The following is a 70833-nucleotide window of genomic DNA, read 5'->3' on the forward strand; positions in this document are numbered from 1 at the left end:
ATTCCATAGCCTCAAAATCAACACTGGGAACCATGGTATTCAACTGAAGTGTTTTTCCATGGTGCGAAGGTACGGATTGTATAGAATTCGAACTGCTTCCTCCATCAGGATGGGTTTCAATTAAATCCAAAGCTACATTCCTCAATGTAATACATAAAGGATACTTACTGAAGAAATTTTTGTTTTCCTTTTTCTGGTCCAAATATACATGGACACCCATATCGTTGTGTATGGTCATTGGCGGGCATCTGTCACTAACAATGTATTTAATCTCCAATCCTTGAATTGTTGTATCTATTCCTAGTTGAGCAACAATCACTGTGACCAAACCACTAAACTTTGACTTGGAATCGTATAATATTCCTTCAACTTCAAAATTTACGTATCTACCTGTTAAAAATTAAAAGAAAATACACATTATATGAATGATTATGATACAAATATAATACCAAGTACATACATAGTAACGACACATTACATAATCAAATATATACATACTAGATTCATCATTCATACATATTTTATACAAAACTATACATATCATATGGTTTTAAACTGCAAAAAAATAAAAAAAAAATACAATAAAAAAAAACAAAAAAAAAAAAAAATCAGCATTAACATATAAACACCTGATGCGTCTCATCTTCCATTGTGTTGTACCATTATTAATTGAATGAATTGTGTCTGCTTGTGAAACATACTTAATTTTTTATCCTGAACTTTGATATTGAATGTTTACGAATTCTGAAATTTTCAACTACAGTTAACTGAATTTTCAAGCCTCTTCAACCGTGATGGGGAGAATATGATTTCTATTTAAAATTGTCGTGGATTGCTGAAATTGGGGAGAGAAAATAGCAGAGAGAAATTATGGGGAGCAAGATACTAAACGGTTACACCGTGATCTTTGGGTTTTGCTGTATTGTATATTAACTTTTTTTACTGTATTTGTTATTTTGTATAGGGTTTGTAAGTTTTCTAATGTTATTTTTTGCAAACTTGAAAGTATTGGTATTTTTTGTAAATATATCCTCTATTTATGTATATATATGTATTTCTCCCAAATTTCAATCCATATTCAACTAAACACAAAGGCCCAATAACTATTAGATTATTCTTGAAAAAATTACAGTCAAATACTATTCGGCTATCTGGTTTACAAAATATGTACACATATAAGTAGTATAATATACATACTTATACATATATTATACATTACCTATACACATAATATATATACCTATATATAACATGTACAACCGAAGTGTATAGGTAGTATATACTTCGGCCATGTTTGGTAAACTAGATGACCGAAGGTACATTTTTGTAAGTTTCCCACTATTTTCTTCTACTTATAATTTCCTTTACTGTTTTTATCTCTCCAATTATTTTAATTTTTTGGTATTATTTTCGATATAAATTTGCAATACTACTTGTATATCTTTTGAGCTTCATATGATTTTTTGTCTTTTCCTTCCAACTTTCAAGTCCCGAGTCTTCATAACCATTGAAAATTCTTTTCAATGTAAAACTTGTTATAAACAGCTTGTAGATATTGTCCGCTTTGGCGCACCTCACGGCTTTAAAACGCGTCTACAAGTAAAAGGCTTCAGGCCCTGCTTATAAGCACGCACACAATTCCGTGTGCGAGCGATGTGAGAACTTCCAGTTCACAACACACCCTCCCATCGCGAGCATCGTGCTGATAACGTGTTATAAACAGCTTGTAGATATTGTCCGCTTTGGAGCCTCAGCCCCTCACGGCTTTATAACGCGTCTGCAAGTAAAGGCTTCAGGCCCTGCTTATAAGCACACACACAATCCCGTGTGCGAGCGATGTGGGAACTTCCAGTTCACAACACACCCTCCCATCGCGAGCATCGTGTTGATAACGTGTTATAAACAGCTTGTAGATATTGTCCGCTTTGGAGCCTCAGCCCTTCACGGCTTTAAAACGCGTCTATTAGAACCATAAAATATTTGAATGACCCACAAGATGGGTGAATAGGTCCACATATATCCCCATGTATACAATCTAGAAAAGCAGGGGATTCAATGTCAACTTTCATTGGTGATGGCCTGGTTATCAATTTGCCCTGATGACAAGCGACACATGAAAATTCACTACTTTCAAGAATCTTCAGGTTCTTAAGTGGATGCCCTTTTGAATTTTCAATAATTCGTCTCATCATTATTGATCCAGGATGACCCATTCGGTCATGCCAAAGCACAAAAGTTCCTGAATCGCTAAACTTTTGGTTTACGATTGAGTGTGCTTCCACTGTACTAATTTCTGCATAGTACAGGCCAGAAGACAAAGTTGGTAATTTCTCCAAAACATATTTCTGGCCGGAGACATTCTTTGTAATGATAAGATATTCATCATTTGTTTCATTTAATGTCTCGACGTGATACCCATTACGGCGGATATCTTTGAAACTCAACAAGTTTCTTGGGGATCTAGAAGAGAATAATGCATCTTCTATAACAAGTTTCATCCCCTTAGGTAGAAATATAGTAGCTCTTCCGGAGCCTTCAATTAATTTCGAATTGCCAGAAATTGTATTAATATTTCCCCTTTTTCTACGCAAGTAAGAAAAGTATTTCTCATATTTGAATATAGCATGCGTTGTTCCACTATCAATCACACAAATATCTTCATGATTGGTCATTGATCCAAATAATATTTGAGGATTTTCCATATATTCTTCAAAACGAAAGAATAGGCAAAGTAAACATCGAAGTAGATATTATGATTAGACAAAGTATTACACACACTTTATTTCATATATTACTATGGAAACATAACCACATTAGCTAATACAAATGACATGTATGAAATATCTAAGTTAATACAGATCCATCACCGATCAGATGATCTATTTTCCCTTCAAGGAGTTCAAAGAAATCTGCCACATCTAGATGCATGGGCTCAACATTATCTTCAGAAATAAAATTTGCTTCGGCATCATTTTCTGCCCTTTTGAGGGAGGCTTGATATAGCTCAACAAGGTGCTTTGGCGTACGACAGGTACGTGACCAGTGCCCTTTTCCTCCACATCGGAGGCATTTATTTTCTGATTTTTTCTTTTGCACAGCTTCATGCTTTTCATCCTTCCTTTTACACTGCTAGTGGTTGTGAACTGGAAGTTCCCACATCGCTCGCACACGGGATTGTGTGCGTGCTTATAAGCAGGGCCTGAAGCCTTTTACTTGTAGACGCATTTTAAAGCCGTAAGGTGCGCCAAAGCGGACAATATCTACAAGCTGTTTATAACACGTTATCAACACGATGCTCGCGATGGGAGGGTATGTTGTGAACTGGAAGTTCCCACATCGCTCGCACACGGGATTGTTTGTGTGCTTATAAGCAGGGCCTGAAGCCTTTACTTGTAGACGCGCATAAAACCGTGAGGGAGCCTGAAGTCTCCCAAAGCGGACAGTCTCTACGAGCTAATGGTGCCTGGTGGCCCTCAACCTCCTAGACGCGTTTTAAAGCCGTGAGGGGCTGAGACTCCAAAGCAAACAATATCTACAAGCTGTTTATAACAAAACTTACATAATGGTAGTAGTAGCTATTAATATTGTATTTTTTTTAAACACTTCAAATGACGACAACACTTCAAGTAATTTTTATTAAAAATAAAATAAAAATAGATTTGCGCGTTTTATTAGAGTGGATTTTATTTTTAGTTCGACAGGGCGGTTTAGTATCTGAACCGGTCCTAAAACCCCAGGTTACGGTTTCAACGAATAATATAAATAGTGAGCAACATCCCCCAGTAGATTTTCACAAGCATTATAAGCAGCCCTCGAATTTGTTGTTCACAAAACCCTACGCGTCCTCACTCAATTAACTGCCATGGGTATGTACCTTATTTATATGCTATGTGCCAGATCATCAGTTCTTCTGTCCTTTGTGCAATCTAGGGTTTATCAATGCAATTAATCCATTATTATTTTTTATTACCGAGTTAGATTAAATCGAACTATCCGTCTCTTACTCAATAATTGTAACGGTAGTCATTTTCGTGAAGACTCAATAATTCAGTGTCAGGTTACTTGGATAATATCTTTTCAACTTTTTTTCTTTCATTTTATTCATTTGTTGTATTGTTCGATAATTGAGTCAGTGATACAAGTGTTTTACTATGATGAATTGCATACGCTTCGATTAAATGATTCTAGCTTAGATAATAGCAATATAATTCGATAAGCAATTATTAATTACTGGAGCTAAACTGAATAAGAGCTACTATTTATGAATTATTATCTGGACAAATCTTATTTCGTAGCTTGTCTATTATTACTATATCGTTATGATACTTTTGCGTCGTTCAACAGATATGCAGTAACATCATGATTTATTCCCTTTAATTTTCGTAAAGTTCTTGTTCTTGGGTATATTGTGTAGATAAGCACGATATCAGTTGAAATTTTGTTGAAGCAATTAGATTTAATGTGCTCAAACAAATAAGATAGTAATAGTTTTCTATGATTAGTTTGGGTTCTAATACTAGTATTACTAATAGCGTGATAGATGTATGGTATCTACTTTAAACTCAACTAAACAAAAATGATATCTTCCAAAGGAAAACATTTTCTACAAAAATGTGTTGTGTTTTTCATGGAAAACATATTCCTCCATACCGAACTCATCCTCTTATGAGATTGTTAGCGAGGATCATGATGGATGTCATATTTTTGGTTGTTTAATGTGATAGATATTGAAGAGGACATCAAGGCACTGCAGCTTGATTCATCCGGTAAAACATTAATTTTAGCAGTTTTGTGATTTCTTGCATTCTTGTTTCCACCAAGACTTTATTGAGCAGCCATAAATTCTTTATCCACTTATCATTAAAGTTGACCATTAATGGCTTACAAGTTTTTAGTGTAAGGAAGTATGTTTTTGAATGTCTAATCTCTGGTTGAATGTCAGCTGAAGATAGTGTGGCGGTTAATGTGGAAGACGGAAGACCCGATGAAGCTATAAAACGTGATAAAACTGATGGAGGTTCGTAGCAACTTCACTGATGTTCTTGCCCTGCTTGTTCTTGAGTGGCTATTTGCTTGTTATTTTTGAAAGTAGTTTCCTCATTGCTACGGCTCTGATGCCACTATCATAGCTAAGCCTGTGATTTAAATTGACTTATAAAAAAAGCCTACGATTTAACCTGATCGCTCTCCACCTTCCGCTCCTCTTCCTCTCCAAGGCTTTGTAATTATTACCCACATCATTGAAACTTGTTGTGATTTAAAAGGAAGGCCTATTGTTCTGTATATTGATATGCTTCCTTGCTCCTTTGGGCCTCCCGGTTCATGTAAGACTCTTCTCTTTCTTTTCCTGGTTGGGAGTGTGGGGATAATTCCCGGAAAAATTGTTTTGTTGGTCATATATTTAGATGCGATCATGTAATGTTAGTGTTCACTTTGACATTGTTTTTTTGTCTAAAATCTTGTTTCTTTTTGCCCGGGGGGGGGGGGGGTGGTTTAAGTATCTTTGACAAGGTTAAGAGTCCTTCAAATCACTACTCTCAGTAGACTTCATGAGAGGTTGATGCTTTTCTATGTTGCTTGGACTCTCCAGAAATGTGCCGCACCCGTGTTGGATCCTCCTACAATGCACTACTTATGGAGGATACGGCATGCACCCGACGACACTTTTGAAGAGTCCAAGTGACATTGATGCTTTTAGTTTTGGATGGTAACGCACACAAGAAAATATCTAAAGGAGTTCGAAACTCATGATTTTCATAGTTCCTTATCTTTTCAACAATCCAAAGGAGAGAAATGTCTTTTTTTGTATTTTAACTCGCAAAGGCTGTTAGACTTTGTATTATTTTCTGCTACCATCTTTCTAAAATCTGTTCTTTGATATCTTGTACATTTGTTCTTTCACATAAACAGGTAGATATAGTTTTTTCCATGTTTTCGTATCCTCCATTGATAATTATTAGGAACTTTCTGGATGATGTTTTGATTGTTTCTTAAATGGTAGATGATAGTGTTATGACAGAAGAGAGGAAGCCAGATGATGTTGAAAAACCTGATATGCCGGAAGATGGTAGGTAGATTCATGAACAGATTATGTATCATCTGGTTTTTGTTGAGCTCTGTCTTCAATGTTATTAGTGATTCCTGTTGATCTGCTTGGCTGTGGAATCTGCATCTTTAAAGCATTTTTTGGTCCTAGCTGTTTTCCTGAGTTTCATCTTCTCTTGATGGGAGGGGTTTTGAGGTGACAGTTGGGAAACAAATCATGTTGAAATTAACTGAAGTGGCTCATGTCATATGCCCTAAGATGGTGGCTTTATGTTGCCGAAAGATGTCAGTGTAATGGGGATTGATCCTTTTTCTTTCAACTCTATTCACAAAGAGTAATCTGGTGATAGCTTTACTGGTCAAAAGAGGGAGATCAGTTGCTACTTGTGCGTCTCTCTCTCTGGATTCTGCTCTGCAGAGAGAAGATATATTGGTCTCACAACTTGGCAATTTTGTAGTCATAGACATTGACGTTTTGGTGATATTGGTAGATCCATTTTGATTCAGCTTAGACAAAGATTTATCTGGAAGGTTGTGCTTATTTCTTATTAGTATGACGCTAAATTGCCAGAAAAGCTGTTTTCTATCTGGGGATGTCCTCCTTTTGTGTAGTGTATCTTTTAAAATTGACCTTGAGAGAATTCTTGTGAGATTTTCAACTAGCCACCCTTCAGTGAGAGTTGTTCCTGACTCTTTTGTTTTTAAAGCTCATTGTCTCCTTACTTTTTTATAGTACTCGTAGGGACTTTTGTGTATTCAAGTTTTCAGAAAAAAGAAAAAAGAAATAGAAGGGAGAAAAGTTTTGGTGTATTTAGACTTTAGATTGTTTCGGTGAAAGATGATATTCTTTAGAATACGGAAACCATATTAGTCAAACTTTTATGTAATTGTTTACTTTATTGATGGTATCAGAGTTGAAAGATGAAGCACATCCAGACTTAAAGCCAAAGCATGTCGAGCCAAAGGATGTCGCTGGAAAAGAAGCTTCACCCTCGGAAGATACTCCGGGGGAGGTTGAAGCCAATAAAAAGAGGCACCTGAATGTGGTATTTATTGGTCATGTGGGTAAGTCTAACTTTTGCTATGTACACTTTATCCTCTTGATGCATGATTGTCATTGTAGTGAAGCTTGATGAGTACAAATCTCCCAAGTATCATGAAGGAAAATAAGGCAAACAAAATAATATGCTAGGAGAGGAAATGGGAGTATTAAATAATTGTTGGTACAGTATTTTTTTTTTCAAAATTCTTTTCTGGTACTGATATTGTTCTATCATGTAGGACTTATAGGTTTTGGCAATTTTTTATTTCCTCCGTACTCCAGTTTTTGGGGATCTTTCTTTATTAAGGGGAAGTTATCTGCTCAAAATCGTATTTCGTCTTACCTCGTAACACATCTTGAGCGGTTTTAGGTACTCTGGGGATGTATTCCTCTATGTATCTTTCCTCAACTTTTTTTTGTTATTTTATGTCAATGTGTTTGGTGTGGTGACCCCACGATGTGGGATTTCACTGGGTTGTTGTTGTTGTTGTGTTTGGTGTGGTGTGAGTGAAATAGAAATGGTGATGTTTGAGATGTTTGTTAAAGTAGGTAAGCTCTGTCCAACTTATTGTTCTAGTATAATCCATTTCTGCGTGTGCATTGTTGGATGCAAGATCACTTTGTACTTATTCCAATTAAAATAAAAGGATGCACAATCACTGTCTTGTTTTTTATGTGAGAGTTTTCAATGACTTCCCAAAGCTGATTGGTAACTTGCAAGATGAAATCTAATTGCTTAATTAAGAAACATCATATAATTATTACTAGAGTTCTCCATATCACCTGCAGATGCTGGAAAGTCGACTATTGGAGGACAAATACTATTACTTAGTGGTCAAGTTGATGACCGTACTATACAGAAGTACGAGAAAGAAGCGAAGGATAAAAATAGAGAGAGCTGGTAAGGTTTTACCAGCTTACTATAGTCGAGATATGCTGTCAGTGTTCCTTAATTGGTGGAACTTGTGTATGGCTTTTGCATATTTCATAGTGGCCTATTGGTTTGTGGGATGACCTGAGATAATATTTGTTTATCATGATTCTTTATATAATCTTTTTGATCGGTTAGATGAATTTTGGTTGTCGGATTCATAATCTACTGAGTACCAATGACAAGTGGAACACGGCTCACACAAAACACTTTCTAAATGAACTACTTGCAGTGTCCACTCTTTTGAGGATATCATGCAAGTAGGAGGTTATCTGCAATTTATACCTTACAATTATCAAAAAGTAGGTTATCTGCAATTTTTCATGCAAATGGTGATATACTTTCTGTGACTTTGTTGTTCAAATGTGAATGACAAGATGTGCAGCGACTGCTGACGATAATGAGATGTGATAATTTGGGAAATAAGGAAAAACTAGCTGCTGTTTCACTTTTATAGGATTTGTTAGGTTCACTAAGAGTACTTTAGTTTTGTAATTAGAATTATGTGCTAGTTAATTTGCACGGTTCTTATGAAGTTTGCTTTAGAGCATTTTGTTATTTCAGAAAGCACTTTGTTGTGCGTGTGCAGTGCTTTGTGTAATACAGCTGCTGTAGCTCCCATGAGCTTCTGACTGAGCAAATTGCTGGGATGGCTGAAATGAAAAAAGTGCACCAAATCCCCCCCCCCCCCCCCCCCCCCTCTTTTTTTTTTTTTTTTTTTTTTTCCCTTTCTAAATTGGTTTTTGCTTCTTTGTTATTTTGGTTTGTCACTTGCAGAAATCAGTGTGTTAGGGTTAGTTTCGCTCTTGGTCTTAATTCCTTAGGATCTGAGAATTTCATGCTTATTATTCTTGAGACAGAATATCTTGTCAACTTTGAGCCCACAATTATCGATAATACGAGTTTCAAAGAGGGTCGACAACCAGTTTATTTTCCTGCATGTGGAAATGACCCTCCACACCCTGTCTTTAATTAGTTATTGGCTTTTCCTTTTAACTTCACTTTTCAATTTTGTCTTTTAGGTATATGGCCTATATTATGGATACAAATGAAGAGGAGAGGGTGAAGGTAATTTATTTATTTATTTTTATACTTAAATTGTTGTAGTACTTCCCCTTTTTGGGCTGGGATTGTGGGAAGAGCTTACGAGCGGCAGTTGTGTGTTCTTGTTTGTGACTTTCTTTTCAGGGAATAACAGTTGAAGTAGGAAGAGCGCATTTTGAAACAGAGACAACAAGATTTACAATTCTGGATGCCCCGGTAACTTTTTATCCCTCATTGTTTCCCCGGTTTACCTAGTATGCAGGAGGAAAAAGGTATGAGTACTACGTGACGAGTTTATGTGCGTGAGGGGTGCTGCTTGCCCCATCAAAAAATAGTAAATATAACCAGAGTATAAGAAACAACAGTAGTAATAAATTGAAAAATAAGATAATGCTCAACAGTGATAGTACCTGTAAAGGAGCAGATTGGTGTTCCAGGCTAGAACCATGCTCTACCACCGGAAAGAGAGAAATCGCTCGACTACATACTAACCGTCTACCCTAATCCTCGAATTCCATGCTCTCCTATCTAGGGTCATGTCCTTGGTGAGCTGAAGATGTGCCATATCATGTCTAATCACTTCTGCCCAATTCTTCATCGGTCTAATCTACCTCTCCTTAGACCTATCACTGGCAACCTCTCGCACATCCTCACTGGGGCATTTCTGATTCTTCTCTTCACATGTCCGAACCATCTCAGGCTCGCTTCCCTCATCTTATCCTCCACGTCCACGGAGGCCATTCCCACCTTGCCCTGTATATCTTCGTCCTAATCTTGTCCCTCCGAGTATGCCCATACATCTATCTAAGCATCCTCATTTCCGCTACCTTCATCTTCTGAGTGTGAGATTTCTTGACTAGCCAATGTTCAACCCCGTACAACATGAGACTTCAAGGTTCTCCTCCACTTCATTGACCACTGAGCCCCACATCCTTGGGGTAAAGAAACAAAAATCATGACTATTATACGTTGATATTTGCTTAGTATATTCTGCCTGTAACTGAATGTAAATTGTAATTTTCTTGGTAATCTATGTACTCTCTTCAACCTTTGCTTCCATCCTCTCTACATCTACTTTTTTATTGTGCTCCATTTGTCACACCAGGGTCATAAGAGCTATGTTCCCAATATGATCAGTGGAGCATCTCAAGCTGATATAGGTGTGCTGGTAAGAACTTTTGCCATATATCTCTCAAGTCTTTCATGTTGTGTGAATTGACTCTTTTTATTTGGAGACTATGAACCCCGACGTATTGAAAATTGGAACAAAATGGGTCCAAATATAGAGAATTGGCGAGTCCAACTAGGTTGGGTATTGAGGCATAGTAATTGTTGTCGATCATTGCCTGCTCTGTTGTGAAGGTTATATCTGCTAGAAAGGGTGAATTTGAAACTGGATATGAAAGAGGTGGGCAAACACGTGAACATGTTCAACTGGCAAAGACTCTAGGGGTTACAAAGCTTATTATTGTTGTAAATAAGATGGATGATCCTACTGTCAACTGGTCTAAAGAAAGGTGATCTTCCGTCTACTATTTTGATCTTGTATTATCATATCCTGTATATTCTAGCAACTAATCTTGATCCAGTTGATTCATGCAGGTATGATGAGATTGAGTCAAAAATGATTCCATTCTTGAAATCGTCTGGGTACAATGTCAAGAAAGGTAAAGAAGGATTATTCACTGTGGATTGCCTTAGTTTGATGTCTTTTGCAATTTTAATGTATTAAAGCAATCTGTCATCTGAACCTGATTACATACACCCTCTCATGGAACGTTTATTTTGAAAAAAAATTCTACATGTAAGTGTTTGATCGTGCTTTTAGCCTTTTAGCATAAATACTAGTCACTAGGGTTTACTTGTTGTTTCTCGAGCCACTTATCCATTTCATGGTAAAATTACTGCTTCAACATTACTTGCATGTATTTTTTGAGAAGGAACTTTACCTACATGTATTAATTCAAGCTGGCTAATTTACGTTAATAAACGATGTAAAGTGATCATCCCCTCTGTTCCTATTTATGTGATCTTATAACCTTTTTAACTTGTACCCCCCAACCAAAAAAAAAAAAAAAGAACCCTTCTATAACTTGGAAAACAATTTATAACTTTCTATTTTACCCTTATTGACAAGCTTTTACAGGCATATAAATGTTATGACATATTGAAGATCACAAGTTTCAAAAGTCTTATAATCACAAATATTATGGCATATTTAAGACCACAAGTTTCAAAAGTCTTCCTTTCTTTCTTAAACCCCGTGCCTAGTCAAACACAGTCACATTAAATAAGCCATGGAGAGTATTTAAATACCTTCTAAGTATCTATGAAAAGAATGTTACCAAGGACTGTTGAATGATTTTCTTCGGCATGTACTTATTTATTATATTTATCTGCATATCTTGAATGTAAATCTGTTAACTGTTTGTTTAAAGATTTTACATATAAGCTAAGCTGCAAATTTTTGATTCCTGTTCTTTTTGTGCTTGAATTTCAGATGTTAAGTTCCTTCCGATCTCTGGGCTTTTGGGTTCAAATTTGAAAACTAAAATGGAGAAAAGTGTATGCCCATGGTGGAGTGGTTCCTGTCTTTTTGAAGTCCTGGATTCTGTCGAAGTTCCACCTCGAGATCCTAATGGTCCATTGAGGTACTTCTAGAACCTCATTCTGCTGTTCTGGTGGCATCTTCCCATTTCTGTTTCCTTGATCCACCCATATTTCCTAATTCCAACACTAACCTTCTAGTTTATTTTGCTCGGCAATGTTTTAACGAATCACAATCCATCTCAAAAAGAAAATTAGAACCTAATCTTGAGTAGTAAACGTGGGACTAAGGAGTAAGACTTGCAAGTTCCATCTGCAATATATTTTTAATCTCTTATTTTCTATGCATCATCGCTCTTGTTTCCTTGCGCGGATCATAAGCAAAGCAATTCCTCCTATTTTTCTCTTCTCCTAATTCCCCTATAAACTTGTTTCAAGTTGTTTACTTGTTTTCTGATTTCCATTTTCGTTGCAGAATGCCTATTATTGACAAATTTAAAGACATGGGAACTGTCGTTATGGGTAAAATTGAGTCTGGAAGCATACGTGAAGGTGAAAATCTACTAATTATGCCAAATAAGGTACTATCTTTTGGACCCTTTTTACCTTAATTGTTTGTGATTGATGGAATATTTGAGGAAATTCATCTCACCATCTGATTTATAGGCTTCTGTAAAAGTTCTTGCCATATTCTGTGATGAAGACAGAGTAAGGCAAGTTGGTCCTGGGGAAAATGTACGTGTTAGGTTATCTGGAGTTGAGGAAGATGACATTTTGTCAGGCTTTGTCTTGTGCAGTGTTGGTATGTTTTTCTCCAATTAATCTATCTCCTTGTTATAATGAATTGGCATTCATTATCTTCTTTATCTATGCCGATTATTTGTGATTGTTTCTATTGCTAATGAGTGAGATATTAGAAGAAACATTGTACAGCTAATGACCATGTGATGTAAACAAATGGTCTATTTATGATAACATGTCGTGAGAAAGAATAGTGTTACGTATAACATAACAGCTATTGGTAATGGACTGCTGAATATGTTACCGTTTATTTGCTAGGAAAAAAGTAGCCTTTTTTCACTTGGGTGCGCAAAGCTCGAATCCGAAAGAGAGTACTTGGGTTCTCCCAATAACTAAAAAGTGTAGCATCACATCAGTAGGCGCAGAAAGCAAATCTTTGTATTGACTTATTGAAAATCTCAAAGAGATTGCTTAGACAAATCTTTTTGTGTGAGGCCGCTGTTCCCCACCTTTCTCACCTTGTTTTTTGGGCTTCAAATTCTGTGACTCATAAGCTGTGAATTTTAAGAAAAGAAGAGTGTTATGTTTTTTGATGATGCTGTATATGTCAAAGATTAGGGAAAGGAGTGAACATGTCCTTCTACTCTGCAGCCTTACCTTAGAATTATGGTCCGTGATCTTTTCCATCTTCAGCATTCAGTGGGTGTTCTCAAGGACAGTACTTCCAGTGATGGAAGGGTGGGGGATGAAGAAGTTGAACGCGAGATGGAGTAAAGTTTTTGGAAACTGCACCTTTATATTTGTCTAATATGGAAAAAATATATGTTTGCAGGGGAGTAGAGTTCAATTTAAGAAGTCAAAAGTTTTCTTTAATTTCATTTCTTTTGTTGGGTTTTTGCTAGTTGAATAGATTTTTTGGGTTTTTAAAGCACACTAGTTGTACAATAATCTAGTATTTCTAATTCCATCATGGTTTATATCGATGAGGTTGTGGTTTTCTTCTTAAAGAAAGATGTTTAGTTAATAGTGGAAATAGTTTCAAATGAGCAAAATAGATAGATATTTAGGATTCTCATAGTCAAACCCAACGAAGTCTTAGTAGTGTATTCCCTAGTCTATCCACATGCTCCCATGCACCCTAAAGTACATGGATTTCGGGAGTTGTAATCACATTCTTTTTGATGAATAAGGGTCAATTCTTATTGACATAAGAAAGAAGCACAAAGTTAGTGCAGCAAAACATACTTACAGTTCATGTTAGTAGCACAAAGTTAGTCCCTGACTATGTCAATCGTACCATTTACACCTTGTACAAAGTTCAGTTACACCAGTGAACTAGCAAAAAAATAAAATAAAAATACAAGGCTTATATTTAAATTCATGTATGTGGTCTCTTTTGCCTTAAATTTGTTTTTTTTTTTTTGGGAGTCTCTCTCTGTCTAGACTGTCCACCGTTCAGCCTGTGGTTTTAATCATTTTTTTTTTGGGGGGAATTTGTGAATTTTAGTCTTGAGACCAATTGCCAGATCAGGTGTGTTCTGAGGGTGCAAAAGATACAGCTTTTGACAGCATATTTAAGCAGGTAGGTTAGTTGGATATTGAGCTATGAGAAGCTGATATGTCTGATAATTAGAACAAAGTCATGCAAAAGAGCTCAAATGAAAAAGCATTGAAACAAGTAGGAAATGGTTGCAAGTGCAACTCATAAAAAGATGTCCTAGGAGGCATTTGATTATCAAACTAACATTTGAGTTGTAGCTCCTTATCTGGGAACCACACACACACATTGAGTTATAGCCGGTCTTGAGGTAGCATACATTTGTAGTCAATGACTATGTAGTCTGACAACAAATAAAGGTCAGAGGAAGTTTTTTTGACAAGAATAAGAGAGGAAGTAAATGCTTTGTCTTTGATTTAGTGAAAAATTCAAATGTGGTTTCATATTGTCAAGTTGGTCTAGGCTATCATTTTTGATGGATAGCTTTCAAGATTTTTGTTAGTTCTAACAAGTTTTCTATTTGCAGCAAAACCCATACCTGCAGTTACTGAGTTTGTCGCACAGTTACAGATCCTTGAGCTGTTGGACAATGTATGAATCCAACCCTAACTTAGCATTTCATTACCTCACTTGGATTCAGGATTACGCATGTGCAACCAATGTGTAAATGGATTTCCATGTTGTCAGGCTATTTTTACTGCTGGATACAAAGCTATATTGCACGTCCATTCGGTTGTTGAGGAATGCGAGATTGTTGAACTGATGCAGCAGATTGATCTAAAAACAAAGAAACCTATGAAGAAAAAACCTCTGTTTGTAAAGAATGGCGCTATTGTTTTATGCCGTGTTCAGGTTAGATGCCTAACCGAATACTTGTAGACCTGTATGTTGGAAAGACTTGGTTCTGATCGACTCTTATGGTTGTCTTCATTTTTTTGGAGTTGCTTCAAGCGAGTTACTCAGACTCTCCTAAAATGTCGTCGGGTGCGTGTTGGATCCTTCAAAAGTAGTGTATTTTTGGAGGATCCGACATGGATGCGGCAACACTTTCGAAGAGTCCGAGTAACTTAGGCTTCACGTTACCATTTGAATCTGCAGAAAGTCACAATTCTCAGGCAATGTGCTCTCCCCTATTAATTACACGCAATGAAGCAAGCACTCAACAGCTTCAAGACAATGTGTTCTGTGTTTCGTCCCACCTTTCTAACAGAGAATCATGATGATTTTCTAGTTTGGGGTCAAAATCCTTCACCTTGAATTCCCTTGTTCTTTCAAGTCCACCTTTTTTTTTTTTGTGGTTATTTTTAAAGCTAGATCCTTAAGTTTTTGTCTTGAGTTGGTATTTGATCCTTCTGAAACTATCATGCCAGGTGAATAATATGATATGTGTAGAGAAATTCTCCAACTTTGCACAACTTGGACGATTCACTCTTCGCACTGAAGGTAAGAAACCATTGTGTTGTGTAACCTTACATTGCTTTTTGTTTCTCTGTATCATCATACGAGATAGATCATACTTACTGCCATTTGTGCAGGGAAAACTGTTGCTGTGGGGAAAATTACTGCACTGCCTACTGTTGCTGATAATGCATAAACAACTTAGTGACTCAAAAGGTGAACTTGTTTTCTTTGTTGCTACTTTGCATAAACTTTTTTGGTTGAAGATAAGAGTTAGCCGTGACAAATAACCATGTTTCCAGTTGCGAGATTCTAGGAATTATCCAGTCAAAGTGAGTTAAGAGGATTGAGCATTGATTTTTTGATGTTGTAGTTTTGTGTATAGAGGACAGTTGCTTTTGATATCCAGTTTGAAGCTGATGATCACTCAAACAACCCTTTACTATTTGAATTGTGTTTTCAGGGGCCTAGTTAAGTCGAGCTTACAAGGTTTTCATTGCACGCCGCTAGAGCAGTGGCAGCATAGACGTGTGGTCCTCTACAGCATTTATTGGAACAGAATTTGGTCCATCGTTCAGATAACACACATAAATGTTCATCAGTTTGGTGTCTCCATAGCGTGGTATTGTTTCTGGTTTTTGTTATTTTCACCTCCATCCAATGATGTATTGTTATCTAGAATGATAGCCAGTATGAGGCTATTTGGTTATACACTTGTGCCCATCATGACTTACCAAAATTTTGGTTTTGAAACTTAAGCTCAGGTGAGCTGCACATCCGTTATTCAATTCTTGAGACTGACTGCGATTAGTTTATTGAGCTGATCTTTATATAATCCAGGCTTACCCAAATTTTGGCGTTGAAACTTAAGCTCATGCAAGCTGCACATCTGTAATTCAATTCTTGAAACTCACTGCGACTATTAGTTTATTGGGCTGATCTTTATATAATCCAAGGCCCTATGTTCTTTTGGACACTACAATACGGACTTTCCCATCTACAAATGGTATGCAACTTGCAGAACAAATTCATACGGTATATAAAATCATCTTGCTTTCCTATCAAGTCTTGGTCTCCAACCCTGGCGGCTCTGACTCCACACCTTTTCTTTTTTTGGGACCGGGCTGGTCTCTAGCACACTGGGAATCTGCACTTCCATATAGGTTTCAAGTTAGTACTTTGCACCTGAATGGTGTCGGATCCCACTGCCACTTTGTATGCAGTTGAAGGGAATAGTGGGTGGTGGTAAGCCAATGACAGCAAGTGCATATACTAGCGTTGGATTTGTTGTATTTTTCATTTTTTCTCCACAAGTTATATTGAAAATTGAAAGTTCATTCTATTGTTTGGTTTGTGCCGTGGTCCATTGTAACAAAAAGATAAAAAAGTATAAAAGGAAAGAGAGACTTTAACGGAATGTTCCTTGAATGTGAACTAAAAAATAGACACGAGCGGAATTAACATTTTGTGTTTAATCGGCAGTCCGTTTTTCTGCTTGATTCCAAGCAAGTATTCAATTTGATATTACCACTCCCTCTATATCGATATTGACTTGTTGCAGAGTTCAGTGAAGCAAACTCACGAAAAGGATTTTATGTAGAATGCAAATACAGTCGTTTCTTTATCTATCTAAAGATTAATGGGACGTGTTCTGTGAAACGGTAAACGACTAACATCGCGATTAAAACATCTAGGCAATAATATTATCATAATTTATGCATGATTTAGCATAAGTAGACACCTAGATTTGTTTTGAAGATAAAAAGAATACCTAAATTTGAATGTTTTACAAGGAAAAAAAAATGCTATGTCAGATTTACAACGTTATCCACAGACATGTCAGTTTTATAGGGTTATCTTTGTTAAAAGGCCAAAGTCATAGGCGGATTTTTGATCTTGTCCTGATTTTTCATTTAGACCCCCCAATTGAGGGTCGTACCATATGAACCCTTCAAGACAACTGTTAATGTGCCATTTAAACACAAAATAAATATGCAACACCACACAAATGGTGCGTGTAATTCACATGCAAAAATAACAAATAAGACGGAGCCACGTGAATTTTAGCTCTAAAAAATAAAAATAAAAGGATTTTACAAAAAAAAAAAAAAGTAAAAACAAAAATAGTCATCTTCTTCAGCTCTCTCCCCCCCCCCCCCCCCCCCTTCTCTCCTCTTCTTCAGCCCCCCACCGCCCCTCTCTTTTTCTTCTTGCTCCACTAGCCATCCGTGATCCTCCCACTCCCAACTAATTCTTTTCCTTCTAAACAATTTACTTTAAAAAACAATAAGCATCAATAGCAACAACAGGAAGAAAGAGGAAAAGCAAGAAAAGTAAAGGGGTGTGTTTGGATGAAGGGTTTTTTTGTGTGTTTATTTCAAAGGACTATTGATTTTTTTGGTCCATTAATGGAGAAATCATGGACTATTGATTTTTTTGGTCCATTAAGGGCTCGAATTTGCTGTATTTGAACAAAGCAAAAGAGAAGAGCGACGCAGGCGGAGGCAGTGGAATTCGGCTTCACCGGAAAAAATTGACGGCGGTTGCGGTGGATTCCGGCTTCGGATCGGGGGGGGGGGGGGGGAGGGTGGACCGGGTTTGAGGATTTATTTTTTAAATGTTTTTTTTATTAGTTAAATTGTTTTAAAATAAATTTTTTCTTATAATTTTTTTTTTAATGATTAAAAAATTTAAAAAGGAAAAAATTGGCATCTCACGCCCTTTTAGAGCAGTGCATTGCACGCGCTTTGCCACCTTAATAATTGTGTTTAAATGGCACATTAATAATTGTCTTGAAGGGTTCATATGTCACGACCCACCCACCTAGGTCATGACCGGCGCTCAGTTAGCCTAAGCCAACTGAACAAGCCTGAATCATTTCTTGTTAGTAAAATTTCGGCAGAGTTTCCTCTGTACTAGGAGAACATTCAAAAATCAAAACCTGTCAACACCCAGTAAAATAATCCAACGAGCTACAATACCAACATATTAAGTGTCATAGAGCATCAGAATCCCAAGCCATGGGCTTCCGCAAAACTTATAAGTCCCAAGCTATACTTTACTAACACAAGCCAAAATAAGATATACAAGGCCGACTTAAGGAGCAAAACTCTAGGATTAGAAAAAAAAAACTAATATACTATAGTAGTTAGCAACATGGTTGCCCTCGTGAAACAAGTGCGAGGCTTACTGGATTCGTTGTCAGCTTTGTCTATCGCTCTGTCTGAGTCAGAATGTCACCTTTGGCTAAATTATCTATAGGAAAGTAAAACAAGGGAGTGGGGTCAGTCACACCGACTGAGTGAGTAATAATATCAACCATAGCGTTTTATTCCGGACAAGCATATGTATAAGAAATCATGCAACATATAATCATCAAAAGATATCTCCTTTAAACCAACAGAACAATACATCTATGAAAACTATGTTTAAACTAGTTAAATAATCACGTTCTTATTTATTGGGGTCCCTATGCCAGTATCGAAATATACATTCTGACGCTATGGATTTACCATAGCCGTCTGACTACCCCGTTAGCTAGGTTCCCTTCTAGAGGGCCTTTGTACAATACGAGTTCACTTACAAGGTGCACCAGGTCTAACGATCCCGACGTTAGATAACGGCGAATCTGGCAATAGTTTTTCCAAAAGTTCCTTTTTCATAATACAAATGGATTCTTTCCGTGTCAAGAATTTAAATCCAGCAGTATATATCAACTCATCCTTATCAAAAAGGAGAATTTATAACAACTCATAAATGGCATAGTTCAAGAACATCCGGTGTGTAAAAGTGAATTGATGTGTTTTTATATATAAGGTCATGTTGTAGCTTGTCCGCGTGCAAATAATCTCTTTCGTTAGACGACCAATTCTATGTAAGAAAACGAATTTAAAACATGCTACAAAAAAAGAAATCAACTATGAAGGAATTATCGCTTACTGTACTCTTGCCGAATAACTCCAATTCGCTTCCGACAATTGTCCCCTTGAAGTAGCAGTTATCTAAAATATATAAAGCAATATTCGAGTCACATGTGGGCTTATCAAATGCTAGTTTCCCCCAATTAACCTATGCTCATCAGGATACTAAATTTTGATTTCTAGCTACTGCTATTCTCTATCTGGCTTGAGCATACCAACAACAGGTTTTTCAGTTTTATTCCCCAAATTTAGAACTCTAGAAGAGAATTTCAATTTATTTGATTCTAAATCTTAGTTGTTATTTCTCCCTACCCAACAAAAGGATGAATTTAGTGATGAAAGAACTTACTTGCAAAGTCAAGAATGGAGAAACTAGTTGAATTTTTCTTATCTGGTTCTAAGTCTCTAGCTTCTCTTCTTCACTTCCTTTCCCTATAGCTCTTGTTTTTTTTTTCTTCTCCTTGGAACTATGCTGATACTTCTCTCCCTTTTTATTCTTTTATTATTATTATTATTATTATTATTATTTTTTTTTTTAATTTTTTTTTAATTTATCAAGTAGGTTCTAGAGAAGTGGGTAATAAATAGCTTATGATTGAAGTAGTATGGGCCAAGACTTAATACCTAAGTAACTTAGATGGACCAAGGCCCAATATTTCAGGTTGTTATATTCTTCCCCTCTTATGGAAATTCGGTCCCCGAATTTTAAAGATATACGTACCTACGGATATGAACAAGTGAGGATACTTGGCTCGCATCATTTCCTCATCTTCCCATGTCGCCTGTTCACTACTATGATTTTTCCATACCACTTTCACTGTCGCGATCTCTTTCGACCGCAGCTTTCTTATTTATCTGTCGATTATAACCACCGGTTCCTCTTCATAGGTTAGATTCTCATTTAACTGAATATTTGATGCTTCGAGCACATGGGATGGGTCTGGTATATACTTTCGTAACATAGATACATGAAATACTGAATGTACGGTCGACAATTCTGGTGGAAGTGCTAAACGATAAGCAACTGCGCCTATTTTCTCAAGTATCTCGTATGGTCCAATGTATCTCGGGCTCAATTTCCCCTTCTTGTCTAAATGAAAAATCGGGACAAGTTCAAGGGTCCATGTATGACTTTGGCCATGTTAAAAACGTTTTAAAAATATCTTATGGTATGACCTAATGGTCAATGCAATGGGTTAAGAACTATGAGGTCTCAGGTTCAGATATGATATAACATTTTCTTATCTTTTCAAGTCTTGATCAACATAGTTGTCTACTTCCCGGTTCCTACATTGATGGGAGATAGCAAGTACGAGTAGTATTAATTAAGGTGGGCGTAAAATGAGCTCGGACACCACGATTGATAGCTTACATTGAAGACACAATCACCACTACAAAGGTAACCGTGAGTAATTTTTTTCTTGAAACGGTAATAGTAACTACGACTTTAAAACTGTAAACTGAGTACACTCGTATTGCAACGGATTTTCATTGTGATGGACCCTCACCATTTATTTGACCATTTATCTTTAGTAATTCTTATTTTGGGCACCTAAAAATGCAATATGTTATAATCGGTTAAAATTGACAAAGAGGATAAATTAGATTTTCATGGGTGGATCTAGTATAAGAATTTATGGGTTCATTCAAACGCAATAACTTTGGCTCGAATCTTTATGTTTAAAAATTCACTAAACAACTGCAAATAATTAATTCGAGTGTAATAGATTAAGTGGCTTGTGATTGAATCTCGAATTCTAATTCATAAGGTTTAAATTCTGAATCCGCCATTATATTTATAAAAAATGAAGTACTAGTATATGATATGAAGCACAGGTGTGGATCCTAAGAGCTAATCCAAGCTTCTACAATAATAGAAGTAGAAATAACAGGAAATAACAAGAGCCACGTATGAGATGCTGCTGCAATCTTCTTCCTCCCTCTTGAATTGGGGTATTCTCTGTTCCTCTCATGCTTCTCTCAATCCCTCAACCTTCAGTTATCATCACACCAAATTTCCAATTTCTTTGAGATTCTCCTCTCTAAAAATCAGAGCCACTGTTGACGAGAAGGACCAAAATTTTCAAGCTTCCATTCTCATCCAAGATGAACAAAACAAACAACCCAACCAGGTATCTGTTTCACATTTCTTTTTCATGGATTTTAAGTCAATTGCTGCAGAATGTTACTATATTAAGAAGATTTGAACTTAGTAATACTATATGTTACAGCGACAATGAGTCAGTCCAAAATAGTTTATATCTTTCTCCCACACCGGTGAAACAACGCAGTAAAAGACTGTTTTTAACATTGTGCACTGGGCTTACACATAACGACCTTATTTGAACAGGATGCCCGCCGTAGATGATCGTTCTTAGCCCCAATCATGGTGCTGAGGTGGTCTAATGTCTGCTCTGACAGACACTAATCAATTTTTTCTGGGAGGTTTTTACTTATTGCCAGTGATGACCGTTTCCATGGCTGTTGAGTTCAGAGCTGTAAATTGTAATATTCACCATTTGATTACTAAACCGACTATTCTGGGCACCTCAAGGTTATGGTTGGCAGTAGCACCATCAAGGCAGCAAGAAATGAACAGTATTTTCTTGTATTGCTGATTTTATCTATAATGTTATGAAATAAAAAATGGGCAGCCCGGTATCCCGCATTAGTAAGGTTATCCCTCGGGGAAAGGGTGTTGGGGTGCAATGTAGACAATATTTTCTGGGAGGTTTTTACTTATTGCCAGTGATGACCGTTTCCATGGCTGTTGAGTTCAGAGCTGTAAATTGTAATATTCACCATTTGATTACTAAACCGACTATTCTGGGCACCTCAAGGTTATGGTTGGCAGTAGCACCATCAAGGCAGCAAGAAATGAACAGTATTTTCTTGTATTGCTGATTTTATCTATAATGTTATGAAATAAAAAATGGGCAGCCCGGTATCCCGCATTAGTAAGGTTATCCCTCGGGGAAAGGGTGTTGGGGTGCAATGTAGACAATATACTCTAGTGCAAGCATTAGTAGCTACTTCCATGGCTCGAATTTTATGAATTAACAGTCTTCTTATAAGTCAATTTTCTTGCATGTTAGCTATCCAAACAAAGGCTTAATACATATTTTACCTCTCCAGAATTGTCTAGATGCGGTGCCTCCAAACAAAGGCTTAATACATATTTTACCTCTCCAGAATTGTCTAGATGAGGTGCCTCAGGCACCCCCCTTTTTTTAGAAAGAAGGGACAAAGGTTATGGGAATGTAGCTTCCCGGTCCCCCTTCTTTTGGCAGTGCTTGTGAAGGGGTGTGCTACCAACAATCGGCCTTGAAGCTCTCATCTAACCAACAAGCCGAGTGCTGATGACTATTTGTACTAGTAGGGGTGTCAAAATTGGCAATATGAACAACCGAATTTAGCCCATGTTGATCCATCCAATTCAGCTCATTTATAAGTTGGACCGATATATAGTCTAAATTGATCCATGAGAAACTTTGTCAACATAAAGATAACTTCTGGTTTGATATGTCATTTATTATTATAATAAAGGAAAAAGTTTTATTAGGTAGTTAAACAAATTATAAGATGACAAACAAAGAAATTAAAACTTAATAAGAGTTGGTAAGTTTGGTTATGGCCTATTGTTCAGCCCATTTCAACCGAAGTAACTTTTGGGTAGGTCATTGAGCCGCCGATTTATTAATTCAGCACATTTTGACCCATCTAAATTCCGCCCAACGCGCCCATTTGACAACGCTCACATTAGCTAGCTGTTGCCTTGTTTTGGCTATTTGCTAAAAAGTTGTTAAAAGAACAACCTTTTGCTGATTAGTGTATTCAATTTTATCAACTGAATTAATGTGGGCAATTTGGATAATGTATCTTTACTAGACATTCACTTTCATTTTGCTACTGGTTGTATGAATTTATGTGGGTATAATTTTATTTAGGAAGTTGAAGAGAGTGTAAGAGTGCTAAAAAATGCTGCCAAAACAAGAAAGGTTCCAGGAGAGGAGATCATGGCTGCTTTCTCTGTCATTGAGAGAGCAAAAATTGATTCCTCCAGGTTTCTTGAAACACTCGGTGGAACCAAATCTCCTGGGAGGACGTGGATGCTCATTTTTACGGCTGAGGTTTGTAATTCATTTTCTTTTCTTTCCTTTTTTGTTCTTTGTTAAGTTCCCTATATTGTCCAATACTTCATTCTAATTTGAAACCTTAATATTGCATTATTGCAGAAAGGGTTAGGAAAAGGGAAATATTTCCCAATCACAGCCATTCAGAGATTTGATGCAGCTGTAAGCTTTACTTCTCTTTTATCTGTTTTTCAACATTAATAAAGGGAATTACTCTCAATGTAGAAGATAAAACAAAGTAATATTTACATCTGAAAATGTTCTAGCGATTTAGAGTAAGGATTCATATGGTCTTTAGGAGAAGAGCAAAATAATTCTACTCTTAATGCGGTTATATAACTTTGTTTGTTAGTTTTTCTTTCTTTTTGTCCCTCTTCTTGTGTCATGTAATGGTTGGTATAAATCCGGATCACAATTTCCTTCATGAAAGCTTCTAAATAAGCGAGATTCTTATTTTTGTATAACTTAAGCATTTACCATAATAGTGAGATGATTAGATCGAATGTTTATGGTTGCTCAAAGAAAATTGATTTGCATGTGAGAGCAGGGGGGGGGGGGGGGGGGGGGGGCTAGAGCAATGAACATGAATCACAGATCCTTCTGTTTCTAATTGTTTAAACTCTTAGATGAGATAAAATCAAGTAATTCAATCTCATAGGCCTATTGTGTTAGCTAATTTTTCTCAGTTGTAAATTGTGTATCTAGTGTTATAATTTGTTATACTGGGGATCTTCTGTAAATGACCATGATAATGTAAACGTCCCTGCTCAGAACTTAAAATACAAGAAAAAAAGAAAAAAGATAAACAAGAGCATATGCAATTTTCAGAATATTGTTCGTGCTATAGCAACCTACATTCTCTCTTTTTAATGTCTGCTTTTAGATGATGAACTCCAATTTCAATGCAGAGCATACATGCTTTCTTGTTTAAACCCCAAGAGGAATAACATGTTTCAACAAAAAATTTAGGCAAAGAGGATTGAAAATGGCGTCTACCTGGGGCCTCTTGGATTCTTGACATTTGAAGGGCCATTTTCATGGAAGAATAGGATTCTAGCTTTTGTATTTGAGCGGCTTCGGATAAAAATTGGACCCTTTGATCCTTTTGATATCAGTATTAAGGGAAAAGAAGAAAGAGAACCGAGCAATAAGGATAAGGATCCATTTTTCATCTGGTTTTACATTGATGAGGAAATAGCCGTTGCTCGAGGACGGAGTGGAGGGACAGCTTTCTGGGTCCGTTGTCGACGTGTCAGCTAGTCGTGAAAGCATTTGTATGTATGTATATTTTGACTCTCCCAATGCACATGACATTAGATAGATATATTATACTAATGAAATTGTGAAGTGTATGGTATATGTAAAGGAACAAGGAGAGAGATTGTCAATATTATAGGGATCGTTCCTTTCCTTCACTGCTTCAGTTCTTTTACTTATGCGTTAATAGATCTTATTCTTAGATTGGAAGAGTATAGAATAAGCTTCTTATTTGCATATGTTTGTGGCTTGTAGAAATAATACTATAGCAGCCTCATTTGGTTCGGAGGTGATTGATGATGTTTGTGCAATCAAGATCTTTGGTTGCTTCGGTTTCTGCTTGGTTGACACATCATCTGCTCTTGATTTTGCAAATCGGAGGGACTGTTTGCAAAAGGTCTCAGAGTAACTTCAATATAAAACCATCATAATAAAGATCGATTATCCTTACAAACCTGAGAAAAGAAGGGGTAACAATAGACAAATAATAGCAGGAGTTGCACACTCAATCACTCACACATCACTCCAACACTTAAACAATTATAAAACCACACTCATCCTTTGTTTGTTGCTAGGGAACGCAAGTAGTTTAAACCACCTTGGAAGTAGTTGACTAGGTTCTCTTGTGGTGGCATTATTTCGTGTATAATAGGATTCTGTTTGAAGTTTTCAGCCCATTGATGGAGTGAAGGGAACTTTTCTTGATCAAGTAGCTTCATCTGTCCTACTTCCTCCATGGCACTGAGCCAATGACATTTCCAACCCATCACTAGATCCAGGTAGCCTATCTGCTCCCCGCCAAAAAACTTCTTCCCCTGAATCTGCTTCTCGATAAATGCAAACAGTTCCTGTACTGACTCTATAGCTCTTGCTTTTGCCTCTCCTTCAGCTTGCATTGCTTGCCATGATCCTATGACACACTGAAGGTGAAAATTAACAATCAGAAGGCTATCTTTTAGTCATTTGCTATTCTGGTCTATGATATGATATTTCATTAGATGCATTAACTTGGATAGAATGATTGCTGAAAAACTTTATTATGTGTCTCACACAATTGACATTAGTTGCGTGAGACTTTTTTTTGTCACACAAGTTGGTGGACCCAAATCTTAGACTTTTGGGTCCACTAGCTTGTGAGACAAAAAGAAGCCTCACACAACTAGTGTCAGTTGTATGAGACACAAAACAATTTTTTTCCAGTTGATTGAAGATCATGTTTATGGTCTGATAGTTTAAGCTATCTGAATGTTTTAAGCTATCTGAATGTTACTATCTTGGAGTAACAAAACTGTTTACCTGATAAACAGATCAGATTGGATCTACATGCCCACCCTCTTTCCTATGGAAATATAAATTATCCTTAACTTTCCTATAGGTCCATATCTGCTAGCTTTTGTATGCCTATAATTTGGAGCATTGGATTATGCTAAGAAAGAAAAACAAAATTGGGATAAATGGGAAGTCTGTAAAGCAATTACCGTCTCATCAACAAATTTTGCCCAGAAACGTGCTGTAGCTCGTTCATGAGGATCCTGAGGCAACAGAGAGTATCCTTTCCATGTTTCATCGATGTATTCAAGGATTACAAGTGATTCAACGATGGGTTTGTCATCGTGTAGTAGCACGGGGACCTTCTTGTGAACAGGGTTGGAGTTGATAAGCAACTCACTCTTGTTCAATAAATTTTCTTGTATGTATTCATAGGCAACTCCCTTGAGCTTCAAAGCCCATTCCACTCTGGTGCAAAATACACTTCCTGATGACCCTATCACCTTCACTTCTCCCATTCTCCCGGTGGAAAATCTATAGAATAGGCTGATACAATTTGTTTGAAGATTCTGCTCTACTCTCAAGTCTTTATAGATTACAAAGTTAATAAATAAGATTCTTTTTTTATTTCTGCCCTGAATTGAAAAATCTAACGCGACTCGTTCAAATTGTATTTCTAATGAGAGATCCTGCATAAATTCAAAGTCATCTTACTGTCTAAACTAGGTGTTCATATCTGATAGGCTACTCATGTTATGAAACTTCAGCCAAAGCAACCTTTTTTCAGTAGTCAATCGTTTAGAATTAATAAATTAGTATTCCCCATTTCTTTTATATGATTATGTTGATTGTATCAGAGTTGACCGAATGTAAAAGAATTTTAATAAAAGAATTGTTTGACAAAAGAACATCTTTGAAACCTACTCTGCTTCTTTTTTTTTTTTTTTAAATTCAAGTCCACTAGGCTTTTGGCCTAGGGCTAATTTTATAAATTTTATCAAACAAATCCAGAAGTTTGTACAACCGTAGCCAAAAAGGCTAATGAAAAATATAAAATTTAAACTAATGATCAAATTAAGACTTATAACTTGTCTTAATTTGATATTACAAAATGTTAAAAACTTACTAATAGAATGAAATTTGAAATAATTGCTCCATAAAGAACTTCTGTTTCTATATCTCACATGCTCTATATTTGGCCCTCTATATGCACCAAGGCAGTACATTTTCTAACTAATGACCAGTTCTCAGTAGGATGAGCATCCCGGGGTGCTAATACCACCAACTAAGAAACAACCACTAAATAGAAACTGTATGCCCATGTGTACTCAAGAGGTCTGTTGTGTTCCATGTGCTCAATCATTAAGAGCAGTAATTCCACTTCATGTCATTTGTCAAAAGTGCCTCCAAGATCATTATCTTAAGAATTTTAATTGAAAACATAAAGCTTAGTTAAATTTCTGTCCAATTGAACATAAACTATGGTTTTGCTCTCAATATGATATGCACAATCAGTGCCAGGTTACAGATTTATCTACCTTAAGAGAATTCTTTCCAGTGTCCATTCAACACAAGGTATTTTTACAATTTGTGTATACTGGAACCAAACTTATCTTTTTTTTTGCGCGGAGTGCCCTTCTTTTGGGCTGGTCTTTATATTTTTCCCTTTATTTATGCCTTCTTTAATTTTTGCCCCTGCCGCCTGTTTAATGAATATTTTTTGACGAAATTACCCTTACCCCATTAAAACCCTTTCTATTTCGTCATTTGCCCTTTTTTTTTTTTTTTTTTGCTTCTTCGTTCCTCATCTGTTTTGTGTCTGTCTTATTTGTTCTAAAATTTAGGTACGAATTTGGATATTTTGCTCGTTTCAATATTTATTTTTATGTTGAATTGATATCTTTGTCTTCGTCGTTTTTTATATTTAATTGATCCTTTTTGATTTCAAATTATAGTGTTTTTGTTACAGTGTCTGTATGATTTTTTGAACTTTAGTTTCGTTCCCCATGTATATATTCTGGTTTTTTGAATGTCGTATTATGAATGTCGTAATATGTTTTAGTTGATTTTGATATGCGTTTGGTTTTCTCTTTGTTGAATCTTTGAAGTTTTGTCTGTGAACAACTGTTTTATGTTGTTGCTGTTGTTTTTGTTTAATAATCTAGGTTTTGTGAAGAATGTGTTTGTCTGAGGCAACATATGCCGGGTCCGGCAGAGTTGTTGCTTTTTGAAACTGAAGTTATGCCGGTTCCGGCATAAAGTTATGCCTGTTCCGGCATAAAGTTATGCCTGTTCCGGCATAACTTCATGAATTAAGTTAATTTATGTGTGTCTTGGTTTTTTGGTGTTGTCTTGTTAATAATTTTGGTTTTTATGCAATCTTTATGTGTTTTGGTGTTGTTTTGTTAATAATGTTGGCCTTTTATGCAATCTTATGTGTTTTGGTTCTTTCTTCTATTATGCAGGTATTTGTGTACCAGTCTAGGGGCTGATTTTTTATCATGGTATATGTTAATTATTTTCATTCTCATTTTTGGTTTATTCTTATGTAAACTCTTGGTTTCTGTTGATATTAATTTTTCTTTTATAGGAGGAACATCCCTTGGTTAAGTTTGAACATTGGGTTGAAGGAGGTGGCATGTGGAGTGGTGATTTTCATTTTCGGAGTTTGATTTTGTCCTTTTTGAGTGTCTCTCAATTGGAGTTGTTGAAAAAGGGTGTGTTTGGACAGTTTATGGATTTGGTTGATGTCCGCCAGAGTGATAGTATTTTCCATTGCTTGATCTTATCGCAACTTTCATCTAGTAATGATAGTGCGTTAAAGTTTAAGATTTTTGATGGCGTGTGTGTATTTGATTCCGAGTCTTTCCGTCTTATTATTGGGTTGGATTCTTGTGTTGGCGATTTTAGTGTTGTGTCTAGCAGACCAAATAGATTGTTGAGACTTTATTTTTCAAATCAGGATAAAATAAGGTTGTGTGATCTCAGGAGTTTTTTACAGATCAAGTCAAGTAATCGTACTGGTGGTTTTTGGGAAAGATCTAGTGATCCTGTTAGACTTGCTGAGGTCTATATATTGGAGAGGGTTTTGTTGGGTCGTAACGAGAAATGTGTTGTTAAAGGTCATCTAATGAAGATAATTGACGATGACAGTCTTCGGGTGTCTTATCCTTGGGGTTCTCTTAGTTTTAATTGGTTGGTACGGTCGATTCGTGGTTGTGTGAAGACTTTAAAGAGCACGCCATCTACACGTTATATGATTAGTGGTTTCCCTTACGCTTTAAATGTGTGGCTGTTGGAGGTTTTCCCTATCTTTCGAGGGTTTTCAAGTTTTCATGGTCTGAAGTTTCCTCGTATGTTGTCTTGGGGTCCTTCAAAGCAAATTGATTATAAAGTTATTACTGATAATTTCTTCCATGCTGAAAAAGTATGTGTTCCCCTTTTGTTGATGCTTCTTTTTCTTGGTTCTTTTTCCCTCTTGTTATTTTTTGTGTTTTTGTCTAAATTGATGTGTTTATATTGTGTTATAGAGATTCAAGAAATTTATTGTCCATGCTGTTGTTGTTGGTACGGAACAAGAGATGCTGGATTATCCAGTTGCACTTAAATTTCCTGATGATTCAGGCCCTTGTTCTTCCCGTGCGGTTTTTCCATCTGAAGTTACTTCTCAGATAGTTGATGTAAGTTGTACTTTGCTTTTTGTGTTTTTGGTTGTTTAACTGAATTCTGAGTTAGAGGCCTTGTGGTATAGTATTTTAGTAGGAGACATTTTTGTAGTCTTTTCTGTTTTGGTTATGGAAATTAAAGTTTATGCACCTTGAGCCATACTTTTTGGTTTTGCAAACGTAGAATCTGCACCTTCCGGCATACATTTCTCCTTTCATATTTTCAATTCTGCCCCTACCGGCATACTGTTCTCATTTTGAGACTAATTTTTGTAGGTAACACATTTTGCAGTCTTCTCTGTTTTTGTTTTGGAAATGAAAGTTTATGCCTCTTGAGGCATATTTTTTTGTTTTGCAAACTTAAAATCTGCCCCTTCCGGCATACAGTTCTCCTTTCATATTTGAATTCTGCCCCTACCGGCAAACTGTTTTCATTTTCAGACTTCAGTTCTGCCGGTTCCGGCATACTTGTTCAACATTAATTTAGTGACATCAAAAGTAATGTGTTGTTTTATTGATCTGTTATACAGGGTGTTTTGTCTAGTGTGAAGAAGCAACTTGATGATGAACGATCTACAATTGTCAATCAAGTAAAGGTATGGCCTTTTATTTTTTTATTGTTGAGTTTGTTAATGTGATATGTATACTTTGCATGCTGCATTCGTTGTTTTTGTTTATTCTCATTTTCTTTTCTTCTTTGTTTAATTTTTTTTTTCGTTTTTTTGTAGTCTTTGGATAGCCGTTTCGAAGAATTGGATAAAAATTTTGTTGGCGCGATTAATGCTGTGGATAGCTTAGTTCGTGTACATGATGAAACAAAGTCAGGTGTAGCAGCTTCTGAAAGTGCTAAAAGAACTTGTTTAGAAAGTAGACTTGACAGTTTGAAAAGTAAATTTGATTATGTGATGCATTGTGTTGAAAGTTTAGTTCGACTGCATAGCGAAAAGAAATCTTGTAAAGCTTGTAAAGCAAGGTCTACAAAAAATGAGACGTCTCCCATGCTCGATATGCTCTGTGATGCTGCTGTTTCTTCATCAAGTCAACTGTCTGATAAAACTCAAACTATTTCTCAGTTTGAAAAGGAATATGTGAAAGAAAATAAAGACCGCGCAAAAAAAGAAGCACTTAAAGAAATTGCTGCAATTAATGATGCTTTTCAATGCGGAGATATTTTGTTTTCTTCTAATGAAGCATCACAAAATGTAAATGAAGTAGCAGCTGCTGTTGAAGATAGTAGAAAACGTCCGAGATGCGAAGATGGAAACAAAGAAGAAGATGGTAGTAGAAAACGTCCGAGATGCGAAGATGGAAACAAAGAAGATGATGGTTATCCTAATTGGTATTTGCTTACACCAAGCAGTACTCCAGTTGAGAAACGGTTGAGTTCTGCTACTGAAGATATATACTGTACTGCAGAAGAGTTAGGAAAGTGAATTGATTTTTTTGTTGTTATTTACGGCAAGTGTTATGTTATTGTGTTTCTCCCTTTTTCGAATGATGTATATGTAAATTGGTCTTTCATTTCTGTACATATAATGAAGTTTCACTTTTTCAAACTGTGTTCTGTAGTCTGCCTTAACGGGCATACTTTTGACATTTTCTCAATAGATGTTCTGCCCCTTCCGGCATACTTCTAAGATGGAAGTAACTGTTTTTCCTAAAAATAAAAAAGATAATTAAAAAGTGACTCTTGTTCCAAAACATCTCCAATAAGTGCGACAGTTACTTCCAATTAATGTATTAATTATTTTGTTTTTTTTTTAAAAAATGGAAAGAAAAATTGAAAAATTCTTTGTATTTTTGTCAATAGTTGCGACAGTTACTCCAATTTAAATTTTAGTAACTGTTTTTGCTTTAAAAAAAATCAATAATTTTAATCTTGCCGCCTCTGGTATAAGTTTACCCGTTGGGAACAGAAATTATGCCCCTTCCGGCATACTTCTAAATTCGTAGTAACAGTTTTTTTTTCGCTAGAAATAAAAAAAGATAATGAAAAAGTGACTCTTATTCCCAATATCTCTAATAGGTATTTCTACATTTACTTCCAATTGAAAATGTATTAATTTTTTTCTTTTTTTAAAAAAAAAAAAAGAAAAAAGAAAAAACTGAAAACTCTTTGTATTTTTGTCAATAATTGCAACAGTTACCTCAATTCAAATTTCACTAACTGTTTTTTTTTTTTTTTTTTTTTTTTTTTTAGAAAAAACTGCAAAACTCCATGTATCCTCATTCAATTGAAATCCAATTGTTTCAACAGTTATTCCAATTTAAAATGCACTAATTTGAACTTCTATATAAAGCCACACAGTTATGCCTACAACGGCAAACTTTTATTCCTAACACACTTATATTATGCCGCTTTCGGCATAAGTTTTGTCACGTGGTTAGCACGTGTGCAGTTTTTTTTTTTTTTTGTTCAATATATATTGCCCGCTCTTCCTGTATTTTACTTTTTATTTTCGTTTGTTCACTTTAAAGTTGAAGAAGGCAGTTGCTTTGTCACGTTTCCTATATCATCTTTATCATTCATTGATTTCTCTTAGTGGGGTTTCAATTTCATCTGTAAGTTATTAGTTACTATTTCATTACTTGTTGATAAGTTATTTCCTTCAATTGTTTGTGTCTGTAAATTATTTGAATAGGGTTTTTTGTTTTTTTTTTGTTTTTTTTTTCTTTTTACGTTTTTGGTAATGCATTTTGGTAATGTATTTTTGTTGGTAATGTTTTTTATGTGTTTTTTTTCCTTTTTTTTTTCCTGATTGAATTTTATGTTTTGCTCATGTCAGTGTGCTAAATCATGAGACGACAATTTGGACAAGTTGCTGACTATTATATTCCTCCGGAAGAGTGGACGGACACACACATCAGTGCTGTATGGCGAGGGGATGAAAAGTTTGTTAAATTTGTTGAGAAATTTCTTACAAAAGAACAGTTGGTAATTTTGAAGAATCGTCCTTTTGGGAAATTTATGGAATTACATAATATAAAAATGCCGGGTATGTTGGTGAATTTTATGTTGTTGTCGGAAGTTCAGTGTTCTGAAACCAATGAAATGCATTTTAATATACAAGATAAACTTGTGACATTTACAGAGCAATCATTTAAGAGAGTCACTGGGTTATCAATTACTGAACCTCCTAGATCTTTCTATGCTAAATATAACAAAACCAATGGCAGTCGTCTTTTGAGAAGATATTTTGGTGTTGGAGATGGTAAAAGGAATTTGGAAATGAGGGATTTGAAGAATGTGATGAGTGCTGAAAATGTAGATTTTGAAGATGACCTTGATGCGGTGATGCTAGCAGAGCTATACATTCTTGGTCGTGTTTTATTGGGTGGTAGAATTGATAAAAAGGTGTTGTGGCAGCATATTGTATACATAGAGGACACTGAATTGTTTGAGCAGTTTAATTAGGGGTCTTTGTGTTTTGCCGAACTCCTGAGGTGTTTCAAATCAATATATAAGCAAGGGACAAACAGACATAACATTGATTATGGTGTTGCTGGTTTTGTTTTTGGCTTTAGTGTTTGGGTTTGGTTTAGGTTCAATGACTATCGCAAACAATATATTGATATTATTGGCAATTGTCGTGAACCTCTGATGTTGTCGTATGTCAGCAAGAAATCTCCACATTTCAATGAGGTGAAGAAATTGCTTGTATCCGAAGAGTACACGAGTGGAAAGGTAATGATGTTTATTGCCCTTTACTTTTCGTTTAACTTTTAATGTGGTTTTTCTTTTTCTATTTTGATGTCATTATTTATTATTATTGTTGTATGGATTTTATTTCAATAGCGAGGTAAAGGGGTGGTTGATGAATCTCCGGACAATTCAAGTGCTGATGAAAGTGAATCTGAAGATGCCAATATTGCTGGCAAATCCAGTGAAAGCTCTTATCTACAGCGTCGCATTGAGGTATTTCTCACGGGTCCTCTCTGTTTTTCCTGTAAAAGTTTTGTTCCTTTTTTTTTTCTCTTGAGTTTAACACTTTGCTGTATTTGTTTATATTCACAGTTCCTGGAAAATGTTTGTGATGTTAAATTGGATAGGATTTTGAATAATCAACAGAAGGAGAAGGCCCGGATGGATCAGCTGATTTCTGCTTTGCAAAAAGCAGGGTTAAATTTTGAATCCCAAACTGCTTCTCATGCTGAAAATGTTCGTCGACATGTTGATTCTCCTCGTCATGTTGAAAAGGGTAGGCGCAAGAGCACAAGATCTGTTCGTAAAAGTGCTGCTGCTAAAAGGAAAACTAAACAAGCCATGCCTCGTAAAAATGTTGAGCAATCTTCCGTCGGGCAACGAAGAAGATCGGTGCAGTCTGATGAGGAAGATGTTGCTGATCTTGAACAGGCATTTTGGGAATCTGAAACTGCAACCGGAGACGAGGGGGGCAACGGTGTTGATTTGTCTAATGTTGAGGGTGAAAGTAATCAAGAAATTCAGATGGAAGATGTGCAAGCCGGTTCTAGTGAAAGAACCGTTGATGAGACAGAGTTGGGAGGCAAAATCCTGTTTTACAAGAGAAGAAAATTACGCAAAACATTACATGATGCAAATGCTTCTCTAAATGTGGCATTTGAAGATGTTTTTGGAGAAGGCGAAGCAAATATGACATGTCCCATGGAGACAGATGTTGAACAAGTTGAATCTCTAAATGCAACCGAAAATGTTGAGGCTGAATTGCCTTCGGTAATTTTACATTTATACTTTGTTGTTTTCTAAATCTAAGTTGCCTGGCACACTTTTCTGGTAGTTGACACTTTGTGTGCTCTTTTTTGTTTCCCCATATGCAAATGATAGTTTTGCCTGTCCTGGCATAATCCCCTTTTTTATTGCAACTCATGTTCTGCCTACTCCGGCATACTACCTTTTTCACAAAGTTATATTTCTGCCTACACTGGCATACTTTCACATTTTATATGCAAACTCATGTTCTGCCTCCTCCAGCATACTCATCTCTTTTGGAAAGTTATTTTCTGCCCACTCCGGCATACTTTTACTTTTTGAAACTTAAATCTTGCCCCTTCCGGCATACTTTTCCCTTTTTCAAGCATAAGGTTTTCCCCTTCCGGCATATTTTTTCAAAACTTGTTCATAAATCTTTTACCACTTTCAGAATTTGTTAATTTTTTATTTTAATATTTTTGTTTCGATGATGGATGTTGTGTTTCTTAATTTGTTACTTTATGTAGGTTGTTGTGGAGGAACAATTTGCCAGTGAACAGTTTGGTGACGCCAATCGTGAAGAATCCAACGTTTCTCCACCGAAAGAACATATGCTTGAAAATCTTGAGCAAATTCAAGATGAAGATGTGGTGGTTTCTGATCATCTCGAACGAGATTTATCTCCTGCCAGAGATGATTGGATAGAAGAGGGTGATACGTTGGTGTCACCTCATCATGATGAATCCATTGTATCTCAAGCTGAAGGAAATGCAACTGGAAATGTTGAGGCTGAATTGCCTTTGGTAAATTTACATTCTATACTTTGTTATTTTTAACACTTTGTTTGCTCTTTTCTGTTTTGCTTATGCAAATGATAGTGTTGCCCCTCCTAGCATAATCAACCCTTTTATTGCAAACTCATTTTCTCTCTACTCCGTCATACTATCTTTTTTCGCAAAGTTATATTTCTGCCTACACTGGCATACTTTTAGTTTTTGAACTTAGCTCTTGCCCCTTCCGGCATACTTTCACATTTTATATGAAAACTCATGTTATGCCTTCTCTGGCATACTCATCTCTCTTGGAAAGTTATTTTCTGCCGTCTCCGGCATACTCTTACTTTTTGAAACTTAAATCTTGCCCCTTCCGGCATACTTTTTTCTTTTTCAAGCATAAGGTTTGCCCCTTCGAGCATATTTTTCGAAATTTGTTCGTAAATTTTCCTTTTTTGTGAACCTAATTTCTTCTTGTTTCGACATAATTTTCAATCTTTTACCACTTGCAGAATTTGTTTATTTTTTATTTTAATATTTTTGGTTTGATGACGGATGTTGTGTTTCTTAATTTGTTACTTTATGTAGGCTGTTGAGGAGGAACAATTGGGCGTTGAACAGTTTGGTGACGCCAATTGCGAAGAATCCATTGTATCTCCACCAAAAGGAGATATGGCTCAAAATCTTGAGCAAACAACACTTGAAAATCTTGAGCATATAAGACGTGAAATACTTGAAGCTCAAGTTTCTAACGGGGGTGATGAACACGATGTTGTTCCTCATATTGGGGTTATTCCCGAGCCTATTAATGCAGTTGAGCCATTGAGGAGCGAACCAGCCAATGCAGACCTGCCCGAGCCTATTAATACGGTTGAGCCATTGAGGAGCGAACCAGCCAATGCAGACCCAGTTCAAGTCAGTACTCCAAGGGAGTCTGCTGTTGTTGATGGAAAGGGTGAGAACTCTCAAGGAATGGAGGACAATTTTTGATATGTGTCCTTTGAAGATATTATAAATGTCGCTTCTTCCTCTGTCAAAGAGAGTACTGTTAGTCAAACCCCTCCTATTGCTGAAGAAGAACCTGTTGTTGAAGTGGCGGAAGTGCTATCTTCCTTGAAGACAAGCCGCTAGAGGAAAAGGAAAGTAGTGGGTGATACCCCGGCACCCGGATGGATGCTATATTCTGGACGAAACGATCTTCCTTTTGGGTCACGGAAGGACGAAAGTGACTGGGATGAACAGTACAGAAGGATGTGCCCATTCCATTACTTCAAAAGCAAAATTGCCGTGACCTTTTGGAAATTTTTTATCAATCCTCAAAATCTTCCAGCAAGTAGATTTCGACCTACTGGGTAAGTTTTTAGTTATTGTGTGCTTTCTTAAAAGTTATTTTCTGCCCACTCTGGCATACTTTTACTTTTTGAAACCCAAATCTTGCCCCTTCCGGCATACTTTCCCCTTTTTCAAGCATAAGGTTTGCCTCTTTCGGCAAACCTTATTCATAAAATTTCCTTTCTGTGAACCAAAATTCTATTTGTATTTTTCTAATTTTTGTTCCCTTTTCTTTAATTAGGGAAGAAGATGAGGTAATGTATCCTGGAAAGTTGAACCAACTGAGTGAAGTTTATAAGTTGGGTGATGTTGAGCCAAATTATAGGATGTTTTTTTTGGAGCTGTACCATGATGTCTATGCGCTTAATGATGAGGTTCGTGATTGTCTTTTACTTTTTCTTTTCTTATTTTTCTATTAGTTATTGCTTCTTGCTTTTTTTTTTCTTTATTGCTGAATCGCTAATTTTTTTTTCCTTAACACAGCATATTGATGTGATGCTATATTATTTGAGGAAGAAAATGATGTATCATCCTCCAGCTGCCAATGCTGTTAAGTACACAACCGTAGATATAATGTTTGATCAGCTTGTGCAATTTGACATCAATAGATACTACCAAGACCCGGTTAATTACCACTGGTATGCTGGCGGTAGTGATGATGCATTTTTGCTGAGTAATATTGTGTATGGGCAAAGCGGAAAATGTGGTATATCGTGGGAGAATGTCGACAGGGTATTAATTCCTATTCGCCCAGGATCTGATGATCCTAAAGCAATTTCTCACTATGTACTTGCTGTTTTTATGATTGATGAGCGTAAATTGGTAGTTTATAACTCACTCAATCATAATGATGATCGTTTGGTTCGCATTCTCGAGGCCTACTGTGGTATGATCCCTAAGTTGTTGGAGGTCAATGATTTTCAATTATTCAGGCCATCATACAATAACTTCAGTAATCTGACATATACATGGGCTGCCTGTCCAAAGCAAGGATCGTACGTTTCGTTCTTATCTTTTTTAGCTTTTTCCATTGTTTTTTGTTTATTATTTTGGTTTTCTGTTGTTCTAAAACATCTCTCTTTTATGACTTTCAGAGATTATAATTGTGGTCGTTTTTTGATCAAGTTTGCTGATATGCTGATTAGTGGTGAAAATCCTGCTGATTGGGATGGTTCTGGTTTGATGGACTACATGAAAGAGTGGTCAATCAATTTGGTTTGTCATGGGAAAGATAAGCTGAAAAAGGGTTATGACACGCCACCAGATACAGCTGGAAGTGATTATCATGAGCATAACAATATGGAGTGTGATTATGAGATGAAAAATAGAGCAAGATCTGTGAAGAAAGCAAAAATATAGTTTGTTTTAGTTGAGCTAGATCTGTGAAGAAAGGAAAAAAAAAGTTTGTTTTAGTTATTTTTGCACCATGTAATTTTTTTTTCGTGCGCCCTTTGTGTTTTTTGTAAATGTTATAAGATTGTATAGTTTGTTTGTGTTATAAATTTCAACTTTAAGCCCCTTTGTAATTTGATGGTGTTCATTTTTAATCTCAACTTCTCTGTTCATAAAAGCTGTTATTTTGTTGAAAATTCCAAGTTATGCCCCTTCCATCACAACTTCATGGTGGTTGTGTAATAGAATTTTGCCGGGGTCGGCATAGTTTCTCATTTTGTAAATAGAAGTTCTGCCGATTACGGCATAATTTAAGTTCAGAAAAGTTGCCAAAACCAGCAACAAAGACAAACCCTTTGAAGTTATTGACCAGCCAAAAATGCATTTATTGGGGGTTATTTGTCACGTAATGCTGCTATTTTGTTGAAAATCAAAGTTATGCCCTTTGCATCACAACTTTATGGTGGTTATGTAATAAGAGTTTGCCGGGGTCGGCATACTTTGTCATTTTATGAATAGAAGTTCCGCCTATTCCGGCAGAAATTAAGTTTGTATAGTTTGTTTGTGTTATAAATTTCAACTTTAAGCCCCTTTGTAATTTGATGGTGTTCATTTTTAATCTCAACTTCTCTGTTCATAAAAGCTGTTATTTTGTTGAAAATTCCAAGTTATGCCCCTTCCATCACAACTTCATGGTGGTTGTGTAATAGAATTTTGCCGGGGTCGGCATAGTTTCTCATTTTGTAAATAGAAGTTCTGCCCATTACGACATAATTTAAGTTCAGAAAAGTTGCCAAAACCAGCAACAAAGACAAACCCTTTAAAGTTATTGACCAGCCAAAATGCATTTATTGGGGATTATTTGTCACGTAATGCTGTTATTTTGTTGAAAATCAAAGTTATGCCGTTTGCATCACAACTTTATGATGGTTATGTAATAGGAGTTTGCCGGGGTCGGCATACTTTGTCATTTTATGAATAGAAGTTCCGCCCTTTCAGGCAGAAATTAAGTTCAGAGAACTTGCCACAATCAGCAACAAAGACAAAACCTTTTAACTTTTTTGACCAGTCAGAATGCATTTTATTGGGATTAGTTGAGACACCAACTCTTTGGGCAGTCAAACGCATTTATTAACTTTAATTAAATGTATTTTGACTATACTTATGATTTTACACTATAAATTAGACCATTTTTACATTCACTCACATTTTATCTCTTTCTTATACAACTTTTGCCACATAACAATGGATGTGAATTTCGAGAAAAGGTTAAGCAGGTCCTATGTCCTTAACGATGACTTTGTATGTGTAAATGTTATCAAGAAACTTTTTTGTTTTCATCTGGGTTTTTATTCCATTCATCCTTATTTTTAGTAATAATTTTGTGTGTTTATTTCGTTGCAGATCCTTCCAAATGACATCTCAGACAGTCTTCCGAACTCTGAATGCGAAGCCTATGTGCTTTATGGTCGGCATTACTACAAGATGACTTACAAAGTTGGTGCATATCGGCGCCTTTGCCAGGGGTGGAAAGATTTTGTTGATACCAATGGGCTGCAGGAAGGAGATACTCTATGCTTTAGGCTTGTTGAGTGCAATGCTGGCATAGGAATTATTGTTAAGAAGAAGGAGAAGATTGTAGTTATAGACTAGATCTGCTCATAATTTTTGTTTTAGTATGAATGAATTTTTATTTTTGTTGCTCTCCAAAATTTGTATGAATGAAATTTTACTATGAATGAATGAAATATTTTACTTAATGTTAATTGTGTTGTTCTGAATGTTTTTTTCAATTTTTCAGCATTTTAAAATATTTTATAAACAACAAAGCACATAAGTATGCCCCTAACAACATACTTATTTATTTTGTAAGCGGAAGACATGCCAGTTCCGGCATAAATGTAAAACTTGAAAACAATAGAGAGAAGGAATATTGTTATGTCCCAAGGCACACATTTATTAAACTTACCAGGATGTAGTCTTTGAGATACCAATTTTGTTTTGCCATTTTCCCCGACAAAAACTGATAGACCTGTCAGAGGAGGCAAAATTATAAAACTGGATAATTAAAGTTGATGATATTTTTTCTTTTTCCTCAATGTTTTATGGTAGAGAATTGTAGATTTCATGTAGGGACATTTATCTGTTGCTATTATATAGTCTTTTATTATCAGCAACAAGAAGATAACAACTTAATAAAAGAAAATAATAAAAGAAAGAATGGACAGAAGAATAAATGAGTTATAAGATGCTTGAAGTCTCAGTCTTAGTAATACCAAAGTTTTGCCATTTCTTTCAGGCAGAGTGTGCATTATGCGTCAAGAATCATAAGATAAATTCATATAAACCATGTATAAGAGTGTGATGTTAGGATGACAATTTCCTCTTCCTGTATCTTCTTGACGGGAGTTATGTTTTCTACCTGTGGAAATTGACAATATAAATGAGTGATATTTTTTGTGGCAATTTTCAGATTATATGAGAGTTATGCCCTTTCCGGCATACTTCCTGTACATTGAAAATAAGATTCTGCCCCTTCCGGCAAAACTAAGTATAAAATAGGGTCATAGTTGTTCCTTTGTCCAGCATAACTTTTGTGTTTGGTTAATTTTAAACTATACATTGCTCATAAAACTAAGATTGAAGTGTGTTGGTAAAATCTACTTACTTTCATTGTGAGCATAAAAACAGTGTAATAGTTATGCCCTCACCGGCATAATTCCATGCTAGTTAATACAAGTGTCTGCCCCTTCCGGCAGAACGAAGTATAAAAATAGGGTGATAGTTTTTCCTTTATCCAGCATAACTTTTGTGTTTGGTTAAAATTAAACTATGAATTTTTCACCAAACTAATATTGAAGTGTGTGTTGGTAAAATGTACTTACTTTCATTGTGAAGCCTCTACTTATCTTTTCAAGCAGAATATTTTCAGCCCAACATGTCAGGTCATGGGATGGTCCTGTTGCGTCCAATTTTCTCTGGTAAAACTAATTTTGCAGCTTGTTCTGGATGTAATCAATACATGCCATTATTGGCAACTCCCTTGCTTTCCTCAATACATAATTCATTGTCTCGACATTGTTTGTTGTGAGCATGTTGTAACGCCTGTTGGTGTGGAATGAACGTGCCCATCTTTCTGGTGGTTCTTCTTCTATGTATTCTGCAGCTTTTGGGTCGATTTGTTGTATCTGTGACATATAGGTACGAAACTCTGCCTGTTTGTAGGTAGTTGCTGCATTGTAGAACAGTGATAGGATCGCTTCGGATGGGAAATATTTCTGCAAGTTCTTCTCCATGTGGTAGATGCATATTCCATGCTGGGTATTTGGATACAGTTCTTTGATTGCAGTTGCAATTGACGAGTGGCGATCGGAAAGAATTAATAGGTCTTTGCGCGTGCCAAACACCTTTTTCACGTGTCTGAAGAACCACCTGTAGGATTCATTATTCTCAGAGTCAGCAATACCAAATGCGAGAGGAAATATGCTGTTGTTTCCATCTTTTGCTACTGCTATCATGAGCACACCGCGGTATTTTGATTTCAAGAAGGTTGCATCCACCATCACTACTGGTCTGCAGTGTTTCCAACCCTCAATTGATGCTCCATACGCGAAAAAAGCATATTTAAACTTATTGTCAGCGGTCCATTTGATGTTAGCAACTGTTCCAGGATTTCTTAATTTCATCATGTGAAGATATTGCGGTAGAAGTGTGTAGTTATTTTCTGGGCTTCCTCTTATGACATTATAAGCGTGTTGGAGGGAACGCCATGCTTTGTGGTAACCAATGTGCAAGCCATATCTGCTTCTCATTTCTTCAATGACAAATTTGGGTGTTATCTCTTGTAGTGTATGGCGTACTAGGTCTGTAATGTATTCCGCTATGACTTTTGAAGTTGCATTCCTCATGTCAGAGGTGATGAAATTTATTGAACAACTATGTCTCTTTTCAAAGTTAACTACTTTGAAAAGTTCTGATCCTCTGAACCTTGAACTGTGGAAACGCCAAATGCAGGTTGGATCAACACATCTGATGTAATATCATTGCGTGCATGACTTTTCTACCTTGTACTGTTGATGACGAGTAATTGCAATGTTATTCATGCACTTTTTCACGATATCTTTGTCTTTGAATAAAATGCCAACTTCTATTTGATCAATCGATGCACTAGGTGTCAAAATTTGTGTATCATTTTGTATCCTCTTCCTTTTTAGTGTCTTTGTTTTGTTGCATGGCTATGTTTGTGTCTCTTCAACTGTCATGCTCTGAGTAAGTGATACAACATTCATTGAAGTTGGATGCTGAGAAAGGTCATTGTTTATAACTTGCTCAATGTTTGGCGGTTGCCATTGTAGCTGCTGAGGTGTCTGGTTAGGAGTTACTATCTCGCTCTGCTCAAGTGGAATCCCAAGGTTATGTCCAATAGGGTTGTGTTGTTCGTCATCCAATCCAACTTCAGACATGTCTTCTTCATAAGAAATGCAGAGTTGTCTGTCAATTTCCTCTATGGTTTGTCCTTCTGTCATTAGGATAGATTCATTATGATGTTCTTGTAATGGGTTGTCCTCCGCATCAGCTGAATCGAACTCTAATATGAAACGGGAATTCCTGAAGTTGTCATTGTTGTTGAGCAGGTACAAGCAAGTGTGAAAATCAATGTCGTTTGTTACACGCATCCCTTTGGATGTTTTCTCACTGGTGTCAAACCATATGTTGGCCTCTTTTTGCTGAGTATCTTGTGTATGCCCCGCAAATATCTATTGAGTGAATTGTTGAAAATTTACACCATCATTGACAAGTATTAGCTTGGTTTCATGATTAACATAATTGTAGGCAGCGTCCCATTTGCCGTTGAAGGCTACGTAGATGCATCTTGGTGTCATTTTTTTTTGTTAAACTTCCTGCATAAAGAGAGATTCACTTGAGAAAAAACCAAAATGAAATGTATTTAAGTTGTTAGTTTTGAAAATTTAAGTTCTGCCCTTCCCAGCAGGCTTTGTATGTAAAGTCATGAAGTATGCCTGAAACGACATACTCTACCATTTTGTAAACAGAAGTTCTGCCGCTACCAGCATTCTTCAAAAACGGAGTAATTGTTTCTGCAACAGTTATTTTCATGAAACTGAAAAACCTCCTTTGTCTTTATCCAATTTAAATCAAATCCATGCAACAGATATTCCAATTTAAAATGGACTAATTTATACTTCTATATAAACCAACACAACTTTTAAGAAGGAAAAAAAAACACTTTACTTCTGAAAACCAGATATAATCACATACAAAATGAACCAAAATCAACATATTGTACATGTTAATGGTGGCCACGGGCAAGCACATGAACATGCCCATCCTCATAACCAAATCCATCCTAATATTGCAAATTACTCATGAAATTGCTGATATCAAAAGAGATATAGATTTTCTGAGGGATCTTTACGGTGCTCTAAGTAGAGAAAATGATGATCTGCGAAGAGAATTACGATTTGTAAGGCAGAGGTTATTCCAGCACACTGGCCAAGTTGACGATGGGGCAATTTGGAATGGGTACACGTGAAATTAGAACTGATGATGGTAGTTTGGTACTTATGAAGTTAGAATTATATATATATATATATATATATATGTATATATATGTATATTTAAATGTATGTTAATGAAGTGTAAGTTTATTTAGGTTTGTAGAATTTTACTTTAATGGCTTCTAAAGAGAAGTATTGCCTTCTACGGCATACTTGTTCAGAAGTTTGTTCAGAACTTTGCCAGTAACGGCATACTCTACTACTTTGTAAATTGTACTTTTGCCTTCTCCGGCATACTTGTTATTAAATTGGTTCAGAACATTGCCGTTAACAGCATACTCTACTCCTGTAAATTGAACTTTTGCCTCCTCCGACATAAGCACTTTTTGTTTTGCTGATGATAATGCAGTAATTGTTTTTGGTTAAAAAAAATTTAAAAAAAATGAAAACCTCCTCTACCTTCATCCAATTTAAATCAAATGCCTGCAACAGTTATTCCAATTTAGAGGATTGATGCAACTGGACTAATTTATACTTCTACATAAACCATAACTTTTGCCTTCTCCGGCATACTTGTTATGAAATTGGTTCAAAACATTGCCGTTAACGGCATACTCTACTCTTTTGTAAATTGAACTTTTGCCTCCTCCGGCATAATCAATTTTTGTTTTGCTGATGATAATGCAGTAACTGTTTTTGGTTTAAAAAAAAATGAAAACCTCCTCTACCGTCATCCAATTTAAATCAAATGCCTACAACAGTTATTCCAATTAGAGGATTGACGCAACTGGACTAATTTATACTTCTACATAAACCAGAACTTTTGCCTTCTCCGGCATACTTGTTATGAAATTGGTTCAAAACATTGTCGTTGACGGCATACTCTACTCTTTTGTAAATTGAACTTTTGCCTCCTCCGGCATACTTGTTCTAAATTTGCACACAGTTTACCTTAATTCAAGTTTAAATCGATAAGCATTGCCTGATTTGAATTGAATTTACGATAATTACAATTTCAAGTAAATAAGCATTGTATACTAATTTAATTAAGGTATAAAGCAATTAAAATCAGAACAAAGCATTAAATCCAATTGATTCTATTTTGCTGAATAATTTTATCATGCGTAATGTCATCTGTTTCTTAATAATCAGGTCGTAGAAGATAATCTTTTTCAAATATTAACAATCTAAACTCAATAAAATCGTTAAATTGAGTTGAATTAAGATTTGTACCTTTTACTGATGTTGTAGCAACAAAATCAATGGAGAAATCTGGCTTGAAACAACGATTTGAATAATTGAGAAATCTAGTTTGGGAACGAAGTTGGGCTGGGTTAACGATAGAAGGATTTGAGAATAACGATTTTTGTTGTGTTTTATATGTAACGGTTAGGGGTAGTAATGTCTTTTTACTGTGTTAGTTTTGGTCGGAAGGGCAATAATTAAAGACCACCATTTTGAGGGGCAAAATCTAAAGACCAGCCCAAAAGAGGGGCATTCGCGCCAATTGCCCCAAACTTATTGGACCCAAATCCTAAAGTTCGTTGCAGAACACTGCTTTGGAATTAGAACAAATAAGCAATGGGAAAATATATGATATATAGAAATTGTTTTCAAGGAATTGCCATATCGTGGGAAATGCAGAAAGGTATTGTATATCCTGCAAGAATCATGATCCATCTTGGTTATAATTAGTGTATGATCTTTTTGACAATATCAAAGCTGATATATATTATATGAACTGAAAGTGTAAATGGTTTTTCACACGATCAATGTATTTTGACCTCTTATGGCCATCATTGATGAAAAAAGAAAAACTCCCCCCATTGCATCGTCCAGGATTCAAGATTGGGTCCAGGATTCGAGTCAAATCGACGTTCACTCTCATCTCAGGGTGAGGCAAAAATTGTTTCAAATGTTTGTTGTTCAATATCTCAGCTATTCAATCTCAAGAAGTTTGACCAGTTACTCCTCAGACCCAAAGTGGATTCTAGAAAATTACTTCTCTTTTTAAAATAGCGGATTTTAGTATTTCCATGACTAAACCATTGGGAGGTTCAAATGTATCTTTTATTATATTCTTCATTAGTCAATGCTATCTTCCAGAAAGAATCAGTGGTGGTCGCCAAAACATGAGGGACCTTTGATTTAACGACAAAGTATCATATCTTCAGCACATTATCAAAAACATGAGGGACCTTTGATTTAACGACTAAAGTATCATATCTTCAGCACAATATCGAATAAACCAAAATCAATAAAGCCTAGTTATTTGTATACTAAAAGGTAGACTAATTCAGCCAAAAAAAAAAAAGAGCTAAGTTATCAACTTTAGTTTTCAGATGACAATATAATCATGGTTTCTTATTAATTCAACACATTTTTAAGAACGTTTCTTCAAAGGGTGTTCACAAATTTTAATTTTTTTGTTTAAAGGAAAAAATAATAAAATAAAATGATAAACATCAACCTGATACTTGTACAGTTGTACTGGTAGCAGGGGTGGATCTAGAGCCCAGGGAGGGTGTTCACCCGAACACTCTTGGCAAAATATTACACTGTATATATAAGGTATTTTATATTTTTTATGTACATACATATATTTTGAATACTCTAAACACAAGAGTGGAGATTCGTTCAGTGGTCGAGGGGTTCAAAATTTACCTTGAAGTTTCAATTTCTAATCCCAAGCACTTCATTTTTTTCTTTTTCGAACCCCCTCGGTGAAAATCCTCAATCTGCCACTGGTAGGAGCTGGCAGATATATATCCTATGGAGTAGTGTAGATTCGTACTACAAGCTGGCATTTATATCCAAAAAGGAAAACCGCCCTACCTAACATCGGCTAAAAGTTGTGAAAGAAAGGTCAACTATTCAAGATTGACCCTAGCCAAATCCAAAATCTGTGTCAAAAGATCATGAGATTTGATCAATAAGGAGCAATCTCAATTGAGAGATACCTGGAAAGCATATGACAATTATACTATATATGCGCATTATGCATGGATGGTATTATTATCATACATAGCTCATAAAAAGTCTAAATAGCTACTTTCTGCACATTCCGTTGGGGCTGTTCCCACAGATGAGACCCTACAGAAACTCAAAGCCATCCTACTGTTGAGCTCAAAATCACCCTTACAGAGCTACGTGTTGAAACCTCCGTCAAAGTAAGCATCCCTTTTAGTCTAGTGGTAAGAGCGCAACTTGTGATGTGCTCGTTGCAGATTCGAATTATACAACAGTCAAAAGCCTGGTTTTTAAGTGGCTAAGGGTAGAAGGGGGTCCTTTATCTACCAAGTTTCGAATCGTGCGCCACAAAGATTTCTCGGTAATCGAAAAGAAAAACTTCCGTCAAAGTAAGCATGCAACTTTTGTTCAGTTATTTGGGAATTAAGTTGGCGTTACAACATATTTATCACATCATCTGCAAATACTATATATGCGTCATGATTCTCTGCTGATAAAACATTTTGCCAACCTTAACACCCCAAAGCCATTTCTTGTTCAACTATGCCTCATTTCCAAGTCTAGTTCAACTTCAAGTAACACATTTTTAAGAGCCTTTCTTTAAGGCAAAAGTCATAGATAGCCCTCTAAACTTTATCACATTTTTCTCTGGGCTACCTAAACCGAGAGTTTTACCTATTGGGTACCTAAACCAGTCTAAATTGATTCTATTGGGTACCTTTTGCCTATGTGGCGCCTACGTGGCGCAGCAATTGATTCCACTTTTTGTTGGGCGCGTGAACAGCCCTTTCATCCTTAATTTTTTTTTGATTAAAATTTTACCTCTTTTAAATAAAATTTAATAAATAAATTAATAAAAAACTAACCCACTTCCCCCCCGGCCGCCTGTCTGTCCCCTAACCCCACCCCACTGTACGTTCCTTTTTTTCTCCTCTTCTTCACAGTAGTTCTCTTCTTCATGTCCAGAGCATTAGATGTAACTTGTGAAAACTTGCCATCTTTGTAATCCTTTTGCCTATTCAAAAACCAATCAGGGATTTTGAATTGACGAGGATTTGCCACAATGACCATCAAGCTGTCGATTTCAGCAGGCCCTTTCCTCCTCATCTTCTCCATCTCATTCTACCAGTCTCCTCCTTATCTTCTCCATCTCATTCTCCTCAATCTCTTTCAATCTTTATCTCTCTATCAGCCATTCTTCCTCCTCATCATCCTCCGCCCATTTTTTTCTTCAACTTGTAGCCGGAAAAAATGGAGATCTACTACCGCCACCTTTGTCACACCACTGCCTTTCTCTCTCCCTCCCTCTCTTCTACCAAAAAAATTATATTCAAAATAAAAAAAAATCAGATTTCAAAAAAAAAAAAAAAAACAGAATCATCTAAAAAAGAAAAGAAATAAATTGGCTTTAGATTTTTATTTTTTCAGAGGGGGTTCGTTTTGGGTTTTGTGGGGTATTTAAAGGTGGTGTTTGGACGGAAAAACAGGGCGGTGAGGTGGTTGGGTGGTTGAGGAGTCTGTTTTGTGGAGGAGATGAAGGTGGCGATGGGGTGGTGTTATAGTGGGGTGACGGAGGTGGTAACAAGGTGGTTTAATGGTGGTTTATGGGTGGAGAAAAAATGGTGGTTTTATTTTTGTGAAAAGAGGAAGAAGATAAAGATGGAGATGGTGGTGGAGAAACGATGGGCAATGAGGGGTGGAGGAAAGTAATTGGTGTTTTTTTTGGTGGTTGGCGGCGGTCGGACGGAGGTGGTGGCGGAAGTTTACAATGAGCGGCGGCGGTTTCTTTTGCAGTTGGGTGGGGATGTATAATTTATTTTTTAATTATTATGATGGACTCCATCGTCACGTGTCATGCTTTCATTTAACAAAGTTTCCACATCATGGAGAGTGTATTACACTATCTTAATTTTGTTGATTATTGTGAAAAAGGTACCTAATGAGATTAAATTTGAACTGATTTAAGTACCCAATAGGTACAACCCTCGATTTAGGTGCCCAAAAAAAAATGTGACAAAATCTAAGAGGCTATCTATGACTTTTGCCTTCTGAAAACCTCTCTAAGAACAAGCAACATATAAGGGTTTGTTTTGCTCCAATTTGACGACGCACACATGGCAATCACTGTACCTTGATATTGACATGTCATTGGAGTCCACTGACTTGGGGTACACCAGAAATTATATTTAAGTTGTCTGGTTTTTTTGCGGATTGGATGTTTTCACCGCACAATGTACAGCTGTTCTAGGGTGAGACTTTTTTGAATTGACAAAAATGCCCTTGGTCGTTCAATATAGTAGAAAATTCAGACCTGAAAATAAAGACAGCAAACAACTATATTTGGCGTCAATAGTTTATATGTATTACGGATGTTAGGAAAATGAGCTTACATTATTTAAAATATTTTTTCTTTATATTTTAACTATTTCGGGTTATATGGAAGTCCATAAACGTGCGCCCAATTAGAGTGTGATAATTGGTATTGGCCTGTGCACTTTATGTGCTGGTGGATCTAGTAAGGCGGTGAGTATAGGCTTAATCCAATGAGGCCCATAATGGGTTGACCCATTAGGATTTCAATATTGCAACTAGGTCCCCTCCTCTAACCCTATATAAGGCACCTCTAGGCTCTTCTGTGTTATCACTTTAGAGATACAATAAAATAGGTGTGAGGTTGCTGTCCCATTGACGTCGCCTAAACGAGAAGGGTAATAGAGAGGAAGACCTAGTCCGTTCTGCTGTCAATTATGGCTCAAACAGGTACGCCGTTCTATCCAACTAATGTCTTATAATTTTGTGTCCTATTATCATGTTTGATCTTGGAATTGTCATGTTAAATATCTTACATGTGGTATCAACGCCTAAAAATCATGATTTAGGATCAAAATTTTATGATTAGTAGAGATTAGGGTTCTGTAACCCGAAATTGGTTCCTGTAATTTCATGTTGAAATTTTTGAAGAAACGGACTGGGACCTTAAGGCTTTTATTCCTCTCCTTGAGACCTTCGATTTTTTAGGTGGCTCATTTTCTAACTTCAAATATTGAGAGAGTGATTGCATTTTGAAGTTAGGGTTTATATGAACAAACCCATTTGAACTCTTCCTTAAATCTTGATTTGTGATAAAAATTGATTGAAATCTTGTTATGAATTTTGTAATGATGTTGTTGATGACTGAAATATTGGATCACTTGCAAGATATTTCTCAAGGAAGGGCTAAATTTTTAATTGCTTTCAAGAAATACATTGAAGTTTATTTCTAGTATTTTTGGCCAAAATATTAGGATGCAATTCTGTCATTTTTTAACATTGGTTGTGGAATTTTGTTGTGCATGATTCTGATATGTGGTTGATCGGAAAGTTGTCATCTTACCGGAAATTACACTTTTCTGGCGAAAAGAAAAAAATATATTTCAAGTTCATGTATTGGTCATGAAAATCATTGTTTTAAATCTGATTTAATGTTGGTATAATATGCAAAAACGTTTTTAGACTTTATTCCATTGTAATTGCTATTTATTATATCAGTTACAAGCTTTAAAGTTGGTGTTTATGTTCATTTTTAATGAACCCATTGATTGAAACATTTCAGATTCAAAACACATTCCCTTTAGTTTATTTTTTGTAATAAATGGGTTTAAAGTGTATTTTAATGATTTGACTTAACCAATATTGATAAAATTGAAAGAACTTGAATTTGGGTTTGAATGGGTCAAAGAAAAACCATTTTTCTGGTTTTGACCCTGTTGGAGGTAGAAGAAGGGTTCATCCCTAATCTTCTTAGAAAATCCCACTCTCGCCCACAGGAGAGTGAGATTCACGCTCCAATTTCCTGATGTCATTTCAGGTTGAATTTTTGTGTGCAGAATCTTCCAAATTTTCTGGATTTTCCCATAATTTTTCATAATTGTTCGAGCTCGGGAAGTATTTATTTCGAATTTATTACTTCTGAAACTTTGGAAAATCACAGAAACTAATTTCGGCCATAGAATTTGTTGAACATTTACTGGAAATTTATATGAGTCATTATAAATACACGGGAGTCTTCACACGCCTGGAACGGACTCTGAATAATTATTCTCTAGTTTTAGAATATGTTAAGGTTCGTTTATGTTGAAATTAGAAAGAAAAAAAAACTATTTCATAATTAAATTGTTGTTCGAATTGCGACTTGGTGTGGTACATTTGAGATGTGAACATGAAAGGTAATAATTTTCTATATAATATTATTTAATTAATTTATGAAGTTATCTACCCAAAGGGGGTAATTTTATGAGTTAATTAATTCATCATGGAGTAATTTTGGCTGAGATTTGATTAAAGAAAATTTTCCACCCAAAGGGGATTATTTTGTTTATATCATTATGTCTCGTGGGAGGTGTGTGACTTAGAAAAGTTTATTTACCCAAAGGAGATAATTTTTTCGAAGGTTACTGTATCTCAATTTTCTTATATAAATCTCCATGAAAGGGTGCGTGATCAGTTGTGTCTTTGTTTTCTCTACCCAAAGGGGAGTTAATAATTATACAACTACTAGCACATATTTTGGTGAAAATGTATTGCCTTAATTAATCAAGTTGCATTTATTTCAGTCTCCTTTACAATGAACAACAATGTTGCTGAAATTGAAATCCTGACTGTATCCAATTACAAAAGTGGAAACGTGATGTGAACTTTGCTTTTGAACTAGTTGAGATGGATATGGTTATTGTAAAAGATGCACCGACAGAACCAACTGGGGAAAGTAATGACGAAGAGAAAAATGAATATGCTAAATGGGAAAGATTGAACAGGTTGTGCTTAAAGGCCGTAAAGAGGTCAATTGCTGAGCATTTACTGGGGTCTCTGCCAGAAACAAATAGCTCCAATGAGTTTTTTGAAGTTGTTGGTGAGCGTTTTCAAGTTTCTGATAATGCTAAAGCCTCAAGATTGATGGGTGAACTAAGGAACTTAAAGTATGATGAAACAGTGGGAATCCGTCGGTTTATTTTGAGAATGGTCTCTATGCAGAATAAGTTGAAGAACTTAGATGTGACTCTTCCTGATAGTTTCATTGTTCATGAAGCTCTTTTACAGCTTCCGTCACAATTTAGTCAGATAAGGACTACTTATAATACAAGCAGCCAGTCATGGACTATTAATGAGCTCATTACTAAATGTGATGCCGAGGAAGAAAAAGTGAAAAGAGAAAAAGTGGCGTCTACTAATGAAAAAGTAGAATCAGCTAACATGGTTTCTCAGGCAAAAACTTCTGGTAACAAGTTCAAAGGAAAGAAAAAGTGGCAAGGTCCTAAAAAGACTCAGGCTTTCAAAGGAAATGGTAAAAGTGAAAAACCTAACAACAATGGCAATAAAAAAGGTGTTGATGGGAAATGTCATTTTTGTGATAAGAAGAGTCACAAGATAGCAGACTGCTTCAAGTTTAAGGCTTACAAAGAGAAGCAAAAGGTTGATCAAAGTGAGTTTGCTTATGTTTGTTTGGAAGCTAATTTAGCTGATGCACCAAAAGATTCTTGGTGGTTAGATAGTGGTGCTACTATTCATATCAGCATTGTTTTGCAGGGGGTAAGAGATCAGGGGAAGCCAAGTCTAAAGGAAGCAAAAGTTAGAGTTGGAGGATGCACTTTTCTTGACGTCGTGGCTGTTGGGACGTTCTATTTGGAGCTAGATAGTGAATTTCAACTTGTTTTGAATAATGTGTTTTATGTTCCAAATTTTGGAAGAAACTTAGTTTCTATTCAATTGTTGGACAAGGCAGGTTATGTTATGACTTTTGGTAATAATAAAGCTGAAATATTCTATGACTCCAAATGTGTTGGTATCTGTTCTTTAGTTGATGGTTTATATAAATTGCCTCTGACTCTTAACTCCTCATTTCATGTTGAAACCGAAAATTCTAAGCGGTCTTTAATTAAAGAGAAGTCTCGAATACTTTGGCATAAAGGTCATATTTCTAAGGAACACATTGATAGATTGGTGAAAATCGATATTCTTCCACCTCTTAGTCATGATGACGCAGGGTTATGTGTTGATTGTGTTCGTGGTAAGTTGATTAAGACAAGGACAAAGGGTGCAACTCGAAGTCAAGGTCTTTTAGAGATTGTTCATACAGATATCAGTGGGCCATATTCTACTACTTTGTGTGGTAACAGATACTTTATCACATTTATTGATGACTATTCTCGCTATTTTTATCTTTATTTGATTAAGGAGAAGTCTGATTCTCTTGATGTTTTCAAGATTTTTCGGGCTGAAGTTGAGAAGCAATTGGGAAAAGCTATCAAAATTGTGAGATTTGACCGTGGAGGTGAATATTATGGGAGATATATTGAAACTGGTCAACACTTGGGGCCTTTTGCTAAATATCTTCAAGAAAATGGAATAATTGGTCAAGCTACTATGCTTGCAGATCCTGAGCAGAATGGTGTGGCTGAAAGATGTAATCGCATTTGATGGCCATGAAAAGAAGTATGATGAGTCGGACCAATATGCCCGAGTTTCTTTGGGGTGAAGCCATAAAAACTGCTGCTTATATTCTAAATCGGGTTCCGAGTAAGGTTGTTCCTAAAACACCATTTGAAATATGGACTGGTAGGAAACCAAGTCTGAATCATTTTCGGGATTGGGGATGTCCTGCAGAAGTTAAAATCTTTGATCTGCTGCAGAAGAAGACAGATCAAAGGACTGTTCGTTGTTATTTCATGGGATATCCAGACAATTTAAAAGGCTATAGGTTTTATTTCCCCTCTGGGGGAACTAGAATTGTTGAATCTCGCATGGCTAAGTTTCTGGAGTTAGACTTTGCTGAAGGAAGTAATTCTCGGTCTAATGAGCCAAAGGGGAGCAGTAGCAGCGCACATGATATTGCTCCTATGGCGGTAGAAAATGAGAATGTTTAAGCTGGTGAACCACTTTCTGATGTTTCTTAGATTCCACTCCGAAGATCAAAAAAAGATAGAAGGTCCGCTATTTCTAGTGATTATCAAGTATATCTTGGTGAAGCTGTGTTATACCCCGCATTTTCAGAGCATGAGCGTGACACGTGCTTCCTCAAAAAATTGACAATCATGTTGTTGCTACATAATTTAAACTCACGTTGATAGTATTATATCCCGTATTTTTGTACGTCAGATTATTCGTAAGCCGAGGTGGGGTCCACACGTCGAGATTTTTTGGGACATGTGACAAGTTATATGAATCACATATGTGAATTTAAACGCAACTCAAGAAGGACCCTTGAGCCAAATCAAAGTGGAAGCCCTACAAACAAATAATTTTAAGTTACGTTTTTGGGTGATCTGACTTCGGGAGGCCATAACCCCATCGGTATTTGGGAATTTGGGAAAACTCCCAGAATGAAAGTTGTAGATAATTGAATTAGATTTCCAACCATAGGTCGTGGGTCCATAGGTGACATCGGGATAATGAGATACGGACATTTTAAGGCAGAAATGTCAGTGGGCTAGGCCCAATCCGGGCCCAACCGGGTTAGGCCCATGACCCATGCCTATTTAAGTGAAATTTCAGCCCTTTCTCCTCATCTTTCAGACCAAGAGCACCATAAAATTCTGGAAAGAGAGAGATAAGAGCCTTAGAGAGAAGAAAAACCAATTTTGACCAAAATCTGAGCCCCGAATCCCGAAGCCCATGAAGGGAAAAGTGTTGTACGCTGCGTTGTCTTCAATTTGAGCTAAAAATCAACCAAGGAGAAGAGTGATAACGTGGTGGCTGCATGCTTAAGGTATGAATAAGGTTCCTTTTCATTGTTAACGATTTTATTTAGAGTTTTAACGGATTAGAGCGGAGGGAATAGCCTGATAAATTCGTTTGTTGGTGCTGTGAATTATGGAACGAGATTTGAAGAAAACTTTAGATGAAAATAAATGTATTTAACTTGTAAAATGTGGAGGATGTGGTTATTGATGTTGTTAGTGTTAATTTCAGCTTCTTTATGGAAATAAAATTATTAAATAGTTATATCGCAAATTTGGTTGGTTGAGAAATTTAGAAAACAGTGCGCGGGCTGTTTTATGGCATACGTCGGTATTGGAAATGATGTTACTACTATTTGTATTGTTGTTGATATTTTTGGTTGTTGAATTGGAATCTCGGGCTAGGCATATAAACAGGGGAAATGCTGCCCGAATTTCGACAGAATTTAAAAGGGGTTTTAATTAAAGTTTTGAGACGAACGTGCGACGATGATCCTAATGATATTATGAATGATTCCATATGTAGAGTACGAGGCTACGAATAATTCTTAAGCGAGTTGCAAGGCGGGAAGTAAGTTGAAAGTCGAGAATCATCTTCCAGGTATGTAAGGCTTACCCTTTCTTTCTTTTGGCATGTCCTAGAGCCAAATAAGGTATGATATGCACCTTGGGGTAACTCTATTCTTTGATTCCGAGCTTGTTACGATTCTTATTCACTTTTTGACATGAGCATACTTAGTATAGTCGAGTCTATTGCATGATTTAATAACAAGCAAAGTATAAAGAGTCCCTAACTTTCATAGGCGGTCTCGGATTGTTTTGAAACGTTCGTAAAGGTTTCCATAATGAATAGTGTCCATAACTTTCTTATACTAACTTGGATTTACCCGAAATGTGTTTATGATCCTTCAAGCGTCAATTAGTGTACTTATCTATCGAGTCTTAAAAATTGATTTATGTGCATATAGTTTCTCACTACTCTGCTCGTGCATGCCTCAATGTATCCTTCACTGAGTCTCGGGCCAGGACACGTTCTCGTGCGTACTCCACTGCATTGTTCACCGAGTCCCTCACTAGAGGGTCGGGACACGTTATATATATATATATATATATATATATATATATATATGATACGGGGTTGGCGGCCAAGATGGCATATGATGATTCCATTCACCGAGTCCCTCACTAGAGGGCCGGGACACGTTATGCATATATGATATATGATGTTGACATGCATGATTTTACCCACCGCGTCCCTCACTAGAGGGTCGGGACACGTTATATGTATATATGATAAATGATGTTGACATGCATGATTTTCATTTCAAAAGACAAGTGTATTGATGTTTTTAATAGTCATACTTGTTTCTGATAAATCTCCGTTTTAGTTATGATCCTCTTTACTGTATTTCATGCCTTACATGCTCAGTACATATTTCGTACTGACCCCCTTTCTTCGGGGGCTGCGCTTCATGCCACGCAGGTACACCCAAATGAGTAGAAGACATTGCTAGAAGATGTTCCAGCAGGATTGGCGAGCTCCATTTCTTTCCGGAGTGTTGCCGAGTCTGAGTATATATGTTATGATTCCTGATTGATGTTAGAGACTTTGCAGACAGAGTCACGTGTATAGAATGTTAGTCTTGTAAGCGGCTCCACCAGCCGATGTGTCATTATGCATCATGTTACAAGTTTCATATGATTATAGATTTTACTTGACTTGAGAACGACGAAAAGGATGTCTCTGAAAGCCCTTATTATGTATTTCATTTTGTTTGACTTAAGAGTCCAAAGCGATTATGTGTGTAGTAAGAGTCAGCGGGTTAGTTCGGCCCTAAGTAAGGGTCGGGTGCCCATCATACCCTATTAGGATTGGGGTGTGACAAAGTGGTATCAGAGCAGGTCGACCTAGGAGTTGTCTGCAAAGTCGTGTCCAGTAGAGTCCTGTTTATGGGTGTGAAGCCGGCCACACTTATAAACAGGAGGCTGCAGGACATCTAGGGATTGTTGACCTTCTTTCTGTCTTAGATCGTGCGATAGAGCCAAGTCATAGGAAATGAGACTACTTGCACTAACCTTTGATCTTAGCGGAAGTACAGTATCGACGGGAGAAAGTGAGTGGTGATATGGGAAGTCACAGAGGTAAGTCACTTCGTTGAGGTTACGTTATCAGAATGTATATTTATGATAATGGATCGGTCGACATAGAGGTAAACCAGTGTAAGTACAAGTAGAGAAATTGATTAAATGTATTTCTTGATGATGAATTCAGTCATAAGATTGTGAATTGGACAATTGAATGAATAAGTACAAAGGTAAGCTATGGCACGAAGGATGTATGTCGGGTAAGGTAAGAATATTGCATGTATGATTGAGGTGTAAAGCTGAAGAATGAAAAGGAAAGGTAAACAAGAAGATATAACAGGGCAGATCGTTAAAGGATCTGGTACACCTCGAGGTATGATATATAAACCCTTATTGGAATTTTCTATGTATGCGCATTTGCTGTAGATTATTATTTAATAAGGGCGAGCGGAAACTCAAAGAGGCCGAGTATTTATAAGTAATGATGACCAAGGTGTGTTCGCTATCATTGAGAATCTAGAAGTCTAGGACAGAAAGTAGTCATATATACAGATGAAAGGTGGGTATTGAGAATTAAAAAGACCAAAATCGTAATTGTGTAATCGGAAGAGTAAGAGACCCTTTCTAATTCGGATGGAGATACGTTACGAGAGTGTTTTGGAATCCATTAAGGCTTCAACCTACTCCAGATTATGTTATGAAGATCAGGCGGTGAGGTGGATGCGATTATACCAGCATTAATGCAGCAGATTTCGTCAGAGTTTCAAGGTTAAGCGTGCTGGGGCGAGAGAAATCTTAGGATGGGTGACCCCCCTGGGAAGTGTATTAAAAGTTCTGTAAATTTCAGACGTAAGAGAAAAGTGAGAAGCTAAAGTAGTCTAAGGGGAATTAGAGTGTGCGGAGTGATTGGAAACCTAAAGCGGTCGCGGACGACAAGGCGGACTAGGCCGGTAAAGAAAAAGAAGGTGCATCACAGTTCTAGAATTAGGTGAGTTTGAGTACGTTTGGAAACACCTTGTAAGCGGGGCGTTAAAAATGTGTATATATATATATATATATATATATATATATATATATATATATATATATATATATATATATGAATGCGTATGATATCCAATACATGGCTATATCAGCCGGTATATGTATCCCGGCAACCGGCGTTGCGGTATATTGAAGGCATTGGTCGAACCGGGTGATAAAGTTCAAGCGACAAAAGAACGTTAACAGCTAGGCTGATGTTATCATTGTCACAAGCTAGAACTGCAAAGTCCTAAGGTAAAGAAAATTGGAAAAGAAAGAAAGCGAATAAATGGAAGGTAAGGAGATCAAAATGTCAGAAAAAGTGAAAAGGGTAGGAAACATGAGTGAGTAAGGCCTCCAAGAGAGACGACAGGAAAAGCACGAGACACGAGGCCATTCGGGTAAAAATTCGAGGGTAGGCGTGTAAAAAGGATTAAAGTGTAGTGGTATGGAACACAAAGAGGAATGTGTGGGGTCAGAAAACGAATTGCAATAAGTGGGATTAAGAGGATAGTGACCATGACGAGGAATGAGAAGTAAGAGAAGGAATAGTTAGACCGTGCGACGATGTCAAGAGATTTCCAACCCTTGAAAGGTATATGAAGGGATAAGTGTGTAGTCAAATTAACACGGTCGCCTCGGACATAGAGAAGTTCTCCAAAAAAATGACTTAAGAATAGAACAGATTTGCACGTTTAAAGGGACATTTCACGAACTTCAGAGCCAATACTACAAATAACAAGAGAAGAAAGGTACTCGAGGAGGAATAGACCCAAGGAAGGTTAAGGATGAAAGTAGAAAAGGTATACTAATGGGTTGGACGAAGGAAGAGGAGAGCATTTGGTAGTGGAGTAACTGGAAATCTCTAACCATGGGAGTAAGAAAGATACTTTAACTAAATGACGGTAGGAAATCGATTACTCATCAAGGAAAGAACGAGGATGGTGAGTTGACACAATTGATAAGAAAATTAATGATATGAGGCAAGAATTTCCGTAAAGACCGAGAGGTTCGATTATAAAGGAAATAGAATGAAATGTAAGAAACGTGCATGGAGGAGAAGACAAACTTGGCCGTGGCATCAAAAAGATAAACAAAGGATTGATTGGGATGGATAACTACAAAGGAAATGCGACGAGTCTATTAGTAAAACGAAGTAACAACGTGACGGGGACAGGGGCGTAGAATACCAAGGTTTGTAATGAATGTGAATAACTTGGTAAGACAACTTATGTGGTAAGTGTAATAGGGTCAATTAGAAAGAGTTACCGGTTAAGTAAGCTTACTCCACGAGCTTTATTCTGTTTTATAAGCAGTGTTACGAATGAGATCAAAAAATGATACCCTATAGAGTTGATTATGATCGAGATATAATGAGAACGTAGCAAGAACTACAATACCAAGAAAGTAAAGTACAGCGAAGAAACGAGTAAAGAGGTTTGCAATGACAGGACTGATGGCAAGCATGATGAAAGGGGAAGTCTGATTGAAGGGAAGAGAAATTAATCGGGACATTTCAGTGTTAAACTAGTTAATTGGCCGCTATAGAAAGCAGGGGATACTAGATATGACCAGTCTTGAATTTATCTTTAAGGATGTAAGAATAGGAATAAGTCAACTCCAAGGAGATAAAGGCTTGGGATATCTGTGCAACATAAGAAAGATACGTGGAGATCGAAGAGAATGAGAATTTCTGAATAAAAAGAAAATGAGATCGAATTAGATAAAAGTATGTGGTGAGCACGACATGAAAGGGGCATACAAGAAGGTAAACAACGAAGACTGAAGAGACGATGAAAGCGATAAAGTATAAAGAGTTAGTGAACAAACGAATAATAAGAAAAAGGGATGACCTTGAGTTCAGGCATAAACTTTGGCCACAAAGGAAGAAGAATAGATTGCATAATTCAGATAAGTTCAGTTTTAACGAGCAAGTAAGACTGCAAGTAAGTAAAGTATATACGGACAAATACGGGTAAGAACATCGATATCTACCTCGGAGCGAACTCTACCCCCAACATTTGAGGACGAATGTTTTTAAAGGGGGAGAGGATGTTATACCCCGCGTTTTCAGAGCATGAGCGTGACACGTGCTTCTTTAAATAATTGACAATCATGTTGTTGCTACATAATTTAAACTCACGTTGATAGTATTATATCCCGTATTTTTGTACGTCGGATTATTCGTAAGCCGAGGTGGGGTCCATACGTCGAGATTTTTTGGGACATGCGACAAGTTATATGAATCACATATGTGAATTTAAACACAACACAAGAAGGACCCTTGAGCCAAATCAAAGTGGAAGCCCTCCAAACAAATAATTTTAAGTTACGTTTTTGGGTGATCTGACTTCGGGAGGCCATAACCCCATCGGTATTTGGGAATTTGGGAAAACTCCCAGAATGAAAGTTGTAGATAATTGAATTAGATTTCCAACCATAGGTCGTGGGTCCACAGGTGACATCGGGATAATGAGATACGGACATTTTAAGGCAGAAATGTCAGTGGGCTAGGCCCAATCCGGGCCCAACCGGGTTAGGCCCATGACCCATGCCTATTTAAGTGAAATTTCAGCCCTTTCTCCTCATCTTTCAGACCAAGAGCACCATAAAATTCTGGAAAGAGAGAGATAAGAGCCTTGGAGAGAAGAAAAACCAATTTTGACCAAAATCTGAGCCCCGAATCCCGAAGCCCATGAAGGGAAAAGTGTTGTACGCTGCGTTGTCTTCAATTTGAGCTAAAAATCAACCAAGGAGAAGAGTGATAACGTGGTGGCTGCATGCTTAAGGTATGAATAAGGTTCCTTTTCATTGTTAACGATTTTATTTAGAGTTTTAACGGATTAGAGCGGAGGGAATAGCCTGATAAATTCGTTTGTTGGTGCTGTGAATTATGGAACGAGATTTGAAGAAAACTTTAGATGAAAATAAATGTATTTAACTTGTAAAATGTGGAGGATGTGGTTATTGATGTTGCTAGTGTTAATTTCAGCTTCTTTATGGAAATAAAATTATTAAATAGTTATATCGCAAATTTGGTTGGTTGAGAAATTTAGAAAACAGTGCGCGGGCTGTTTTATGGCATACGTCGGTATTGGAAATGATGTTACTACTATTTGTATTGTTGTTGATATTGTTGGTCGTTGAATTGGAATCTCGGGCTAGGCATATAAACAGGGGAAATGCTGCCCGAATTTCGGCAGAATTTAAAAGGGGTTTTAATGAAAGTTTCGAGACGAACGTACGACGATGATCCTAATGATATTATGAATGATTCCACATGTAGAGTACGAGGCTACGAATAATTCTTAAGCGAGTTTCAAGGCGGGAAGTAAGTTGAAAGTCGAGAATCATCTTCCAGGTATGTAAGGCTTACCCTTTCTTTCTTTTGGCATGTCCTAGAGCCAAATAAGGTATGATATGCACCTTGGGGTAACTCTATTCTTTGATTCTGAGCTTGTTACGAATCTTATTCACTTTTTGACATGAGCATACTTAGTATAGTCGAGTCTATTGCATGATTTAATAACAAGCAAAGTATAAAGAGTCCCTAACTTTCATAGGCGGTCTCGGATTGTTTTGAAACGTTCGTAAAGGTTTCCGTAATGAATAATGTCCATAACTTTCTTATACTAACTCGAATTTACCCGAAATGTGTTTATGATCCTTTAAGCGTCAATTAGTGTACTTATCTATCGAGTCTTAAAAATTGATTTATGTGCATATAGTTTCTCACTACTCTGCTCGTGCATGCCTCAATGTATCCTTCACTGAGTCTCGGGCCAGGACACGTTCTCGTGCGTACTCCACTGCATTGTTCACCGAGTCCCTCACTAGAGGGCCGGGACACGTTATATATATATATATATATATATATATATATATATATATATATATATATATATGATACGGGGTTGGCGGACAGGATGGCATATGATGATTCCATTCACCGAGTCCCTCACTAGAGGGCCGGGACACGTTATGCATATATGATATATGATGTTGACATGCATGATTTTACCCACCGAGTCCCTCACTAGAGGGCCGGGACACGTTATATGTATATATGATAAATGATGTTGACATGCATGATTTTCGTTTCAAAAGGCAAGTGTATTGATGTTTTTAACAGTCATACTTGTTTGTGATAAATCTCCGTTTTAGTTATGATCCTCTTTACTGTATTTCATGCCTTACATGCTCAGTACATATTTCGTACTGACCCCCTTTCTTCGGGGACTGTGTTTCATGCCACGCAGGTACACCCAGATGAGTAGAAGACATTGCTAGAAGATGTTCCAGCAGGATTGGCGAGCTCCATTTCTTTCCGGAGTGTTGCCGAGTCTGAGTATATATGTTATGATTCCTGATTGATGTTAGAGACTTTGCAGACAGAGTCACGTGTATAGAATGTTAGTCTTGTAAGCGGCTCCACCAGCCGATGTGTCATTATGCATCATGTTACAAGTTTCATATGATTATAGATTTTACTTGACTTGAGAACGACGAAAAGGATGTCTCTAAAAGCCCTTATTATGTATTTCATTTTGTTTGCCTTAAGAGTCCAAAGCGATTATGTGTGTAATAAGAGTCAGCGGGTTCGCTCGGCCCTACGTAAGGGTCGGGTGCCCATCATACCCTATTAGGATTGGGGTGTGACAAGCTGATTATGATATTAGTCAAATTGTGGATCCCGTGACTTTTAAACAAGTTGTTAACAGTCATGAATCAGATAAATGACTAGATGCCATGATGATGAAATAAAATCCATGTATGAGAATGGCGTTTGGGAAATAGTTGAGTTTCCTCAAGGTAACAAACCTATCAGTTGTAAATGGGTTTATAAAACCACGAAAGACAGTTGCGGAAATATTAAAAGATTTAAGGCCCGTTTGGTAGCAAAAGGCTTTACTTAGAAAGAAGGCATTGATGATTATAATGAGACTTTTTCACCTGTGTCTACTAAAGATGCTTTCAGAATTATCATGGCACTGGTGGCTCATTTTGACCTCGATCTCCACCAGATGGATGTCAAGACAACTTTTCTCAATGGAAATTTGTCTGAGGAGATTTACATGAAACAGCTTGAAGGTTTCGTAAAAGTGGAAAGGAGCATCTAATGTGCAAATTAAAGAAGTCTATTTATGGCTTGAAGCAAGATTCTCGTCAGTGGTATCTCAAGTTTGATAGTGTTGTCTCATCATTTGGTTTCGTGGAAAATAAATTTGATGAATGCGTTTATCTGAAAATCAGTGGAAGCATATTCATTTTTCTTATACTCTGCGTGGATGACATTCGGCTCGCTAGTAGTGATCATGGATTGCTATATGAAACCAAACAATTTTTATCAAGAAACTTTGAGATGGAAGATCTTGGGGAAGCTTCTTTTGTACTCGGCATAGAGATTCATCGTGATAGATCTCGCAATATTCTTGGGTTGTCTCAGAAGTCCTATATTGATCGAATGCTTTCTAGATTTAATATGCAATCTTGCAAGGATGGAGATGTACCAGTAGCCAAATGAGATAAATTAAGCAAGGCGCAATGTCCCAAGAATGATTTGGAGAGAAAAGTTGTGGTAGACATTCCTTATGCTAGTGCAGTGGGCACCTTGATGCATGCACAGGTGTGTACGAGACCTGGCATAGCTTTTGATGTGAATGTCCTTGGTAGATACTTATCTGATCCTGGCCATGACCATTGGGTTGCAGCCAAGAAGGTCATCAGATATCTTCAGAAGACTAAAGACCATATACTAATATATCAAAAGGTTGACAGTCTTGAAGTTGTTGGTTATTCAGATGCTGATTTTGGTGGGTGCATAGATGACTATAAATCCACTTCTGGTTACGTTTTCGCACTTGCTGGTGGTGCCATATCTTGGAAAAGTGTTAAGCAGACGTTGGTCACATCTTCTACTATGTATGCTGAGTTCGTAGCTTGCTATAGTGCGTCTACACAAGTTGTTTGGCTTCAAAATTTTATTGGAGAACTCAGAGTTGTTGACTCGACTCAGAGACCCATTGTGATGTATTGTGACAACAGTGCAGCTGTATTCTTTTCCAAAAATAATAAGCTGAGTAGTGGCACCAAACACATGCAGATTATGTTCTTGACAGTCAGGGATTTGGTAAGACAAAGAGACATTGTTATATAGAATATTAGGACATATGCAATGCTAGCTGATCCACTAACTAAGGGTCTCAGGCCCACTGACTTTAAACGTCATATAACTAATATGGGTGTTTTAGAGTCTTTTGATTCTTTGAGTTAGTGGGAGTCTGTAATATTCTGTTATCGTGAACTTTTATTATATGAAATAAAATACGCATTACTTTCATATATTGTGTTATGATTAGCATCATTATTGTTCACATTATTGGTTAGTCACATCATGGTATCTTGAGGTGGAATTTGGTTCACCCAAGAGGTAATTCAGATGTGCAATTATTTGCAACGTTAGTTGCTCTATATTTTGGATGCATTTCGGTAATACGGTATCTTGAGATGAAATTTGGTTCATCCAAGAGGGCATCCATTTTTGGTATATGATGCAATTCGGTAATACGGTATCTTGAGGTGAAACTGGTTCGCCCAAGGGGTGCATCATTTATATGCTTTTATGGCATATGGAGGACTGATAAGGTAATAGTGCTTGAGTACATATTCTTGTACATATATATATCACACATGACACTATTCCTTACTACACTGCTAGACCGTGATCTTGTTGGCTTAATTGAAAGTATTGTGATTACGAAAGGTCTCGTGTTCCAAAGAATACAAAGACCGCCATAGTCTGGTATTTAAGATTGAGACTGCAAAGGTCAATTAAAGTTTATGGACTGTTTTCTTAAATGTGGCCACAAATGTTTTCTTTCATCAACCCGGAAAAATCTCTTTTCAAGAGAGTCAGTTTCTTTTTAAAAATAAAATAAAGTATTTTTGCTAATGTAGCCCAAGTGGGAGAATGTTAGGAAAATGAGCTTACATTATTTAAAATATTTTCTTTATATTTTAACTATTCCGGGTTGTATGGTGGTCCATAAACGTGCGCCCAATTAGAGTGTGATAATTGGTATTGGGCCGTGCACTTTATGTGCTGGTGGGTCTAGTAAGGCAGTAAGTGTAGGCTTAATCCAATGAGGCCCATAATGGGTGGGCCCATTAGGATTTCAATATTGTAGCTAGGTCCCCTCCTCTAACCCTATATAAGACACCTCTAGGCTCTTTTGTGTTATTACTTTAGAGATACAATAAAATAGGTGTGAGGTTGCTGTCCCATTGACGCCGCCTTAACGAGAAGGGTAATAGAGGGGAAGACCTAGTCCGTTCTGCTGTTAATTATGGCTCAAACGGTATGTCATTCTATCCTACTAATCTCTTATAATTTTGTGTCCTATTATCATGTTTGATCTTGGAATTGTCATGTTAAATATCTTACAATGCAGAGAATAATACATGAATAAATGATCTCTTAACCGGCTACTAAACCACCCCTCAAAGTTATTACTACTATTAGCCAGACTGAGGAAGAGCCAAAATAGCGAATTTGCAACTGTTTGGATAACGTGCTGTATCATCTCTCTAACATAGCTAGCACTATTCCTGTCCGCACAAATTGGGCAACTAACATTCAACATTTCAATTTGCCTTGCTTATTCCGTCTTCACACAGCTCTAACCTGAAATGTACATATCATCAAGAATATATTCCCCTTATAGACATGAAAAAGAACCTTAAGAGAAGAAAGGTACTTACAAAACAAGCTATTTATGTTCACCCCTCATCTTGTGCTGCAGAATGTTAACACACCACTCTTCTTCGGGTAAGGAACTATATATTCCTTCCTCGAAATGAAATGATTATTTATGCAGATTTTTCCTCAGTTCTTTTTTTTTTTTTTGTGTGTGTGTGTTGAAACGGGTTTGAGCTATACTGGCATTGGGAGTGTTAATTTGATTCTCTGTTAGTGAATCTAAACTTTATTCAACCCACAGAAGTATCTTGAAATGTTGACTGGTGATGACCAATAGCAAGATTGTTGCTAGTATAATCTAATTATCCTTTTTAGAAAGAAAGAAGAAAAAGAAAAAAGAAATTGTTATAGCGTCTAATGAATCAATAACAGTGAAATTCCACCGCTACACGTTGGGAAGTGTAACTAATATAAATTCAAGGAGCAACGGAATTAGAATTTTCATTAAAAAAAATGTTAAAATATATATAATAAAAAAAATGCATGAAAAGCTAAGTGAATTTGATATATAATATACATATATATATATAAAAGATTATCTATAGAGTTTAATTTTCAAGCGAAAATATTGAAGAAGAATAAGTTTAACTTTTGTACATTCACAATATTGGTGCAATTTTGTTTTTTACACTATCAAATCAAATTACAAATACGAATATTCCTTAACAAGTATAATTAGTTATTTAAACAAATATAAGAAAAGTTATTTATTACTTATGCCCATCCCTTAATGGAGTATTGGCTTCCCATTTAGACAAAAAGAGACAGCTGGACATGCCCAGTCAAATGAATTCATATAAATTAAAATGGAGGGAGTATGTTTTAAAGAATTTCATTCTCATCCCACCTCTTTCTAGCTGACACATGTTTTTAGTGGGCGCATCTCTTTATAATTGTGACCGACAAGTTTTTGTAGTAACGTATTCAACTTAGTCCAATAAAATTTGTAAGCTGTTAACTTCTTTTAAGATATTCTTTTTCTCAGCTACCAAAACATTTTACAAAGAAAAACCATGAACTCATTTTGTAAACATTTTGTGATTAATACAAAAAATCGTTGTAAAAGCTGATATTTATATGGTTGTACCAAATATTTTACAGGTTGATCATCAACATTGGAGTTCTCATTTCCTCACTCCATTATTGGGGCCAATTTTGGACCCCTCTCTCAAGTATATCCCAAATAAAAAATGTTATATTTCTATCGTTTCAATTTATGTGATGATATTTGACTCGATATAGAAGTTAACAAATGAAGAAATTTTTTCAAAATTTTTATTTTAAAATAAGAGATAGATATTTGCGTCACTATAAATTATCTCATTATAAAAATATATAATTTTTTTTATACTGACTAAAAAGAAAAAAATACCTCTTAAATTAGGACGGAGGAAGTAGTATGTAATTTTAAAATATTTAATTCGAACCCACTTCATAACTTTCGAAAGTTTATAATTTCTCTTTTACTTGAATTAATTTGAATATATGACATGACAAGTAATGTTTATTTGATAATAGAACTAAATTCAACATATATTAAACAATTTTTAAAACTTTATCACTGTTACATGCATAGTTGGAAATAAAAGATGTGACTTAGATTTCACCTAATAACTAGAATAATGAATTTATAACTTAAAATATAATAAAAAACAAAACACTCGATGTACTTGATATATTTAGGCCTTTTTTTTATAGTTAATCCAAAGAAGATTAGCACATGAAGTATCATAAATATTCATTTTTATTTCTTTTCTACAGGTAATTAATTTATCTTTAGGTGCCTTTACTTTTTTTTTTTAACTTCTACGGACAATATAATATAATAATAAAGAGGGTAACATATACCCCAACAAACAAACAAAACTATTTTGAAAATCTAACGATAAATTTCGTTGATATTATTATATTGTAGAATTGAAGTGAGGAACTTTTAATAAAAATATACAAAGGCAAGTAAAAGGTAAGTAAAACGTACATTCTCTTCATATATTTTCAATAAATATAAGAAAATTATTTTAAAATGATAATGGAAATTTTATAAATATTCATTTTTATTTCTTTTCTATAGATGATTAATTTATCTTTAGGTGCCTTACTCTTCTTCTTCTTCTTCTTCTTTTTTAACTTCTACGGACAATATAATATAATAATAAGAGGGTAACATATACCCCAACAAACAAAAACTCTATTTTGAAAATCTAACGGTTAGTTGATTGTACAAGGTTTTTTTTTTCTTTGAACAAATTAAATGAAAATTCAAGGTGAATAATTAAAGAACTTAGAAAAATTAATTTCTTTTGTTCTTCGAGATATATGAAATCACTAACTGTAGACTAAATTTTAATTGTTTAATGCATATTATGTTAATCACATTTGATTAGACAACTAATAGAATAATTGATAAAAACTTTTTCCACAGACCAAACAAAAATCCAACAATAAAATACAATAATGTAAAGATTATTAACCAACTTATTTTTATATATAATATTTGTACTCGATGAGAACTTTCTTATAGTGTATTAATTGAGTAAATATGAACTAGAAATTTGCTGATGTTAAAAGAACACAAAAAGAAAAGGAGAGGGAAAAGCAATATTTATCTGTTAAATGAGCAAAAAGTGCAGTAATATAGTAAGTTATTTTTTTTTTAAACCAGAAATTATACGTATTAAGTCACTTCTATTTTATATATATAAAGGAATATTGTACCCTTCAAAATGAGATTTTCTAACACAAATTCAAATTAATATGACTTCAAAGCAGGTATCAAATATTTCCTTTGTCCCAAAAAAATTGTCCTTCTTTTTTTTTTTTTTGTCTATGATAAAAAAATTATTCCCTTTCTATATTTAGAAATAATTTAACTTTATGAGATGATTTACAGTCACAAAAATATCTAAAACTTATTTTGGACCACACATTTTTAAAAAATTCTTTTATTTTTTAACTTTTGTGCTAAATTAAAAAAGGATAATTTTTTTAGGACGAAGAAAGTACCAGGTTAAAAAATAAATATTTTGGATATCAAAATCATTGGCCTATGCTATGGACTGGCAAACCTTATCCAGTATTCTCTAGAAACACTTACGATGGAACAACAATAGGTTAGTGGTATGATGGAGCGGTCATAATACGAGGTTACCGCTTTCGACTAGTGATTGGCTAATCACATTACGAACATGAACGTGGAATTCTCCTCTTGTACTAGTTTGATGATTTGACATGTGGGCACATATAATTATTTCTTGTCCTTATCTTTTCAAATGTTGAGGAACTTCAAAGTTTCCAAACATCAAACGGTCCCAAATTTACTATCGTAACACTTTGTATTGTGGCATTAGGATGCGTTGTTGAAAATTTATATGAATTTGAAGGGATTAAGGTTATTCATGAGATAAAAAAAAATTATGCTCATAAATTTGACAATTTTAATAACGTTAGATATATTTTGATATGGTATTATCTTTAAAGTGAAATATTTTTATAAAATGTTTGATAGATATAATTTTATATAGTTATTAATATTACTATTCCCGGATATGCTTTAAATTATATATGAGGAAGTTTATTTTTAAAATGTTTGATTGATATAATTTTATATAGTTATTAATATTACTATTTCCGGATATGCTTTAAATTATATATGTACGAGGAAGTTTATAAATAGGATACTTTTTATTGTATAGATAGAAATTTTTTCTCATAAGACAAGAAGGTCATCTTTTTACCGTTTTGAGAATTAATAGTTCAAAAATTTATACTTTTAATAATAGGATGGGAAAATTATAATTCAATAAAATTACATAGAAGTTAATAAATAGTCACGAGTATTATTTTATTGTTAATTGGAAAATACTAATTTATTGTGCAATGTAAAGTATAATATTTTATATTACCTATACCTTATATTTATCCACTCCTACGCCTAATGTATCTATAGATGTATATCTATGTCTGTGAATTACATCAAAAGTTAGGCAAGCCTAGAATAGAAAGGTAAATGGATAAACTATCAAACCATTTATTGCCTCAACCATACGATGGCTGAACTCCTTGCACTATTACAGGGTTTAAAATTAGCTTGTGACAAGAACTATACTCCTGTGGAATTGGAAACATACTTAGTGGAAGTACTCCATTTACTACATAAACCACGACCTATTTTTGCTGATATTTTAAATTCTTGCAGGTCGCTTTTGAGGTGGTTGGGGACTCCAGCAGTGCGACATAGTTTCAGGCAAGGTAACAAAGTAGGAGATAGACTGTCCAAGCAGGGTTTAAAGTATGGAACTTATGATCAACCATCTGTTTTGCTATCACCTCCCACAAGCGTCACCAACTTTTTGGAAGCTGATAAGCAAGGAGTGACGACTCCAAAATTAGTATCTATATCATCGTGTAATAGCTTAGCTAGTTTAGGCAATCTAAGTGTTTTAGCTATCAATGATAGCACGTCTGTTACTAGTTCATCTTATGTAACTACCTAGTATTAAAAAAAATCCGTTCAACCAAAAAAAAAAAAAAGAGAAAGGTAAATGGATAGGTTTTACCTCTTACACGTGGCATCTTTAGTTAATGATCATACTATGAGGTGATGGTAGAACTATTTGAGATTTCTTTATTTGGAGAGATAAGGAATTCAGTTTTAAAAAAAAAAATGAACAAGTTGCTGCAACTTGATTTCTATTTTCTTTAAGGCAGCAACGATGGTGAGATCCCATCTTGGGAATAGATAATTCTCTTATGCCAAAGGCAAGTGGGGAACCACCTAACAATCCAAACATTCTTATCTTTGGGAGGACATATTTTTTGGATACATATATACGTTTTATACATTTGCATCAAACTATTTGAGGAAAATTCTCTCTCTTTCTTGTTCTTTTTGCTAAAGTAGTGTAGTGCAGTAAGTTTTACTCTACATGGATTTTGGTTCAAGAGTTTTTATGGTGATCTCAACTCCGAGTTTGATACGGTTATCTCTCCGTCAATTTCTTGATTGTAACATTGGTTTCATCCGAACCAAGCAAGTCCGAGAATACTTTGTGGTGATGGTGAAGTAAGATATCAGGAAGCTTTTATGAAGGCGACACAAGTGCTATTCCTCATCTACGACTTTTTATGGGCTCGTATGAGCGTTTGAGGCACGTAATTGTTAGGAACTCGGGGGACGGTGATAGGAAGCCAAGAGTTCGGATTGTGGTAGTTATGTAAACTGATTAAGAGATGTTTTTATGTTGTTTGGAGGTTGGTGGGGTTTGGTAGCTCATTTACAGCTTGTTGGTAGTTGAAAGGAGGTCGAGTGTGGAGTACACCATTGTACATAGCTTCGGGAGCTCGTCGCTCTTTGATTGCTTGACGATAGTGTTGGTATAGTTGTAGTATATTATTGGGTTGTTGGTTATGTTGATATTAGCTGCCTTAAACTGGTTAAACGTTTATCGGAGGGATTGACTCGTTGTAGTCATTCAAAGATGGATTTGAGGTACGTGAGGCTATTCTTTGACTCGCCGTTATGGCATGACGTGTATGTTACACCCCACAATTTCAGAGCACGAGCATGCCACGTACTTCACCGTAGTAATGGAGTATCGGAGACGTCCCATGAAGTTTTGGAAGATACAAGCCATGCGAAGTACGTAACAACGAAGTAAAGGATGAATTACGATTTCATAAGTCGTAATCGGGAAGGACAATTTTGAAACACAAGACCATGACCATTATCAAGTATAATAAATTATAAATATTATGTAGGGGGAGTTTTGGAAGATTCTAGGACCAAGAAAATCAAGGAAGATAAGTTTGTCAAAAATTTGAAATAGAATTTTTAGTCAACTTTGGAGGGGTATATCTCCATGTATATTAGGAGTTTTAAGGTGTTTCAAAATCCTAAAATGAAGTTCGTCGAGTCTAGTTTCTAATGCAACAAACTGCTCGTCGATATGACATCAGAGTAGAGAATTATAGACGTTACAAACTGAACTGACAAGGCAGAAACAGAGCTGCTACAATACCGCTACAGTACTGCTACAGTACTGCCGACCCAACCCACTATAAAAGGGGTGAAAACCCCATTTTTCTTCATCAAAATTCTCCAAAACCTTCC

The 70833-nt window shown here is 36.0% G+C and overlaps 7 protein-coding genes across 11 annotated transcripts; 5 read left to right on the plus strand and 2 right to left on the minus strand.

The window, feature by feature from the left end:
- The first annotated feature begins 3723 nt into the window (after nt 1-3723).
- LOC132599890 (uncharacterized) lies at nt 3724-16097 on the plus strand. 2 transcript variants are annotated; one of them, XM_060313059.1, is made up of 19 exons: nt 3725-3866; nt 4725-4766; nt 4943-5017; nt 6002-6067; nt 6958-7110; nt 7877-7988; nt 9041-9086; nt 9207-9278; nt 10168-10230; nt 10425-10579; nt 10665-10729; nt 11563-11713; nt 12085-12190; nt 12276-12411; nt 14375-14439; nt 14536-14700; nt 15219-15291; nt 15384-15462; nt 15710-16097. In XM_060313059.1, the coding sequence occupies exons 1-18, from the start codon at nt 3863-3865 to the stop codon at nt 15440-15442; spliced, it is 1608 nt and encodes a 535-aa protein (XP_060169042.1). In that variant the 5' UTR covers nt 3725-3862; the 3' UTR covers nt 15443-15462; nt 15710-16097. The 2 variants fall into 2 exon arrangements, with proteins under 2 accessions (XP_060169049.1, XP_060169042.1); XM_060313066.1 differs by lacking the exon at nt 6002-6067 and having other exon boundaries at nt 3724-3866.
- Nucleotides 16098-20995: 4898 nt separating this feature from the next.
- LOC132599920 (uncharacterized) lies at nt 20996-24709 on the plus strand. Of its 2 annotated transcripts, none has more exons than XM_060313089.1 (4): nt 20996-21298; nt 23114-23296; nt 23402-23461; nt 24208-24348. In XM_060313089.1, exons 1-4 carry the CDS (start codon nt 21083-21085, stop codon nt 24244-24246), a joined length of 498 nt encoding a protein of 165 aa, XP_060169072.1. In that variant the 5' UTR covers nt 20996-21082; the 3' UTR covers nt 24247-24348. The 2 variants fall into 2 exon arrangements, with proteins under 2 accessions (XP_060169072.1, XP_060169067.1); XM_060313084.1 differs by having other exon boundaries at nt 20998-21298; nt 24269-24709.
- A 250-nt stretch (nt 24710-24959) lies between these two features.
- LOC132599907 (probable glutathione S-transferase) lies at nt 24960-26557 on the minus strand. The gene is made up of 2 exons (XM_060313076.1): nt 26035-26557; nt 24960-25476 (listed from the first exon to the last, which is right to left on the minus strand). The coding sequence occupies exons 1-2, from the start codon at nt 26518-26520 to the stop codon at nt 25111-25113; spliced, it is 852 nt and encodes a 283-aa protein (XP_060169059.1). The 5' UTR covers nt 26521-26557; the 3' UTR covers nt 24960-25110.
- A 786-nt stretch (nt 26558-27343) lies between these two features.
- On the plus strand, nt 27344-29576 carry LOC132622880 (uncharacterized). Its single transcript, XM_060337586.1, has 2 exons — nt 27344-28329; nt 28416-29576. Exons 1-2 carry the CDS (start codon nt 28327-28329, stop codon nt 29430-29432), a joined length of 1020 nt encoding a protein of 339 aa, XP_060193569.1. The 5' UTR covers nt 27344-28326; the 3' UTR covers nt 29433-29576.
- A 450-nt stretch (nt 29577-30026) lies between these two features.
- On the plus strand, nt 30027-30923 carry LOC132616926 (uncharacterized). The gene is made up of 2 exons (XM_060331703.1): nt 30027-30086; nt 30219-30923. Exon 2 carries the CDS (start codon nt 30396-30398, stop codon nt 30921-30923), a length of 528 nt encoding a protein of 175 aa, XP_060187686.1. The 5' UTR covers nt 30027-30086; nt 30219-30395.
- A 9720-nt stretch (nt 30924-40643) lies between these two features.
- On the minus strand, nt 40644-41342 carry LOC132616933 (PKS-NRPS hybrid synthetase cheA-like). The gene has a single exon (XM_060331714.1). The coding sequence runs from the start codon at nt 41340-41342 to the stop codon at nt 40644-40646; it is 699 nt and encodes a 232-aa protein (XP_060187697.1).
- A 23015-nt stretch (nt 41343-64357) lies between these two features.
- LOC132622964 (uncharacterized) lies at nt 64358-69307 on the plus strand. 3 transcript variants are annotated; one of them, XR_009576100.1, is made up of 3 exons: nt 64358-64793; nt 65826-65896; nt 68920-69307. XR_009576100.1 is itself a non-coding variant. In XM_060337754.1 (2 exons), exons 1-2 carry the CDS (start codon nt 64741-64743, stop codon nt 69215-69217), a joined length of 351 nt encoding a protein of 116 aa, XP_060193737.1. In that variant the 5' UTR covers nt 64399-64740; the 3' UTR covers nt 69218-69305. The 3 variants fall into 3 exon arrangements, 2 of the variants coding, with proteins under 2 accessions (XP_060193737.1, XP_060193672.1); XM_060337754.1 differs by lacking the exon at nt 65826-65896 and having other exon boundaries at nt 64399-64793; nt 68920-69305; XM_060337689.1 differs by lacking the exons at nt 64358-64793; nt 65826-65896 and adding an exon at nt 68661-68726.
- The last annotated feature ends 1526 nt before the right edge of the window (nt 69308-70833 follow it).

This window comes from Lycium barbarum, chromosome 1 (genome assembly GCF_019175385.1).
Source record: "Lycium barbarum isolate Lr01 chromosome 1, ASM1917538v2, whole genome shotgun sequence".
Taxonomy (NCBI): Eukaryota; Viridiplantae; Streptophyta; class Magnoliopsida; order Solanales; family Solanaceae; genus Lycium; species Lycium barbarum.

What these genes read in the sequence shown, in the direction of transcription:
- LOC132599890 (XM_060313059.1), top strand. An exon ending in ACGTGATAAAACTGATGGAG is followed by an intron (nt 5,018 to 6,001) that starts GTTCGTAGCAAC and finishes CTTAAATGGTAG; the next exon opens with ATGATAGTGTTATGACAGAA. An exon ending in TCCTTGAGCTGTTGGACAAT is followed by an intron (nt 14,440 to 14,535) that starts GTATGAATCCAA and finishes CCATGTTGTCAG; the next exon opens with GCTATTTTTACTGCTGGATA.
- LOC132599920 (XM_060313084.1), top strand. Translation starts at nt 21,083, where the DNA reads ATGCTGCTGCAATCTTCTTCCTCCCTCTTGAATTGGGGTATTCTCTGT. An exon ending in AAAACAAACAACCCAACCAG is followed by an intron (nt 21,299 to 23,113) that starts GTATCTGTTTCA and finishes AATTTTATTTAG; the next exon opens with GAAGTTGAAGAGAGTGTAAG. An exon ending in TTCAGAGATTTGATGCAGCT is followed by an intron (nt 23,462 to 24,268) that starts GTAAGCTTTACT and finishes CAAAAAATTTAG; the next exon opens with GCAAAGAGGATTGAAAATGG.
- LOC132599907 (XM_060313076.1), bottom strand. Translation starts at nt 26,520, where the DNA reads ATGCAGGATCTCTCATTAGAAATACAATTTGAACGAGTCGCGTTAGAT. An exon ending in CAAAATTTGTTGATGAGACG is followed by an intron (nt 25,477 to 26,034) that starts GTAATTGCTTTA and finishes TTTCACCTTCAG; the next exon opens with TGTGTCATAGGATCATGGCA.
- LOC132616926 (XM_060331703.1), top strand. Translation starts at nt 30,396, where the DNA reads ATGCATTGTGTTGAAAGTTTAGTTCGACTGCATAGCGAAAAGAAATCT.
- LOC132616933 (XM_060331714.1), bottom strand. Translation starts at nt 41,342, where the DNA reads ATGAAATTAAGAAATCCTGGAACAGTTGCTAACATCAAATGGACCGCT.
- LOC132622964 (XM_060337689.1), top strand. Translation starts at nt 68,671, where the DNA reads ATGTATATCTATGTCTGTGAATTACATCAAAAGTTAGGCAAGCCTAGA. An exon ending in GGCAAGCCTAGAATAGAAAG is followed by an intron (nt 68,727 to 68,919) that starts GTAAATGGATAA and finishes AAATTCTTGCAG; the next exon opens with GTCGCTTTTGAGGTGGTTGG.